The sequence below is a fragment of the Molothrus ater genome, chromosome 8 (genome assembly GCF_012460135.2).
Source record: "Molothrus ater isolate BHLD 08-10-18 breed brown headed cowbird chromosome 8, BPBGC_Mater_1.1, whole genome shotgun sequence".
NCBI lineage: Eukaryota > Metazoa > Chordata > Aves > Passeriformes > Icteridae > Molothrus > Molothrus ater.
This window is the reverse complement of record NC_050485.2, coordinates 19,359,686-19,431,774: the sequence shown is the minus strand read 5'-3', so window position 1 is coordinate 19,431,774 and position 72,089 is coordinate 19,359,686. Positions and strand designations below refer to the sequence as shown.

At 38.1% G+C, this 72,089-nt stretch overlaps 1 protein-coding gene across 2 annotated transcripts; it reads right to left on the bottom strand.

Moving 5' to 3' along the window:
* Positions 1–12,681: 12,681 nt before the first annotated feature.
* PCGF5 (polycomb group ring finger 5) lies at positions 12,682–45,907 on the bottom strand. Of its 2 annotated transcripts, XM_036385429.2 has the most exons (9): positions 45,621–45,907; positions 36,320–36,416; positions 31,871–31,926; positions 31,692–31,751; positions 28,384–28,532; positions 27,172–27,270; positions 26,041–26,130; positions 24,153–24,212; positions 12,682–22,029 (listed from the first exon to the last, which is right to left on the bottom strand). In XM_036385429.2, exons 1-9 carry the CDS (start codon positions 45,730–45,732, stop codon positions 21,982–21,984), a joined length of 771 nt encoding a protein of 256 aa, XP_036241322.1. In that variant the 5' UTR covers positions 45,733–45,907; the 3' UTR covers positions 12,682–21,981. The 2 variants fall into 2 exon arrangements, with proteins under 2 accessions (XP_036241322.1, XP_036241324.1); XM_036385431.1 differs by lacking the exon at positions 24,153–24,212 and having other exon boundaries at positions 45,621–45,816.
* Between the last annotated feature and the right edge of the window lie 26,182 nt (positions 45,908–72,089).

The window sequence follows — 72,089 nt, the reverse complement described above, 5'->3', positions numbered from 1 at the left end:
CTCATTTTGCTTGCTTAAAGAACCACTAAAATTTATTGAGACATTTACAATTCCCATGAAACTCAGGCTTCTAACTTGAGGCTTTTTATTTCTCCCCACCACTGTCAGGACAGCAGCTCCAAGGGCACAGTACATGTTAGAAATCACAAAAACATTTAAACCCCCCTAAATTCTGAGAAGTGAATATATGAGAACATTGCTTAATCTGGCTTGCTTCTAGCAGTGAACAGGTAGTACCAGTACAGAGCTATATCCTAATTCTCAGTACTGTGTAACGTCAGGGGCAGTCCCTGTTCTTCTACCTACAAAGCATTTTACTATTTAACAAAGTTTCTGTTTACTGAAATTACCTTTTAATTCTCTAACATCCCTTTTGATAGCAGGAGAATGCAGCTGGATCCTCTCAATCCCTTCTGTCTCAGGACAAACAAACCCACCCCTTCTTTGCCTCTCTTCTCCTCTGTCATATGCTCACCCTCCTTCTCAGACCCCCATTTTAATGGATTGCCATTGAATTAATATTGTTTTCAATAACAGCACTTGATTAAGTAGAAATATATATTAATAGTCTTCCTACTGGGAGTAAGCTCAAATACACCAGAATGCAGATGAAAGACATTAAACCTTGTGTTTTTTTTCAAAAAAGATGGGATTTTGCGTCTTTCCCATTGAATCAGTTGTGGTCCACTCTACAAGGGTCATTTGTGCCCCTTTTGAAGACCAGACAGAGCTGAGTAAATCCTGCAGAAAATGCAGCCATTCCAGCACTGTTTATGTTGTACCCCAAACAGGTATAACTGACCCCATCCTTTACACCAAATCCAACATGAAGCAGATCAGTGTTTGCCATTTTGGTATGGAGATCAGAACTGACACTTGTTGGGCTCCCTGAGACACTCCCTGTGGAGAGTCTCCTGACGTATAACTGGAGTCTATGGAAAGGGTGCAGCTCAAGGTAACGTGGCTGGCATCAAAAGGGGCACTAGCAGCACTTCTTTCCATTCTGAATGCACAGCCTCTGGGAAAAGTGCAAGCCTAGGAGCTGTTGCCCCATTTAAACAATTGAGTTACACTACATTCAGTAGAGCAGATCTTCACCTGCCTGGAAATACTATGAAAACTTTTATTGCAATGCTTAATTATTTTCTCTTCTGCAAGCTGATGGAGGCTCTGGGGCAGGTCAGGGGAGCTGATGGAACAACCTCAGCAGCCCATTCATTAGACCTCCTGTATCACCTGGGCTGGGCAGGATTTTCTGCATAGAATGTTCCACTTCCCCAACCTCACAGGGCAAATTAGAGCACATCCAATTAAGATATAGAGGACACTTCAGTTAGAGGCAAATAACCTAATTCATATTTCTCTGGGACATGAGAATGATGCAACCATCTTTATTAAAGCAAAAAGAATAAGGATAAAACCGCTCCGCAATCCAGGGCAGGAAAACAACCCTCACTGTAAACAGAGGGTTTAATTATTATTCTTAGAAGGATTATCTTTTAAAGAATTGCTGAAATGTTCATTGGCCAGAGCTGGTGCCTTCTGACTTGTAGGAAATTGTATTTTTTTAGAATGTTTTGTCTTTGTGATAACCTTGGAAGGGCCATCACACACCTCATTCTGTGCTTGTTTCACACCTGAGTACTCTTCCCTTTGTTGGTTGTATTTACAGCACTGTACTTCAGTACTGCTCTGATCAACTAATTCCCTATAAGAACATTTGGAATCAGAATCATGGAATTGTTTTGGTTGGAAAAGACCTTTAAGATCATCAAATCCAGAGTTACCCTAACACTGCCAAGTCTACCACTAAACTATGTCCCCAAGTGCCACATCTACACTTCTCAAATACCTCCAGGGATAGTGACTCAAATGCTTCCCTGGTCAGTCTGTTCCAATGCTTGCCAACACTTTCCATGGAGAAAAGTTTCCTTATATCCAACCTAAACATCCCCTGTGTAACTTGAATCCTATCACTGGGAGAAGAGGCTGATCTATATACCTTGCCATAATCTCCTTTCAAGCAGCTGTAGAGAGCAGTAAGGTTTCCCCTGAGCCTTCTTTTCTCCAGGCTAAACACACCCAGCTCTCTCAGCTGCTCCAGACCCTTCACCAGCCTTCTTGCAATTCTTTGGACAGGTTCCAGCACCTCAAAGCCTTTCTTACAGTGAGGGACCCAAAACTGATTTGAGGTGCAGACTCACCAGTGCTGAGTACAGGAACTTATGTCTCTGAAAAATCATACAGCAAAACTACTCCAGAGAGAAGAATTTTCAGGTGAGCTAGGAAACACTCATTGTCACTGATGAGACTTGGGAATTTCATGGAAAGGAGCACAGGCACGAGGCAGTGGCCATCAAGAGGGAAGGGCAGGGCAGGTGCTGCCATCAGGCACTGCCAAACCCTGCAGTCAGTCCCTGCTGGTGCTGCGGATCTGCTTTGCAAAGCCCCAGACACTCACAGTGCTGGCTTTCCTTGCTGCATGCTTCATTACCTGTGTTACAAAAGTGCTGGGGAGGGATTTGCAGTGAGAACAAGTCCCACTGCTGTAAACCTTTTATACCTTCCAAAAGGCCCTCAAAGCATTTCCTCAAAGCTGCTGGGTGCCCTCGGTGGCTGCAGGGATGTGTCAGCCTGAGCACAGTGGCTCCCCCAGGGCTGCTCAGCCCCAGCGTTTCCCTGCACACACCTCTGGGGCTGAGCTGCTTTGGGCTCAGCTCTGGCAGGGAGCATTTCAGTTGCATCAGTGCAGAGTTATTCTGTTCCACAGGCAGCCTCCCAGGCTAATGTGTGAGTTTTAAAAGCTTACTTAGTAAGTATTAGATTTCATGTTGTTTCATCTACCTGCCTCCCACCCCAGTCGCAAGGCTAAAGACAAAGGCAAAAATTTCACTTTACATCAATTTGCTGCTGGTCGCCTTTCCCCTTCCCCAAGATTTCCAAATAACAAGCATTACCATTTCCCTAGCAGGCACTCCAAGCCCACAGCATCTTAAAATCCAAGTGAGGCCACGGCATCTCTTCGGTAACTCAAGAGGAAATGAGACCCAAGACACCCACGGACTGGCAGAAAGTAGAAACTATTTCAGCCTGCTCCTGGGTTTAAAGAGTAAGCTGCCAGGACAAAAGACTGTGGGAAATGTTCTCTCATAAAGACTCCCAGTAAATGAGAGAGGTCAGCAGTGACAAAGCTGCTAAAGAGACAGTAATTGTAGCTAGTTAGATGGGCTGCTGCCTGGGTCTCTGAAACCTAAGGATTTGTCTGGGAGGTGTTTTAACTTTTCAGGGTCTTGCCATCCTTCCTTAGTAAGCTGAAGGACTTCATACAACAAAAAGATGTTTCCCTTTCTTTTCTTGTTAATGTCTTGAATACATCATTGTGTCCTCTTTCAGATTTTTTTTTTTTGGGGGAAAAGCAGGTGAAGATAGGCAAAAGGATAGAGCAGCAAAACCCTGCACATGCAGCATTAATGTGAACTTAACACATTTTGCAGGTGGGAAATTATTTCTGTGCAAATTTTCTCATTTAAAAAGTTTTAGCATTTGGAATGGCCAGTTCCAACTCTTTCTTAATGTATTTTTTTAGTTAACAACAACAAAAAAAATTCCTATTAAGGTCATTTTATCTTGTCATCTCCAAGTCAGCATCTATCTTCATTTCTTAGCACATTTCTGTTCTTTCCCTGCTGGAGATAAGCTGGTGGATTTGCATGCTATTTTCTCACTGACTCATTTTCCAAATATGGCCATTTAACAAATATTATTTCTACAGGCAGCCATCCCCTTCAGAGCCTTCATAAAGGAAATTACTCAATCAATAAACTTAATTTTCCCTCCCCCCTGAAGCAGCCACCCACCTCAGCAGATGTTAAGAAACAGACTAAAACAAAACTGGAAACCTACTCAGATCCAAACATCTCTTGCCAATATCCTCCTGCAGCTAAGGTTGAAATTAATCCTTTGTCTATACTAGGAAGAACTGCAAAGAGCAAGAACGTGTTCTGCTTCTTCAGTTAGCTGGCTGAAAGATTAATAAAGAGCAGTGATGAGCTCTGGTCCATTCTCACTATGTTTAGACTCAACCCATTTCCATAATAAATACTGTTTTCATGTTGAAACAAATGCAAAGTTGACATGAAATTCAATTAATGATAAAGCCCAACGAGGCACAGCACAGATCACCACCATTCTAAAACTGCCCCAGTGGGACAGAAGGAACCAGTCCCATTCCTGCTTTCATGCCAGGAGGAATTCTGCACTGGAAACAGACTCACCTGGAGAGCCTGAGGAGACCCTGAGCATGTGGATACTCCTGGGGACACCCTCAAAGCCACTTGAGTAGGGTCTGTTTTTGCAAGCCTGTGGGAAGTAATAATAGCATTGATCACAGGAATGAAACACACAAAACACCTGCTCTGCTTCTCTTCTGTTTTGAATAAGAAAAATTAAATTCAGCATTGTACATACTAAAAAGGGGACCTTGGAATCGAATCTCCTCTGCTTTACATGAACTTGATGTTCACAGAAAGTCCAGACTTCAACTGAGAAAGTTCAGAATTAGGTTCTTGTACACCAGGATGTGCAATCTGCCTGATTTGAACATGTTGGCAAAGGCAGTGCAGAAGTTGGCCCCAGTTTAAATTTCTGTGTGAATCACACTTGGGTAGAAGGGGCACAGATGTAGTGAGTGCATTAGCTGGTCTTACATAAAGTTTAGAAGAAAATAGAAAGATTAGGGCTTCAATTTAATGTTTAAGAAAAAACCCAAAAAATACAGGTGTTCTCAGGAATAATATCAAACCAATTTATTAACAGCTGAAGCAGTCTCCACAGAGGCAGAAGGCTCAGGGAGGCAAAAACCAGAACACCCAGTTAAGGAGAAGAGGATTTCATGGAGAAACATGCATCAGAAATTGGTCAGAAATGCAATCAGTGTGGAGCATTTCTCCTTGCAGTATGCAAATCGTAATGGATGAAAGGTGGGAAGGAACTGGGACCATCAAGTCTAAGTCTATGATGTGAACTAAGACCAAGAAAGAAACACTGTGAATAATTATTGGAGAGAGAATAAAAGGAGAAACTGATTTAACTTCCTACTGTTTAGCAGGATTTTATATTAATATAGTGCATCCTTAACTGAGTACTGCCCCTCAGGGCACTTACAGAACAGGTCTGCTCACATACCTAGAACAATCCTCCTGTCCCTGCAGCATCAGGGGTCTCACTACCATGGGCCCAGCATGGCACTGTTTATGTTACAGGTGGCACCAGTTAAGAGACAAAATTAGCCCATCAGCCAGAGTTTATCTCCCAGGAAGGGAGGAAGGCAAATCAACTTGCCCCATGATCCAGTGTAGGGCTGGGTGGGGATGCTGCAGATGTCCCAGGAACTTTGCTGTGAGATTGTGCAGATGGGATGGGGATTTTCCAGAGTATGGGCTACTGGGGCAGGATATCCCATGCTTTGATGTTGTGTTAATAAGGAAGGGGTTGAGTACTAAGAGAACTTTGCATTCACACCTTAGCAACTGCACATACCTGTGGCTGCTGGTTTAGCAGCAATTTCCATCCTGCTGGCACAATGGGCACTGGGAGAGCTGCTTGCAAAGAAATGAACCACTGTAATTTCAAGCAGAGCTGTTGCTGTTAAAAAGACAAAGGCAGGTTAATGACAAACAGAGGGAAATCTTCTCTAAGAAAATCTGATAGGTCAGTACCTGATTTGATGGGAGATGCAAGCTGAAAGGATGGAAGCAGTTTCACACAGTGCAGCTGGCCTCTTACATGGGACTGCTGGTGTGGAGAGCCAGCACAGCACTCACTGCCGCTGGGAAATCAATGGCAAAAGCTTCTGCCTCCAGCAGCCCATGGGCTGCTTCAACTGAATTGATACTAAAAGATGGAGGGCAAAATCCTTCTGTAATTTAAACAGACATCTGTGACATGTATCATATATAATGAACTTAAAATGTGGAGGTCCAGCACATTCATACCTCCAGCTCCAGAATATGAGTAACTCCTCTGCTTATTGCTGGGCAGCAAAGCACCAGGTCAATTTACCTTTGTTTTTCTACATAACTACCTGCTAGAAAGGCCATAATATTAGCACATATTATAGATGCTATATAATATAATATATTATATAAATATATACATATAAAAATATTAGATAATTTATATATATAAAAATCAGAAGAGCCCAGCTCCAACTGTGTCACATATTGAAAGGAACCAAGATTAAGGATATTGCTAGAAATGTTTAGTACATAAGAGACTACAGCTGCAGAGCAGTGTTTGGTGTGTCATCCTGCCTGGGCATGGACTCTCTGTTTTACTAACACCAAGCTCCTGAAGATCAGGGCTGATGACAGACTGCACACAGATGGAGTTTCCAGACCTTCAGATAACTCTCTACACCTCCTCCCCAGCAATCACATCTGATCTGCAGCAGCTGTCTCATGCATTTAAGCTCAGTTTTCACCCAACCATGTAAAGGTGGTTACCTTTTCAATTCAAAATCTTGACTTGGACACATCTGAGCCCAGGGAAAGGATGCTCTGCACTGATAATTAACAGCAGTATATTAGATGCCAACTGCTTAGGGCTCAACAGGAAAAATGCTAAATACTAATGAACATGGAGAATATCTATAAAAACATTAACAAGATTTTGTTTTTTTCCCTTTTTTCCCTTATTTCCTTGGCTTTTACTTTTATATACTTCAGCTATTAAAATAAAAAAGTAATTTTTTTTCTATTTAATAGGACATTTTCCGTTCACAGAACCCTCTTTCTTTTGCTGTAGTTGTATTTGTCATATTTGTAGTCTCTCCACGCCACTGAAGTTCTCCCAGTGTAAGAGGGGAGCTTTGCCTTTTGGCAAAGTTCTAGTACTTCTAGTACTAGGCTTTAATAATTAAATTTAGAAAAATAAAATGCCTAATGGGGCTTTTGGAAAATTGTCAAAAAGGTACTTTTACTTTGAATGCAAAGCACAAACTCTACATGCATTCCACCCTTGATGAGAGATCAGGGTGTGGGTGAAAACTAAACAAGCCTTGATCCATCTGATTCTGAAGAGCACCTGAGGAACTTTTCCTCCCATTCCTTGGGAAGGACACCTGTCAGGGCTTTGTGTCCCACCCTGAAACCTGGGTCTTGCAGACATCCACAGGGCTTTGCTGAAGGCAATCAGCCATGTGCTGGGCTGCTGCTCCCCATTCTTACTCAGAATTGCTTCAGCACCTGGGTGTTCCTGTCTTGCTCAGGTATTTATGGAAGTCAGAAAAATCTAACCACCTCCCTTTGTGAGTTTTGTAGAGACACAAGTGGAGTCTCCTAAAGTGTTGCTTGGAAGGCATCAGTGATGTTTTAAAGATTCTTAATGCAGCATTCATTGATCATCATTCTAAATTTTACTGATGCACGAAGAGAGAGGGATTCATTTCAGCTTTGGGTCATCAAATTAAAAATGTATATGTGCCTTGTGGTCTGCTGCACTAGAGGTGCTTGTACCTGTAGGCTTTTAGAAATGATTATAATTGATCCTCTGCTGAAATGGAAGAAAACACATTTGACTTACAGAGTCAATGGAAATAATCATCTCTGAGGACCACATTTGGATGAGTTCTCTGAGAAGCAGGTGACAACCCATGATGCTTTTGCTTTTGGGACATTCCATCTTTTCTTAGAAGCTATTAATAGTATGAAGCACTGTCTAGTGCTTACTTTCCTGCAGAAACCTTTGATTTTTATTCACAAATGTGCACTCCTTACCACTATTCTTATTCCAGTGTTCCAAATAAAAGCAGAGTAGATGATACAGCTGCTGCACCACAGGTGGTTTTCCTTCCCCATGACCCATGCTCCCAAAGAGTTCAGCAGTAAGAAATCTGTGAATCCACAGCCTCAGTCTCAAGCTCATGGCCACACCAAGTCTCCCGTTTTCTGTCAGAACTTCTGCCTGCAGTCCTAGGAAGGCTCAGGGATGCTCTCCTACTGATTTCCAACTCTTAACGTCAGGCTGCAAACAGCAGCTGAAACTAAGTCTACACTTACTAGCAGCAAAATATGAGGACATTTAGAGAACAGTTTATCTGCTGGCTATGTACTTGAACCTGGCAGCAGTTAAGAATCTGGGTGGTATTACAATTTTTATTGGTGAAAGGTCCCCTACAGTATATTCTGTATAACCCATGGACAGACACCTTGTCACCAGCACAGTGTGGGCTACAGGCAGTCTGCTGGCAGTGACCTGAACTGCACAAGGATTCAACAACAGCCACTGCCTCTGTGCTGCCAGTTTCCTTGCACAGAGCTGCAAATAGCTCAAACAGTCCTGCACCACTGCAGCTGTGGAGCTTGTGCCCAGCTGCCTGGCACACCCTTGTGTTGGTGTGCTGAGCAATTTCCTCCACGTGGTGCTCTCTGTGATGGTACATCTCTGGCAATTCTTGTCCTCACCTACTGCTGTGCAATTGAGAGTGAGAAGAACTACCAGAGCTGAAGACTGAATTTCTCAGGGCTATTCAAATCTGGTTTTAGCCAGTCTCCTCTCATGATTAGCAGTTGATGACATCAGGATAAAAATTAGTGTACAGCCCTCTCCCTTAGGAAGACAAGTAGGTTCTCCTATCACATCCACCTCCTTCTCAAAATCTAGAAGATACTACAAGGAACTTAGCTTCTTGTCAGCTTCTTTAAACAGTGAATATTGTGGTTTCCCCATGATAGGAATTGAGACTATATTGAGGCTCATAGAGATAAAGCATTTTACTCTGATTTTTTTACCTGAGAATTTGTTTGCTACAGAATAGTCTTGCCACAGAGCAGGAGCTGCAGGCAGAAATCAGTGTTTTGAGGCTGAATGCAGATGGTGGGCAGCTCACTGTGCAGTCACTGAAAAGGTTTACTGGCTCTTTTCTCCAAAGTCAGGGAACAGACCTGAATAGATTTAGGTGTGAATTCTGATTTCACATTGCTGTTACCTTGAACACTTCTCTTGCACTTAAATTACTTTATTGGGATGAGTTCCTCTATTCTACTTTTACCAATGGCCACGTTGCCATGGCAAAGTCACTCCTCATGTGTATGTTTTAAATACATAGCCTACAAAGCACTTTGGGTTCCTTTGAAAGGCTAGGCATCTATTTTCCAAGTGATTTTCTTGATTTAAATACAACCTGTAAAACAAATGGAGAGCATGCTACCAGCAGGCCAGATTGTATTTCTACAACAACACAAACCTATGTACATGTCTTGCATGCTACACATCTGAGTATTCTTTCAGCACAAGCCTTTATAGGATCAGGCACTACACAACACATGTTTGGTTTCATGCTGTCCTAATGATGTGACAAAACACCTTGTTCTTATAGCAAGGACAGAAAATTAAACTATAGCAGCCCTAGGTCAAAAGCAACAGTGCAGATTTTTTCCTTTGTAGTATCACTTCTTTAAATAAGCTATAGCATAAAATATCTATTTATTTTTATATGAACAAAAATTTTAATTAGCAAGCATTTCTATTTTTTTATGTCTCTGAATAAATTAAAAAAAAAGTCAAATTATATGGGCTATGCTTTGAACATGCATTCATCCACTCAAAGTATTAGCCAGAGAGCTCTTTTATAGTATTTTTTCCAAATAATGATTAAAACCAAGTTGCATATTGCTTACCTCAAGTGCTGTAGTAATTTTTTCTTGCTTATTTATAAGGTACTCTGGAAGAACCTTTTGAGTCTAAAATGAAAGATTCTGGCAATCAGCAGAACACAGAAACAGGAGTAGGCTGACTGCTGCAAGTTACAGAACTATTCAGCAGTACAGACCCATGCCGTTTTCTTCTCTTGTTCCAGGGATTTTGATTACCAGAGAAGAACTGTCACAGCACATGTCACAGCTGAGACAGCCACGATGCACAGAGTATCATCATGCAAGTTGAGAAGGCTTCATCCCATACAGAGTAACACCTTACCACTTCAGAGGGCTGCAAGCATCTGCCCTTGTTCTTTAGCCCAACCTTTTATCCCCTCATGTTCATGCACTGCACCTGTGTGCCCTCTGTTCCCTTTGGTGGTTGGTCAGTGCCCCTGGGCACTCCATGGCTCATTGCTGTCAATGCTGCTCACCTGTTTGTCAGAGCTGTGACACTGTGTGCCCACAGTGACAATCTGAGCTGAACTCCTGGAGAAAGAGAAAGGCTCTGGAGGCAGTTGGTGCAATTGCTGTGTAGCATTATAAAGCAATCCACACTGGATACTCCACACTGGAGATGAGGGCAGTACCCAGGGAATACAGTTTCTATTCTGGATGCTGTTTGCTTCCAAGGGCAAACAGCATTGGTAGCCCTGCCTATTTCTCTTTCTCTGCTAATAGTATCAAATATTCTATGAGTTCTTTGTGAGTACTAAGGTGCTTAACAAATCCAGCATCATAAACTAGCAAAGCACAGGAGCAGCAGTGAACTTTCCTGAGCTCACTATTTAGGATGTTTAGAACCCCTGAGGCTGGGTGTAGCATAAGGACACGAAGAGCACACAGAGCACTCTCTCCACATCTGCATCACTTCTAGCAGGTTGTAGGGAGGAACATGGGAATAAAACACATTTTAGAAACTAGTCAAGACAAAATCACACTACTTTGAGAAGGACATGGACAGAGAAATTAAAGAGGAATACTGGCTAGTAACAAGTTCTGCTGGCTCTGGAGATGCACTAGGACTCAAATCTGTAGAGGGAGTCTGTAGGCAGCAGGACTGGAAGTCTTTGGGGCATGGGACACATACACGTGCAAAAGGATGACATTATATCCAAGGCATTTAAAATGTCTCCAAAACTGGTTTTAAGTACAGCTTTTCTTAAGTTCCTTTTTGTAATTATTTCCCATATCTAAAAGTGCACTTACTGTCATTATTTGTGTACTACAGGAAAGGACAGAACATTACCTATAAATAGTTTAGAAAAGATGGGTGTTTTTGCATATAAGAATGTTTTATTTTCCTGTGTGAGTTTAATGGGATAGACGCCAATGCTTTTATGAATTGTGAATGCAGCAGTCTTCTTTCCAAATGAAGATGTTGGAAGTGTGCCACTGGAACAAGGTGCTCATATTACATACTGCCAGCAAATTTCTGTTGCTTTAATGAAACCTAAATTACGAAAGCACTTTTCTTCTGAAACACATTACTCTTGCCTATAATGACATTGCATTGCATATTCTCCTCTAGAATAAAAGAGGGAAAAATAATTAAGGTAGAAAGCAATGTGAATCACATTTCCAAAAGGGAAATTCATGTGCTACACCCTTGCTGTAAACAGCTGTTTGTATACCACCTAACTTCCTCCCTCTATAAAACATAATAGAGCCTTATGACTTATCAGGCATTTGTTACTATTCTTATGCATGGGGGTTTTTATCCCACAATGATTCTCTTTTTAGCTACGTGAAACAAAGCAATTATTTAGAATAATTTAATCACTGTATTTTAAATGGAAATCTTGCATGAGGAAAAGTTCCCTATTTAGGAGCAGAATTTTGCACTTATATACAATTCAATTTCTCTTTAATAAATAATGTAATGACATTTTATAGAAGCATTATGTAAAGTTTGGGGTTTTTTTTCACTGAGTGACCTTAAATCTCAGGAACATTTTTAGAAGAAGGGAAAGTATTAATTTATGACCTTTGACAAATCTGGAGGTCAAATGTGAGGTCCCATGTGAGAAAGGTCCAAAGAAAGTCACTGAGGCTGCACTGCTTCATCTGCACAGGGTACAGAGCAGCCAGTGGTACCACAGCTGCTCTCAGCCTGTTAACAGCCAATTGCAATTAACAAATCCTATTCAATCATATGCATGTATTGCAATGTGCTGCATTTCACGTTTTGTGCTCACAAGCAATTGTTTTTTTCTTGCTAACAAGTAGAAGAATTTTACAAGAAGATACAGAATGTACTTTGTCTCAGATCACATCACTTCAATCAGCAATCCTTTCTATTTTTTCCAAATCTGAGCCACATCTCACAACTGAGAGGTGGTATTGCAGACAAAAGGTACAAGTTCCCTTGAATAACAGGGCTCCCTCCATTGTTTTTCTTTGCAGTAATTCTGTATATAGTGTGAATAATGCTACTTCACACCAAGGGCTCACCTGTAAGGATATCCTCTATCTTCCAATTTGCATGCACGTTTATTTTACACTACCTTAGAGTTAAAACAACTCAACGACATAATAAAGCTAAGTGCATAGAATAATAAATACTACTGAAACCATATTAACTCAGAAAAACATCAAAAAGGGAGAGAACAAAAAGCAGTGAAATTAGGTTAAAAAAAGTTGCAGAATCTGTATGAATGGCATTTTTTTTTCCTTTTATAAAAAAAGCCTCAAACACACAGTTACACTGTAACCCACCTGGTTATATTTTACAAATGGGTCCCAATTCCAGACAACTTTAATATTAGGCAGAACTCCACACCTGTGAAAATGAATGGCAGCACTCTATGACATTAACTAGAGTAAAATCAGGTCATGAAAAAACCTTCTGTTTTTTCTATAATGAATAATATCAGTGCATTCTGTTTTCTACTCACACTTCTGTGAGTTGACAGTATGCTTGCATGATTAAGAGATAAAGCTAGCAAATGTTTTAATTCAAATATTATTACAAATGAGAAAGAAGTCAGATAAAACCAGAGATTTTTTTATTGCACAAAATAAATTATATAGAAACAATGCAACAAAACAACTCGTATTGTAGGCTGCACAACAGATGTTACAACATGAATATATTTATTGCTTTGAGAAAGGAGCAATTCAGTGCTAGTAAGCAGATTAGTTATACTTCTTGCTCATCTAGATTTTTCATAAAATTAATCCAACTGGGCTAGAGGCATCTTGCAGCATACAGGTCAGGCCAAATTGTCATTTGTTATCAACCATTATAAAGGTGCTGTAAACCCTCTTGACATTAGCATGGAACACGCAATTTAACATCACCAGTACTGAGCCATACAGGTAGTTCACTGTTAGAAATATCATTACATATCTGAAACATTTATACACAAGTTCTAGAGGCCCACTCACAGGCTTTGCATGAGCTGTTGTTTCAAAATAAATCTTGCTTACAAATGTTGATGCAGATTTGAACAGGCTTCACTCTACATCAAGAGGCACGACCACGAGGTTTTGCCAAAAAACCCCAAGTACCAGCACTTCCTGTCCCTAAATGGAAAATTGATCACTAGTGCTGACTCAGTTATAAGTGTCTCACTTTTTCTAGGGCCACACTCAGATTCCAGATTAAAAAACTCCTCACATTGCTTTGGTAGAACTGGGTGAAATTTACAGTGCTTTTTGAAAGTACTTCAAAACACAACACATTTGGTTCTTCAAAAGATACAAGCTGGCAGTACTGGTATTGCACTCAGATCAAATGGATTTTAAACTGCTACTTTGTGGACCCTGAGATGTTAACCCTAATGAATTACTATAGAAATTAGCTCTTAACAAAAATTATAAAAATGGGCAATGTTGATGTAATAAAACATATCAAATCCTGACCAACTGCAGATCTTTGCAAAGCATGAACATAAATGAGAGAATGCCATTTCAAATGTTTATAATCTGAGTCAAACTCCCCCCCAGTTTGTCAAGGACACAAGTATTTACTCAGTTGAGTTCCTACCAATGAATTCTACGGCTAGTGTACACACTCATTACTGCAAAACTTACTCATGAGAAGGTTAATATAATAAGAGTAAATTTAAGCAATATTAGTCACCCATGAAAGGAAATCAAGTGAGGAAGTGGGAAGCCTGGCTCATTTCAAGTCTCAGCTACAAGGATAAGTATAGAAAGTCACTCCACTGAGGTTAAGCTGGAGAACTTAACTGAGCATCAGACCCATGAAGTAGATCCCTGTAGAATCCCACTGAAATAAGTAAAGAGATTTTGGATTGTACACTAATATGTACACAAACAAATATTGTTGCCACTCTTTACTATACTTTAATAGAATTCTTTACTGTATTTTTTCTTCCCTGAAACTGTGTTAATGCATTATGATGAATCAAAACACAGTTGAAAGTGAGGTTTCAAATAGCTGCAAAATATTACCAGAAGTGAATTATTCTGAATTTAAAAAAATAGTATTAGCCCAAATTCTCAGAATCTTTAGTGATGCCCTCACATTCCATGCATGTACCCAGCAGCAGTTTCCTTGGAAGGAAGGTAAGTATTAAACTTGACTAATCTTGCACACTTTTTCACCAGGGGACTCTTTATTAAATACTGTATGTAAAATTCTGTCATCTTATTAAAAATGTTAGTAACATAGTAAGATTCAACTAAACAACCAGATATACCCTGAAATGTCCATTGAAACACATGCAGCACAAAAAATGATTAGCATTTTTTATACTTATTATGAAGTAGAAAAGTTATAAGGCAGGATGAAGCTAATATCAAAGATGAAAAACAGCACCACAAGCCTGTGTTTTGCAATTGCTTTCTGATTGGACACAATGTATTATCATAGTCAGATACAACTGATTAAGGTGAGAAATGCATTTAGCCCAGCTGTACTAACTACAGAGCTTCACACAGAATAAACATTCCATAAATCAACAGAAATTGCATTTGAGCACAAAAAATAAAAAATATGTAAGTGATTCTCTAAGCAGCATTTTGTTTTCTTCTTTTTTTCCAAAACATTAACATAGATAGATATTGGACTGATTAAATATCTACAAGTGCTTTTCCTTTACAAAAATACATATATTCATAAGAGTAGGATAGACTGTCATTAACAATGACCTGTGTTTTTTTTTCACTTCAATTTGAATGATTTATAAGCTAAATTTTACAACCACAAAAAGGTTTATTTGTAATAGGATGTTATCACTTTTGACAAAAAGCTTAAAACATTTCATATTTTAAAACAAATTAGCAACGTAAGATCACAATATGTTCTATGAGCTCCTAAGTACTGTGAGGGCTGCTTTATTACAAACTGGTAACTACTGATCAAATGCAAGGAAGCATTAGAACATTATTACTGCTCACCGTAGGCTCCTTTCTTTTAACTTGGATCACAGCTTATATAAGGACACTTAGGCCCCCACCCCCAAAAAATCCATTGAGAGTAACTCTATATCATCTATTCAGTAGCCTGGAACATCCAACAATTCAGGCTTTGCATTAATTTAGAAAAAATGCAAAATACTTTCCTTTCAATAGTTAAGTCTGCAATAAGGGAAAAAATGATGCATTGCTTCATGTTTGTGCTAAGAAGCTTCTATTTGAGAAAAAAATATGATCAGTAAGTATTAGAATGAAATCTTTCAGCCAGCTAAATAATTATATTGACCTATTACTTTCCAGTTTAGTTAGCCACTATCCTGGAAAGGGAAATCAAGATAATTTGGATTTTTTTATTCTCTCTGTTTTATACTTCACAAGTAAAATAATCACTTCTTACTAATCAATGGTCTCACATCAAGGACAGCAATGCCATTTGCTAAAAAAATAGCTATAAAAATCTGTAAAACATACTTAATATCTTCTCATTATCCTCCAAATCTGTCCTTTCCACCCTCCAAAATATCACTGAACTACAACTAGAAACCCCAAAAGTAGCTTGGTGACTATTTTGTGCTTTGGAAGGTTTACAGGATTGACAGCACACTGAGTTTTTTGTTAGTTCACAGGCCAGGTATAGCAGACACATCAGTAAATGCAAGCCTTTGTGCTTTTCCTCAGGAACATCAGCTGGGACTCAGAGCTACTCTATGTCTGTTGACTAAACCTCAATGCTATTCCTGTTGTTTCTTTCATTTCTAATTTGGTTTGGAAACTGCTAGGTGTGCCTAACCCTTCAGCTTGGTGACACTGACAACTACCACTGGTTCAGTTCTGCTTGATTAACTCCAGGAACCTCTTGACCATTTAGGCACTCCAGGAAAGTGTCAATGTCATATTCCAAGTTCATTTCTGGGTGGCATTACCTTTGGTATTAATAGATCCCTTAAAACTATCAGGCAATCAGATTATCCATAAAAATAGTTTATTTTTAAAAAACCCTAGCTTTTAAGAACAAACTAAGTATCTGACAACAAAGACTAATTTTAAATCAATAAGTATGTGATATTTTTTCAGTAAAAATGGAGCATGTTTCATTTTATCACAACAAAATTCAGGAGACAACAGGAACAATATCTACCGTACTCAATATAATACAAAACTGAATTTTAAGAGTAGAATACCATTATAAAATATGTGCCTTGCACTTTGACAATAACCATCTTCATTGCAACTTCATTTGTAAGACAACCCTCAGTATGTTAACTAGCAGCAAAACAGTTTTACTGTGCAGATATTTTGTATATTGTAGAGTAACCTTCTCTCAACTCTTTGCTTTACACTGACTGTCATAAGGAAAAAGGAAAATGCACAGTAACTACTTCTGTTCACCTCATCCTGTCAACTGTCAGCCATGTTAGAAGCATGTCTTAAAAATACATATAGAAGTTACTTCAAAGAAGAGGACCTAATGGTTCAGAAAAGCAAGCAAAGTCAAACCAATGCCTATCTTTGGTTAAAATTAATGTAATAGCAAAATCTACTGCTCCACAGACATCTCTCATTCCAGAATTTCTCCTCCATCCTGAGCTTACCAAACTTTGTCTCCTTCTGCAAATACAAAAGATAGCCTGGACACTTCTACCCATGTACAGAGTTCCTCTGCTTCACTGCCCCACTCCAGAACCACAGAGACCTAAGTTAAAAAAGCTACTCAAATGCAAAAGATTTATGGCACATACCTTGGATGGAAGGATCTGTTAGGAATTCATTAATTAAATAATTTCCTATTCTGGAACCTACGGTTTTAATCTGACCTACAGACAGCGCAGACAGAAGGTAGAAAAGATCAATAGGTACATCTCCTTATGAAAAAAAGAATTAAATTAAATATTGCAAGATCATCTTTTGAAGGACATTCCTGCAGGGGATGTTTCAGCTGAGGTCTGAAGGTCAGACAACCCCTATGTGACAAAATTAGAGGAAAATGTGCAGTTGGAAGTTTTCACATTTCCTTCAGGTGAATCAATCCCCTCATGTTTTGGAACTCATCCTGGAACACACTCCAGTAGGCTACAATCCCTCCTCAAAGAAGTGTTTTTAGCTGAAACCTGTATAGAAGCATGACCTTGCTCAAATTGACTGTGAAGGATTGGAAATGCAGAGCTGTGAAAACTTTGCTGAAATCCATGAGAGCTGCCTGATAAATGAAACCTGTGAGCTGACACCTCATGTGCAATTTCACCTTTATAATCCTTAATGTTTTGACTTTTGGGTAGGAAATGGGATGCAGTATGGGAACGGCCAAAAGATGTCTAAGAACCTAGAATTAATTACTGGAGAGAGGGTGCCTGTTTAGACATTTTAACCAAGAAAAATAGTAAGTCAACAGAGCCTGAAGTAAAATGAGAAGGGAATATGCAGCATGATATATGCATTTTTGTAGGAAGCTAAGAGATGCTTTCAATCTGCCAGACTAAGTGAAGTAACTGGACCAAACTCTTAGATAAGGATGTAAGTCTTCATTGCCTTTGCACTTTTCCAGAACAAAAATGAGTTTGATCAGTGAATCAAGAATCATTTTTTTCTGGGGAGTGAATAAATACCTCTTGTGTGCAGTTATATGAAAAAGTGAAAAACCAACAAACAATACAACTCAGTGATTGGTTCAATTAAAGGACTAAGCCATGGCCTATTTTTTTTTAACAGCAGAGAAGAAAAAATTGTTTACTACTCTTACTAAGTCATGTACACCAGTTATTCATGGGAGAGATGAGATGGAACTCTGGACCATTATTTTGTCTGCAGGAAGAGCCTAGCTTATATCTAAATGGAATGGGATGGGATCAGTCTCTTCTCTCCTGCAGATACACTAGAACTGTTTGTGATAAGAGCAGAAAAGTCAAGTCAAGCTGCTGAAACCTATGGAGACAAAAAGACCAAGATCCAGAATTAAAGGGTTCCTCATGCAGAAAATGGAATATTTTCAACATAAAAGTACTTATTTTAATATAATTTCTACTGAGATAGGCTGGTTTTAAATTAAACTATCTAAAAGAACACATTTCTTTTTATCCTTTTTTCCCATGAAAGCTTCTCAATACAGTATGCTTATGATATATTCTTGCTGAAAATATTAAGACCATAGATAAAATTCAGAAGCAAATACTACCCTGTCAAATGAAAATAATGGGCTTAAAAGGTATTCTGTATTAGTAATCAGGCACTTCACTTTGTGTAACATTTTCAATAAATAATAAAGTCAAGATAATACTTGTGTAACTTTTTTTGCATAACTGCAAGCTAGCTGAGTATGCACAATGTACTTCTTGCAGTGCAGACTCCCAGGACCCAAATCCCCAAAGCTTTCACGTGAACAATACCCACTACAGCGATGAGTCACTTCAGTTATTGTAGCAATCTTGTTTGGTATTTAATGAAAAAATTCCTTCCCAGGACTAGGCCCTTAGCTACCAGGAGTGTAGCAATGCATCATGGAAGATACATTTCTTGATTAATCATCTAATTCCCTATTGTTTGAGATATTACAGGATCTTGTTTCTAAATTCTAGCTGATGGCTTGTTACTTGGTAAATGCAGCAACCAGCTATGCTCAAAAAAAAGTTGTTTATAATTTTCATTAATGAGCTTTTCACTTCTAGGGAAAAAAATCCAAGCAGCACCAAATGTGCTAAATAAGGGACAGCAAAGTTAGGTAGTAGTGTGGACTTTTTTAGGTCCCTCTGCAGTTAGATACTGCTAATATGGAAAAGTCATAGAAACACAGTGGCAGCAACACTTATTTTATATTCCTATGTTTTACAAGGATGCAGTGGTGACACCTTGTCATGGAAATGCTCAGGAAGTGTGACTTTATTCAGGCATCAGTTCTAGCATGGCATATGGTGCAGTCTGAAGGGAATGCCTAGGTACTCATTTCACTTTACCCCATCTTTGGCACACAGGAATCTGCACATGCATTCTCATATTCCTATGGTGCTCAGACACTCTTAATTGGCACAAATGAATTAAATCTGTGTATCTGTAGAGACATGGCACATATGTACTATATGAGTGAAAATTTCCTGTAAAGAAGGCAGTGCCTGTGTTGCACAAGCTGCCCAGTTAAGATATGTATTTCACTGGCACTTTACTTTTACAGAAATGATTAAACTATAGCAGCACTCAGGCACCATGCCATCAAACCAGAAATGCAGAAAGTGTAGGTGGTTAGTTCATGCATTTAATGCCACCATTCGCAGCTGGGAACGTCGGTTCAGATCTGTCAGTATCTTCCATGCTTAAAATGAAGATTTGCCTCTGTAATCTGGCTTTAACTTGCATCAAGAAAATACCAGGAATCAAAACCAACGTCCATCTCTGATTGAGAAAATTCATGATTCTCTGAATTATGAATACAGGAAGTTATCAAACAATCAAAAAAGCTATTAGTTGCCATTCCACCGCCAAGGCAAAATAGTGCTATTCCAAGGGTCCTGTTAGGTGGATGGATTAAAACTTGTATGTCCCTGTCTTTTTAAAACAAGTCTGTTCAAAGTTTTTCAAAACAGCAAACGTAATTGTTGAGAAAAAAATTGTGCTGTGAGCCAAGCAGAAATTATGCTTAAGCATCCTAGCATTAGTTTTGGGATAAACTGAAACAGGTGTTTTATGTCAAGCAAATTTACAGTGAAAATTCTGGTATAAAAACACATGAAATATATAAAAATTGTAAGGTGTAATTGGTATGTGCATGTAAATATTTACAAATAATATCCTATTCCTACTGTACAAAACAACTGTATATACTAAAGAGAAGAATGATTTTCAACTAGAAAGCATGCTCTGCTCTTCCAAGCTGCTCCATGAGGTGGACTTCTATATACAAGTAGAACCTATTTTTCCCTAGAGACTCTCAGAGAAGGGCCCTCCTTACAAGGAGCATCTTTCTGTCAAGTAGTGCATCACAGGCTGGGTGGGCAGTAGGATGTCTGCTCCCTGCAGCCAGCACGTCCCCCCTGCCTGTTTCTGGGCAAAGCAGTGCCTGTGCTGGCCAGCACACTGCAGAAAGGGGCAGCAGCTTCTTCCTAGACATTTTCCTTCCCCAGTTCCACTGGCATTCCACAATATGTGCAACCTTGACCTGTAATGGCAGGGTTCCTTAACAGACTGCTATTGACAGCATCTTGATTTCTGCATGTCACATGGGCTTTGGAGTGCAGTGGTAGGATTCAACCCAACTTCATGGGATTCCTCGAGTCACCAATGTTAAAATGCTAAACAACATTAAAGGGGCCAGACCTAATCCACAACCTGCTTATTTCTCCTACAGAACATACTACTGTACATGAACATAAACTTACAAAGGAATTACAGCCTTACATCTATCTTTTGTATTTGATCCCAAGAAAGATTTTTCACTTTGTCTATCTAAGAATGATCAGTTCACTCTACAGTAGCTTGTGAAAAATTGATTTGGTTCCTTTTTGCTGTATGCAAAAGGCATAAAGAAAGTAAATAGCTATCTACAACACTAGCAGGCATGTACTAAGTAGAAATTACACAACATGACTGAACTATAAGTTATCTCCAGAGAATCTGATCAGAAAAACTCAACTGACTTTTAAGCAAAGACAACAGAAGACAGAAAACATACACATTGCTATGCTCCCTGCAACATTACCAAAAACCCCAAGGAACATCCCATACTAGAACCAATATGCTTGTAATACCTAAGGCAACAATCACTTTTTATCCAGCACAACCAGGTCTTAGGAAAAAAAGATGACCTGAAGAATTATTTTGGTCAGACTGCTAATCTTCAGTATTGCATTACCTCTAATTTTATGGAAATAGTTTTATGATGTGACTTTAACTAATGAAAATTTCTGTAATGAATTCTAAACTCCAGATAGTCACAAGAGATACAGTATGTAATTAAAGCTATATTTTTTTATCTTAGTATATTATAGACCTCTATTCAATCTTAAAAAGAAATATTTAGTATGAAAAGTAATAATTATGAAAAATTTTGCCTTGGTCATAATTTTGTAGAGGAACTTAGTTGTTCCATAGACATTTGTATTATTTTACCTTCATTTTATGGAGGCTTTATTAGAAGAAATGTAATCTGACCAGAAGCCATTTTTTCCAAAAATAGCTAGTATCCCAAATTCCAAACTTCAGGGAAACCATGGAAAGTGCAATCACAAAGGCTACAATGCTTTCAAGCAATATTAGCAATTTTAAGACTTAAAATCACTATTTTGAATTACCATGTTCTACATCTCTTGTTCAGTGTAATTAATATTCATTCACTGCAAAAGGACTGTTGCACACTCATGAGTGAGCTATACCTGGACCCATGAGAACCTTATCAAGGAAAAGGTAGTGGCCTAATCACCACTTTTCTAAATATATTTTCTATACAAAATATTGTCAAGGTATAATCCTTAGTTATTTTTACAGTACTCTATGATTTAAACAACAATATTCAGTAAAGTAGTAAGTGTGTGAAACTGCAACACCACATGAATGAGCACTCTGCCATTTTGCTAGTGTAATCAATAGTAGGACCAGAAAAATTTTCTAACACGCAAGCAAAAATATTCCATAGGTTTTGAGTCTTGACTGTACACTTCATGATTTTGGCTATGATTTGCAGCACACTCTTAAGATACACAAATATCTTATGCACATTTCAGTAGCAGAATGGCACTTGGCTTGCTCTAATAGAAACAACAGAGATGCAACTGACAATTTTAAGAAAGACAATGTCCTTATTTGCATGCTGAAATTCTGGCTGTGAGCCCCCAATCCAGGCACATCCATTCATTGTGCAATCTGTCGATGGGTAAACAAATAGTGCAGGATTCATCTCAGTGGGATCTGGCCCTTTGGTCTAACCGAAGTCAATTCTAGGTCGATACTGAAGTACCATAGGGTAAGACTGAAAACAAGCAAGGGAAAAACAACAACAAAAACAGACAAGAAAGCATGAAGACATGATTCATAAACAATACAAAGAAAATGCATTTAAAGACTACCTTAAGAATAGCCAAATCTTATCTCTAAGGCAGATGTATATGACGATGTTAAATCCATCCCTGTACTTCAAATCTATTAGCTATTTGTCACTGATATACAGTTTCTGTATCTGCTTTTATGTATTTCAATATGTATGTTTTATTATATTTATACTTGGGAGTGCTCAAACAAGTCTGTTTTCTGTGTTGCTGTGTTTGATAAAAAGCAATCTTGACATTTTATACTTTCTAAACCAAAGTAAATTTACAGGTGATGTACTTGGAAATTTATATACAGAGGTTCCATAGCTAAACTATAAAAAAAGGTCAAATTGCTGTCAGCTGGTTTTCTGAGACATGACCTTCTCCCCAGATCCAAACTCCTTAACCTCAGATCTAGTGATAAGTTTTTATTGATTCCTACTGAAAAAACCCAACAAACCAAACAAAAAAAAAAGCAAATCAGCTTCTTGAGTCCCTAAATTGGATGGAACTTGTGGAATGATAGGGAAGAATGGATGGGTTTCCCAAAAGGGCTGTAGAATATCTGGGCACTTGCTGCTCAAACCTCTTACTTTTCAGTCTGTCAGCATTTCATTTGTCTCAAGTTTTCCTCTTAACTTCATTAGCATACTGGATATTTTCTATAGCATAAAACCCTGGCAAATCTCATTGTCTCAGCAGCTGTATGGCCTTAAATACCTCCCCACCATACAACAGAGGCAAAGCTAATATAAGTTTTTCTAAATTCCAAATTTGGAAATACAAAGAATTATTACAGAAGCTATCATTAAAACCAGAAACATTTTGCTTCATTCTTCAAATGCAACAGAGATGAAGAAATAAAGATATAGCCCCAGAGACCTACAGGGTTAATAAACTTTCCATGCCATGATAGTAAAATATCACCAGAGCTAAATGTGATAATGCTTGCAGGGGATTTACAAACTGGAGTTCAGAGAAATCACAAGGTAAACCCAGAGGTATTAACAGTACCAGGAGTATTTAGGAGAGAAGACAGGAAGCACCACATGTAGTCTGCATGGTGCAATTAACAAAAATGTATCTGTGGTATCATAAATCACTTGGTCTCTGATTCATTTTTTCTTTGCACAGGACATGAATACCATTTCATTTAAATGCTGTTTCACATTTTGACTTTGAGTATATAAATTGTCTCTAAAAGTGTGCAGATCTAATTGGAAGTGCACACAGGCAGAGACAGAGCAATCACCACACTGAAATTGCCAAGTAAACCAGTGAGGCTCAGTGTTTTAACAAACAAAGTCACAAAACTGTACAAATCAAATGCACTATGCTGGGACAATTCTAATTATTGAAGGAGGCATGAGTGCAGTAGTTCACTTCCATCACTGGTGGGGAGTGACCCTCTACCACTAGCTCTAATTTTTCCTCAAGACAAAAATAGTATTCCAAAGTTGCAAAGTAACTTTTAGAAATAAGTTCAAATCAAAATTCTCAATGAGGAAACTGAAATACTCTTTCAAGGAACCAGATTGGTCACTGAAATTTAGAAATCAGCTTCAGTTTGCAGGTTCTGGAGGTTTTGCTTCTAGAGATTATTCGGTTTCTAATTTTAAAAATATGAAAAGGAGTTTAGAAAAATCTAACATTTTTTTACTCCATCAAAAAGGACATATGAATTCCCACAAAGAGATGAAACCAGTGTAGTCCCTTAATTCACACTCTTAATTTTTGATCCCTTGCCAGTGACTGCCCAATACTGCTTAGTTAGAGTAATGAGATAGCAAGAGGTAGATAATCCTTTGAGGCTGATAGGGATATCAACCTATAGAATGGTATCTTTCAAAAAAATCACAAACAAAAACTGGCCTATGGCACAGAAGACAAACTCCTAAATCCTGTGAATAAAGTTTGTGCTGCAGGAATGAAAATGCTCAGACCTTGCTCACAGAGTTTTAGCACTTGGTAGTGAGGAATTCTAAAAGCTCCCCAAGCTGAATTACAATGGAGTGCTGACAGGACCTTAGTGACTGTAGTATGTACAGTCGTGAGTGCCTCTTACCTGATAGAAAGTGCCATCCTGTGAGCAGACTTGCGAAGATGAGCAGTTCTGACACCGAAACTGCGGAGGAGATGATTTTCTGATCAGATAAGAGGCATCCACAGCTGGACATACACATTTACCATTTATTGATTTTAAAAAAAATTTAAATGTAAAGGTTACAATCAATTTACTCATTTTAAAACAGGAAAGAATTGTTTAGTGAATAAATGGATATTTTTCCCTTTTCTTGTCTATCTCATGTAAGGTCCACAGCTATGCAGTAAAAGCTCAGAGATGAAGATAATGGATTCACTTGATCTTCATTCAGAAGGATATTGTTAATTAATTACCATTGCAACTTCATTGAGGAGAACAAAATCATAGAAGTCTAGATATTACTGGATTTATTACCAGCACAATTAAATTTTTTAGAGGTGTTAATCATCTTTGACTTCAGGGGAGTGATTTAAAGCTACATGAAAGAGAAGATGAACACACATACCTGGCTATGCTGTATGTATATAAACACCCTTACAAACTTAACCAGGAGTTGTGAACTCTTGCATTCACTAAATGTTAAAAACTATAGTTCTGAGATTTTTGAAAATTTTTAGTGCAAATTTTTTTTAGCAAGATCACAGTTACTGTTGCCTCCAATTTCATGCAGTAGGCAAGGGCTGCAGGATGAAATGCCATGAAAAAATTCCATTATCACTGAAATTGTCGTCTCAACACTTCCTAATAGGACAGACCATGCTAACAAAAATACAACATGGCAAACCAGACATCCACTGGTTTCAAGGCAGTATTGGAAAAAACTCTAGTTAAAGCTCTCTTGGGGGTTTCAGCAACCACCAAATTTCAGTGCAATATTACTTTCAAATTTATCGAATACTTGCCTATATACAATGATCTCCCTAATTCCTATCAAAATCTATCCTTCCCTCTCCAGCTTCAGACTAAGGTAAAACTTTAGGAGACTTCTGAATTGTTAACTTTACAATGTGCTAATCCTCTGTGTTTTCTGTCCGTGTCCCAGCACTTATTATTCTAAGCACTAGGAAGCTTAAAACAAGAAAAGAATAGAAGAAGTTTGGAATTTTCTTCAGATCAGTACATTAAGGTATGTTAAATGCTTAACCTTAGCTGCACTCCAATTTAGCCTCAACTAGTAATGATAGACAAACTTGCATGTACTACAAAGCAATAAAGAGTGAAGACCAATCAACAGGCACACATGAACAAATGCATAAAAGAAAGAGAAGGGGATATGACTTCTAATAAAAAAAATATAGAAGGTAATACTAAACCAAACTGAGTATCATTTCTGAAAAAAAAGTCTTTTAAAAAGTTAAATACTGCAATTCTAAAATATACACATGCAGCAAGGAAAACCCATCTGGCTGTTATCTGAACGTTATTCTACAGCATATCCAAAAAGAACAGAGGTAGTATTAACAGAAACAGTAATAAAACAATTAGATTTCACTAGTAATTTTTTCAGTGTCACTTTCAGTTTATTGACTGAATAAAACAGGTTCTTACTGAAGAACTGTTGGATGCAGATTCCCCAACTATTCTAACTCAAAAGGTCACCAAAAGCAAATTTGATGAAAAAGAACAAGGGCTTGGGTTTTCAGTTATTTGACTTAAAACTCTGAGCAGAACTTGCATGTACACATCATACTTCTGCTATTTTGAAGTTTCAGAATCTACACAATATATGTGCTGAAGGGTCACCCATAGGGTTTTACATAAGAAATTCAGAAAACATGCAGAAGGCATTTTTCAATAGGGGTTTTTTGAAGGATCATAGATTATATTTGGGCCTAAGATGTGAAAGCATGTATAGTATCTATAATAAATATACCCAAACATCATTTATCAATAATGTAACAGCATTTACGTTTTCTCCTCTTAGTCTCCATCTTGTCATATAGATGAATTCCATAGTGTGATCCTTCCCCATGATTTCTCCGTTGCATAGTACATCCAGCTTAAAATACAACAGAACAAACAGTAAGACAAAGGGAGGTAGAAATTTAATGTCTAAAGGAATTGCTAAGTGAATCTCCAGAGTTAATCCTTCCACTCCTACCATTATACAACGATTCCATCAGACATGTATATCAAAGCTGGATGAATACAGCATGCTGACAATGTTATTTTGTACCCTGGTATTCACTTTTGTGTTTTTATTAGAAGTGTGGACAGAAGGAAGTCTGCTACCGAGGTATGAAATCACCAGTAGACAAACATTCCCTATATTTACCTACACTACACATTATCCATTTGAAGAGAAAGTCTTGTGCATATTTTGAAGGCCACCTTGCTCTGCCAGTACTCTTTCAAACCCAAAAGATATAAACCAGAAGTACAGAAATTTTCATTTAAAAAATAGATTGTAAAGAAACTTAAAAAAATTAGTTTAAAAATAACTAAGAAATTACAAGGAAAATGCACTTCAAAGTACACAGACATTCCTTAACTGAAAGCAAAAGACAGAGAAAACCAATGATCTCAGTGTGAAAAATGTCTACTTTAAACTGTATTATAGCATCTTACTGCTGCCTGCCACTGCAAATGTTTGACAGTATTTTCATTATTAGACCTATAATATTTTCTGTGTTTCAGACAAAAAAAAAGAAAACCACAAAATTTTGAAGTAAGCAGATTCTTTGTAACACAAGCCATTAAGGTACCAGACAGATTAAAAAGCAAATGACACCAAAAAGGCTGATCAGCCTGTCATGACATGGTGACAAAATCCTGTGCTTAGTTATAACCTGTGCACCAAACCTAACTCAGCCCTACCCCTGACCAAAGCTGGGAGGCTGCTGCTGGTGCTAAAGACAGCCTGCCCTGCATGGAGCCTTTGGCTCCTGTACAAGAACAGGCTGAAGAAATAGTCTGTGCTTCAGTCTAAATTCCAGCATCCCTGGAAAGAGGGAAAGTAGGTTCAAGCATGATTGAATTTCACAGAAATATATTATGTTGCAGGGAAATAAAAATAAAAACATCCTTCTTTCAAATGTACCTCATAGGAACTTGGAAGTTTTAATTTTAAGCTGAGAAACTTTTTGATAGTTCCCACGGTCACTCGAGTAGAACAGCGGATAAATTTCTTCATTAAGCCCTAAAGCAACAGCAACAAATCAGAAAAAACACGTTAGAAATTAAAAATTTAAAAAACATGTAAGCAATCTTTAGTGCAGGAGCACCTGTAACTGATAATCTTTTCAACCAGTAACCAATTCTCTTCTAATTCATAATGACACCATAGGTTCATTTTTGTTCACTTGTCTTCAAAATTTAAAAGATGACAAACAACTTCATTTGACCCATCTCTGGCTCTTAAGATATTTCTAAAAGATACAGAAGGGAGGAAAGAAAAAAACCAAAGCCAGCTACCACCAAACCCATCAAAACTCCCAGAAGAACTCAAATAATCAGTGTGTTTGTGTTAGTAGCACTGGGGGTCAAAGAAATGTTGCATTTCTTAGAAGTGTTAAGAACCTCCAAAGTTATACATGTAACATAACACTTAGAAAATACAAGTATTTTTATTAGAAAAGTTCTTAAATATATTTTTCCTTTTATTCTTCTATTTGTAATTTAATAAAACATTGTTAAAATCGAAGGTGATTTCTAAAGACTTTCTTCTAGACTATGTATGCTAGGTAATCCCCTTCAGGAATAGAAACCAAACATCCCTAATTCTTAAAACAGCAATTGGCAGGTATTACTCCACACATTTTGCAGACTGAAGTGATCTCCCCAAGGCCACAGACAACACATCGGGGTCAGAATCAGGTTTACAGCTCAGAAGATCTGGATCCCAGTCATTCAGGGCACCACATATTTGGTAAGCAGGTTCATTCTGGCATGTTAAAACAGCAATCCTCAAGGTATGAGGCAGCTCACCTTCAGCTAGCTTTATAAATACCTCTGTGGTGTGCTGTAATCTGTTGTGTAGTGCAGTTATATACCATAAAGGCTGTAGACTACAAAACTACAATCCACACACAAACAAAAATTCCACTGTCACAGATGGCTTTCTGTATAGAACTGTATTTTTCATAAAATTCCAAAGATGCACTGAAATGCCTCAAAGGAAAGGACTAAAAAAGCGTGAAGTGGGAACAGGTGACTACAGTCAGGTTTGTTTTTAATGCTTTTAAAATGATTTGGTTCCTGTAAGATGCTATTCTGTCATCAATAAGTACAGCACAGCTTGTTTGCTACTCACTTTGACAACATTATCTCCTGACTGCCCATTGTTGCGTAAACAGTCAAGGCAGATTGCAATCTGTGGGTCACTCCTGTGATAGTCTTTGTCTTCTTCATTTTCATCACACTCCTCATCTACTTTGGGTTTATCAGCTTTTGGACTTTCATCTGTAAAATATGAAGATCGTATTATTTTAGTATAAAGTAATTAAGAACTATATATATAAGGAAATAAGGTAATTTTATGAGCCATAATTTTTCTTCTCATTAACTTCACACAGTTTTAACTCAGTGCATTCTTAAACTGATCAACTTAAAGGTCTCTGGAAACAAATTTTCACTGCTGAAATTTGAATGCAATATGGAAACAACAGATTTCTATGGAACAGAAAATAATTAGTTGATGGCCTATATTGGGTATGGCTGTCTACTTCTGATATGTTCAATAATTAAAACCCTGCAACTCTGCATGCATCACAATCACTCAGACATGTAAACCTACTGTATAGTGTGGCAGTTCAGTGACAAAAATAATGTTTTTAAATAAACAATAGAATGACTAATCCCAACACTTATATATTGAAGTAACACAGCCAATCAATTCATATTAACTGTCACAATAATCCAGTGAAGACAAGTCCCTATAATGCAACCACAAGGCAAACTAAACCTTAGACTTCATCCACTTTTGACCAGATCTAAATAGGTCACTATAAGAACTCCAGGTGTCTCTCCAGAAGGATTTTACAACTAAATAGCCATATATTTACTTACTCCCTTTTAAAAAGAAAAAATATAAGAAAAGAGGAAAGGTCTGTGTATTTTTTAGCAGAGCTTATACAAACTACATAATCGCATAGAAAATGTTATCCCCTTTCACTCTGCTGTTAACATGTTCTATCGGTTCCTGGTTAAAATTGTAACTCTTTGGAAAAGTACCATCTTGTATGGTTTAGAAAGGTTTAGCAAAGTTGAGCACTCAAATGCTAAGACTGGCAAGTACATTTAGATAAGGCTGCAATGCATGTAAATAATAACCATAAAATGGAGTAAGGTTTACAGATTTAGTGTACAGTATATAATAATCTTATTGTACACATTTAGCTTTTTTTCTGTATCCCCAACTTACTTATTTTGATTTAAAAAAAAGGCTGCTCTCTATTGGAATAAAACATTATCACAATTAACTTGAAAAAGCTGCTTTCATGTTTTTTAAAAAACCTTTCAGATCAAGTTCTGCTACTTTCCTACACTTACCAGATTCTAAAGGAATTTAGAAGAGTTCAGATGAGAAAATGGAATGTAAACTTTAATAAACACCAAGCCATGACCAAGTTTCTTGACAGAGTAATTAGTTGCCTTTGTTCAATTTCCATATTCAAGATGAGTTTTAAGCTATATTCATTACTTTTCTCTCTTAGAATTTTTAAGCTTTCACTAATTATGCAAGATTTATCCCCAAATCCCTATTAGCTAATGACACATTTAGTTGAATGTGTATTATATACACATTTTATTCGTATCATCTTCCATGAGCAGAATTTACAGTATCAAACTGCAGATTTTTTTTCTTTTTTTCTGAAAGTCCAGGAAGCAAACTTTATCAATTGAGCAGGTGCAGTCTACCTGCCACAAGCATTTGTTCACTTCAGGCTGGACAGTACCACTGAATATTTTCTCTCTGTACCACAGTATTTCATCATTCATCAATTCTTTCTGGCAACCACTCTCCTAGAGGTGTCACCAATGGCTGAGATATGCTTTATTGTTTGGGTTTTTTTCCTTCTGATACGTGAAAATTTTAAGTCTGGGATTTTTTAACAGCTCTTAGATGCTTAGGTTAGGAACTGTGCTGCAACCTGTGGCACAGGACATAACTGACAGACTCTTAAACTACAGGGACAATCTGACTGCAGGGCATGGTATTGACAACTGAAACAGTCACTTCTAAATGAAATTATCCTCAGCAAATAATTTCTTCCCAGGCAAGATTCTAAACGCTTGTTTGTGGCAGAAAATAGTTTAAGTGCTCATAATTTGTATCAATGAGTCGTCATGACTTTCAAATACTTTGCAGAGACAAAGTTCCATAGCCCCAGGCTACAGTCTCTAACGGAGCTGGATACATCTGTAGCTACTCAGAAGTATAATCTGTGAGTTAGAGCCTTCCTCTCATTCACAAAAACAATCCAAGCTCTCACTACACTTACTAACTCATCTCTATTGAGTTTATCATTAAATTAGTAGAGGAAGGTAAGAACCAGAAGAGTAAGTTGGTCAAAAGTAAGTCACATTATACAAATTTGCAAATTATCTGTTGATTCTTTCTATGTATATAGCAGAAGTTAATTTTCTAAACAGTCAAGAAATGTCTCTATCTCACAAAAATTATTTTCTGAGTATTTTTTAAAACTGAACAGGTATACACTACATAGTATACTGTAGTAAACTAATATAATTTCATCTAAACTGTTCTGCAGTTCACAATTTATTTATATAATAGAGAAAATAACATTGTCCCTCACAATGGATGCCTAATCCCAGTCAACAAAACTTGTGAGAAAAAAATTAAATGTTACGAAAAGAAGTTGAAAAGAAGATATTATAAAGAAATGAGTGCAGAAGAATATAAGATGTTTACTTGACAGTTACCCTTTACTGAAAATAGCTATTTTTTAACTTAGCAGAGTCTTTCAAAAGTTCTTTAAAATCAAATCAAATAGGCTATAGTATTAAAAACTTGATGTCAAATTAAAGAGGCATAAAACCAGCTAGATCTAGTCCTCGCTTAGCACCTCAGTACTGAGTTTCAAAGTTCATGGATCAACTACAAAAAATGAAACAAAACAAAGCAAAAAAACAAACCAAAAAGCCCAACCAAAAAAGCATTGTGGGATCTATAGAAAACAATTATTTGGCATGTGTGGAAATCTGTTTTACTGCTTGTCATAACTAATTCTTGACAACCTCCTACTTAACAGATGGTGAAATTTGGTAACCGAAAGTAATTTGTAAAAACTCTGTAAAAAATCCTGTCTTGCTCTATTAAGAAAATTAAGAATTCAGCTGGACAATTGTGAGAGTGTTGCGAGTGAGAGCCTAGGATAATGCAAATGAAATAATGGTAAAACAGCTACAGTTTGTTATTAACCAACTGGTTGATAGATAAGCAGTAGTATGTGAAGGCCCATATATCTGCACAGATTCACTACGAGTTTCTGTAGTATCTTTGAATTCAGGAAAAACAAAATGTACTTGTGTCAGTGAAGAAACTGGTCTTGATAAACAGTGTTACTTAACACACAGTTGAAAGGGAAAAATCATCACCTTGTCCATTTTCTTGAGGTTTGTTTTTCTTCCAAAATTCAATCTCTCGCTGCAGTTCCTCTAGTTAACATCAAAGAACAGTCATGTGAATTTTTAAATCAATACCAGGTATATAATTACAAAGAGCCATGTTCCCCCCACCAACCCAAACAGTTCCCAAAACCAAATGAGAAACTTACGTTCTCGAAGTCCAGGCACCAACTTAAATATAATTTCCTCTAAGGTGTTATCCAGCCTTTCAGAGGGAAAAAATACATTTCACATTAAATGGATACTAGCATTTTGAGTATTTTTAGTGTTTAAATAACAAAAGCTTTTGAATAACGAGTTGCATTTTTCTGGTAAATAATGAATCCTATCCCGTCAAAGTCAACTAATTTTAGTTTAAGACAACATGCATTAAAGCTTATCTCAGCCATCTCCTAAATGGATTTATCATAGAAATAATGAAGGAATTACTTTTTTAACATTTAAAGATGAGAAGGAAGCAAAAGATAAAAACATTATACTCTAAAATTTTTATTTCTGAATTTGTATTACATACAAACAATAGTGCTACTAGAAGGAACAGACTGGAAAAGTAGTATCCAATTTTAAGGTCCAGCTCATAAGTAGTAAGGATGAAAATGATAAACTCCATTATCATACTAAGTGTTGAAGTGCTTTGGTAATAAGCCTGTTATAAAAACTGAATAGACTATTTTCTACTTACCACACCACAGACAAAACAGTCTTGGCAGGATAAAGAAGCCAACAGTGCATCCATGCTGCTCTGACTTGATAGTTCTCAGTACCCAGCACAGTTAATTTGAACTATTTAAATCTGCCATGTGTTGTACACCAGAAGAGAATACACAGCACAGGCATGTCCTTTGATACCCTGATATTAGTGCCAAAACTAGCTATTACAGTCCCTTCCAGTGTACACACTGCAGTCACTCTTGTTGCTGAAGCTAAAATCCTTTTCTTTCCTTTTCTCTGAATTTAACCAAATCTATCCATTTAGTTTATCATCTGCTTTCTAGTTCTACTTCCTCTCCTGGTCTCTTATCCTTCAGTTTCCTCTGGTTCATTCTGTTTCCTTTTTCTTCCTCTCCTTTGCCCTTTATGTTCTATCTTGTCTACAGAAAGTAAAGTCCCATTGCCCACAGCCTAAACAAAAACTCATGACAAAATAAAACACTAAATAATTCAGAGCAATTAAGTATCTTGACGTTCAGTCAGAATCTGGCATAGTTTAAATTGCCTTATTTTTTCATCTCAATAACAATATATTTCTTTATATATATATATTTGCAAATACATGTGTGTACATGATATTAATAATACACTATAGACCTGTTAAAAAAACCTAGCCGTTCTGTCATTTGTTCACCAACAGTTGCAAAGCAGGAGTAAGAATGAGTGTTTTTATTGTTGAGGAATGCCTACAATCAATATAAATTGATAGCAACAATCTTAAAATAAATACATGAGTATTCAAGGTTCTCCTTACAGAATTTGTACTTGTACTTTACAATTAGACCCATTACCCAACCATCAGGTTCTGAGATTAGATCCCTGTGGCATCCATCAGTAGATTCAGTCATACCATAGAAATATTCACGTTTCAGCTACAACCACAACCCATTTTTAATTGCTTCTTCTTAAGGGGACAACAACAACAAAAATTCAGCAAGTGAAACATCCCTCCCATAAAAAAGAGAGAGCACTTTCTCACAGATAAGAAGGAAATTAAAATTGTAGGATGTCTGAGTGCTGATTTCTGATAGATGACAAGGTAGGTCTACCTTCCCAGGTGGTGTAACTTGCAGCCTTCTCTGACAGTATCTGAGGGAACTACATGGTGCTGCTTGCTGGGAGGTTCCCACAGCAGAGCACTGGGAACTTTGGAGCATGCCTTAGAAATGGGATTCATTTTTCACACTGTAAGAAAGCTCCAACCTTCATAATTTACTCATTAAAAGAAATGAAATGAAATAAGGACTTCAAAAGAGAACACTACTACCTTAATTAAAAATCCCTCTGTTCTTGAGGATGGTATAATACATGCTGGTTTTCTTTCATTTATTTTTGAAAATTCCCATTTAGCACATTCTAATTTACTTTCAATGGCTCAAAACAAAAGTCACTGGCAATGCTAAGATAGCAAAAAAAATCCAGTATACTTTGCAAATTTACAATGCTAGAAGCAAGAAGTGGTTTCCCACTCTAGTCAATACCTAATTTTTTTCCAAAAACTAAACAAAAAAAAACTTCTTTCTTTACAGAGGATAAATACTAATCAATACTCTGACAGGGAGCAGGGAAAAAAAGTCCAATCTGATCTTTAAATGCAGGGAAACATGAAATTATTACAAGATTCTCAATTTCAGATGCATCTTTCAGTGTTCCCATAATCCACACATGTAAGCACTCTGACATAAAGATTTGTATTTTTGTGTCTCACATCAAACTCATTCCAAAATGAAACTACTTGAAAAAGGTGGTCTCAGTCATTTACTATGATACTTCCTAAAAAAAGAACATTGATATTTCAGAGATACCTCTTTCCATTCCCACATCTTCCAACCATCTTCCAAGTCTCCAAACCAGAGCATATAAAAAGAAGAACCAAGCATTTCTGCCAGCTTAGTATAGCTCCTTTTTTCACCTCTTCTATAATACCGAATGAGTCACAAGATCAACACTCTCTGATAATTACCAGCAAATGTGAACCAAACTAAGACTATTGCTCAGGAAAACCTGCATGCCAGCAAGAGAAAAAAGAAGTCTGCCCTCATGGCATTATCAACAATGACCCTATTGAGTACTGATGATGCAGAATTCTGCTAAATTAGTAAAAGGAATTCTTAAAATTTAACACTTTTCCTACATTTTCATTTTAGAGCTCAATGTTGAATTTCAGACTTAGTCTTGTAGTTACAAGAGACCCTACGTGCTGCCAACTAAGAGATACATATAAAAAGCCCACATAGTTATGAAGTTACTCAGAACTGAGTTTAGAAGAAGTTTATAAAGCTTATCTGAGAGATCTTAGTTAAAACTCCTAAGTGTTGTTCAACACAATTTCTCAGAAAATGACTGCATTCTTTAGCAATGATGGAGCTGATCTCCATGGTCAGAGTGTAACTCTTGTATTAAGTTATGCAGGCAGCATCCAGGAAAGATAATTCCATTGCATGGCTCATGTGCTCTTCTGATTATTAGTTTAGCAAATGTTTAAAGCTGGTTCATAAAACACAACCAGGAAACTACTAACTATATGCAGTTTCTTGGCAAAGAGACCAAATGACTCTAAAAGGAATTTCAGGAAATAATTGCAGAGAAAATAGCTCTTCCCACATTTCTGGCTTGTGCTCTCAACTTTCCTCACCCATCTATAACTTCCTGCTCAAAGGACAATATTTGTTTACTAAACATCTATTTTATGTTTCAGAAAATGCATTTTTCATCTCCTATGAAGTGGTCTTAGGAGAATAAAAGAAATATTTCTAAATGCTTCTGTTTTCAGCTTATTATTAGCCTACAGCATATTCTGTTATGACTCACACAGCACCTCAGAAACTGACAGGAAATCAGAAAAATAATCTACATGAACCTGCTCAGCCCCACCCTTCCAAAAATATTCAGATGACAAAGTCTTAGGCCAATAACACCCTTTACAGTTGCTGAATTGAATCTCTTTCAGTTATGCCCTTGGTACATAACTGGGAATGGTTGTGCACACATGGATCAGCAAAAATCAAAGCAATATATGACAAATTGTAACAAAACAAATGACATCAGAAAATTATACCAAGCCTAGTAAATTCCACATGAAATTTATATTTCTACATTAATGTAAGAATAAGTTCTTCTAAATTCACAACAATATTACAAAACAATAATACTGGGGGATGGGGTGGAGGTAGTGCTGGGAGTGAGGGCACAGAGGGCCTTCATCAGTCCAAGAAAACATGAAGTTCTTCCAGTTATGATGACATTTGCAAATTTTTCTATCTTATTGGATGTCTATCATCTTTGTTTCAACATAACACCACTAAAAGTGAATCCAGAATTTAATAATTTTTTTTAAAAAGGTGTGTTAATACATAATTAAAAACTCAAAAAAGGGTCTTTTTAATGTAAAAACTCATTTTCATGAGTGTCTTTTCATTAATTTTACAGCAGATTTCAATTCAGATTGGTGGACTTATGCCTTGAAAAACATTGCCTTTTACATGATTCATTTTCTATATGCTGCTCTAAAAATAAAAAGTTGCCATGAGGTTTGGAATGCCCTAAATAATTGCAAAAAAACCCTCTAGAATTTAATTTCATGTAAAGAATAAAAGGTATCTGGTTCATTTATTTGTTTAATAGAGATACTATTTTTTTTTAACTTGTACAATAGAAGCACTATTTCTGTGTCTTTCCCTTATGTTTCCTCCTTTTACTATATCTGAAAAATTCAATTTAGACTGTAGTGGGAGCTGAGAAAATGACAACCTATATGGCTTAGAACAGTTAATATATGCATTATACAAATAAGCAAAACAATTCTTGCCCTTTTAGGATAAAAACATTAAGATTTTTTGTTGTTGTTGTTCTCGCATTTCAGCAAATGCTCTGCAATAGATTCTTACCTTAACATTTCTAGTGGATTGGTCTCATGCACTTGGTTGCCACACCTGGGACAGTCATTGCTGTCTTCAAAGTGTTGAACAATACAAGTCTTACAAACTAAGAGAAGGAGAAAATAAAAAGAAAAAACCCACTTAAACAAAATCTAAATAATATTGCTCGAGTATGACCTAATGATACCTGGGAGCTACCTCACACATCAGAAATAAAAGAGTATTGTCTTAAAGTAAATAATTACAATGTATCTTATCCCTTTCTTGTTCCCCAAAACCATCATTAGTGCTGCTCCACTGGGACACCAAGGTCAGCAGCACAGGCTGGACTAGCACTTTAAATTATGAGATATTTCTGCTACTTAGAATTCTCCCAGCATCACAACACATGAAGCCTATAGCCTGTCCCACCTTCAAGAGCAGGTTCTCAGGTGGGTGCTGGGGAACTTCCACCATCACCTCAGCTGATCTGAAGTAACTTACATCAGTTCAATGGTGTTGCTTGCAGCTGAAAATACTGGTTTAAATACTTAATGTAAGAAAAACGGTCACAGAAACTGTACACAGGTTCAAAGTGTTTCCTTTTTGACACAGTGCTTTCCAAAGCAATGACAGAATGTACACTCAACATTTAATATTTGAACCTTATAATGAAAAATCAGGATCAGGACCACGGCAAGTATCAATAAACCCAAACCAACAACAATGTGAATTTAAAAACCAATCAACTGAAAGTAAACTAAACAAGGTGCTACACTACTGTTGCTTCCAAATGATCAATTACAGACTGTAGATTTTAATGTCATTAATTATGGAAGCCAAGCTGACAAGAACAAATATGCCTGCTATTATTACTGCACAACAACGTTCTGGATGGAGATAAACTCTACCCTCTCTTATTATTAATGCACCTACACTGAAATAAGAACTGCAAATTCATCAGTAAATGGACAGAAAAAATAAATGGACTGCTGTGACTGCAATATGCTTTCTGCTGAAACACTGTAAATTTTTTCATCAATTACTTGAAGTATGAACATCTCTAAACAAGTTGGTAAGTCCTAATTGTAAGACTCCAGGAATCTTGAACTTCTTTAACAAACAAAGCCTGTATTTGTCTTTGCCTTAGAATGCTCAGAAGGGTTATATAAAATCAGCTGATGCTGATAATGCACACATATTAAACCTCCATGTAGGTGTTTCTTCCAACTGCTTTAAATCACTAACTTAAAGACATTAACTTTACAGCCCAAGATTGTCAAGGAATTGTAAAATAACTCTTCTGTCAGTTAAGCATTTCAGCTGCAGCACCTGACAGCTCCTATTCCTGGTGTCTATATGGATCTGAATTCACTGCTTCTGTCAGAAGAAGCTGTATGGGTTAGTGTGGGTGAGGACAATACCAATGAACCACCAGGCTAAGAGTCACAGGCTGTCTCAGAAAAGCCATTAGTTGGAAACATCAGTTCAAAGAGTGGGGGAGAAAAGGGCTGAGGAGCAAGTATGATGACGAAATCATGGAGTCTAACACAGACGTAAATTACTGTCATCTGGAAATTCATGTAAAAGTCCTTGAGGTAAGTAACAGAAGAGTTTGGCTTACGCTAGACCTCTTCTAACTTGACTTCATAGAAACTGAGCTTAAAGATAAATCTTTTTCAATGGAGTTTCATCTGCTAACCCCTGTAACAAAGGAAGTCTTTATGTTTTTGGTAAGCCTTCTGTCTGGTATAAACAGCAGCATCTCTATGGAGTCTTTCTAGCCCGAGTTAAAATGATCAAGAATAAACAAAGTGGGAAAATTTGTAAAAATGTAATGACAACTGTTCAATATTAATTTCAGAATTGATAAACACAACCCCTAGCCTTCTCTTGTTTGGAAAATGTCCAGGCTGGATGAGGCTCTGAGAAACTTGAACTAGTGGAGGGTCTCCTTGCCCATGAGAGGAGGGTCAGAACTCATTAAGGGTCTCTTCCAGCCCAAACCATTCTATGAATTTTTTTTTTGCAACAGAGACTCAGAGAATTACCACAAAAATTCTTCAAAAGGAGAAGGGGCTTTGTTTCAATACCAGAGTGAATTGGTTTCTTTTCTGTAAGCAATAGAATTAGCCTCCTTCTGAAAGGATTTCTTTGCATTTTAGAAAAACTTTCTGAAATTCTTAAGAGAATTTAATTCCCTTCACTTGTTCCCAGGATTTCTGCTCCACTCATGTCAGAGAAGTTCTTGAAGTCTGTGATGAGATGACACTCTTCTTACTGCATTGAGTTGTCTTGTAAAGATATTTTACGTTTGAGCTTCCTAGGTTTTTTGTTTGTTTTCCAAACTAAAGATAAACAGGGCCTATCTGAGCTATAGCTTTCATTTACATCCAGAAGAAATCTGGAATTATTACTATTCAGAAGAACTCCATGCCATGGGATCAATAACTAACACACTTATTTAAGTCAGATAATTGACTCCATAAAATCTCCCAAACACTTAAACACTGCTAAACATAAAGCTTGCTAATATCCACAATAATGTAACTGGAAGAAATATATATAATATAAACCAATCTATGGAAAGGAACTGAATTCCTCAGTCTGAATGCATTTTTGTGCTCTCTTTATACTTTTTGTTTCTCAAAGGAGACAACACTGTTGGAAGGCATGCATGGTCCAAGAAAGGACCTAATGATTAATGGATTCATTTCCAGTGTAGGAAAGGTCTTTGAGTAGAACATATACAGAGAAGACATCTTAAGGAACCAAGAACCTTATTCCAGTCCTATATGGATGTTTCTCTATGCCAATAAACACACAGATCTGGATCATGTGTTTGTACAACCAGCTCAATACCATAAAAACCCCCTTGAAACTGTAAATCAATACTGAAGTAATCTAAATCAACTTTTGCTTTTTCTCATGTAGAACTATGGCGTTATGAGAATTTGCTGGTGACAACTAAATGTGATTTACCAACAAGAATATAAGGGTAAAAAATACATATAAATTCTAGCATGCAAGAATAACGAACTGATACATGATACTCCTAGTGGGATCATCAACCAAATATTTTCCTATATGATAGGTATAATCATCCTCTGTTACTCTCAATGTAAAACACTGAACATTTTTCAAAGCCTATCTCTTTGGAGTTTCAGAAAATGAGATGAAATCTAAACATTGGGTGAAAAAGGTAGGCAAAAAGAGAATCCTTAAACACAATTAAATGACAAATATCATTAATTCACCACCTTAGGGAAAAAACCAAACTCCAAACCAAAACCCTTCAATGCTTCTGGTACAGATTAACAAAATAACATAGTTTCATTTGCTTTACTGTAGATCATGGTAGGGCAGCAAACAGGCAAAAGAAAACTGCTTAACCTAAATGTACAGTTTGCAGAATTTTGAGGTATATGCTACACATGCCAGTGAAATGAAAACTTGAATTTCACAGTCGTACAATGACACTTTAAAGGAGACACAATAAAAGTTAAACTCATGTAAGATGACTTTCTGTGGCTGATAAAAGTACTTGTGTGACATATGCTAATTGGCTGGCTGCATAACAATGCTGTTTTCCAATACACAGATATGTGGTTCACACATTCTTTCAGATCTTCATAATCAGATGAAAAACATAGATACAAGTGCCAAGACTGGGCTGTATGTCACAAACAAACAAAAAAAGGATATCTCTTATGAATATCTACATACATATGTGTCCATCCAGGTTACTGTTTAAATGTTGATTAATGAGGGATCAAAATAAAACTTCATATTGCATTTTTAAAATAAAGTATTCTACAAGATAATGTTTAATTAGTTAATTGTGGTACAAATTCTTTGTCAGAACTCATCCTGTGAATTCTTCCAAAGATTTCCTCTCTCAAAGTTAATCACTCTGATCCAGTGAGCAAAGGAAGGGCACAGGATATGCACAGCTAGTGGAACATCAAACCCATCTCACTGATGGCACAGAGATGCAACAGGGCATTTGGTATATTTACTGAAGTATTTCATTATCTACCTTAAGCCTGCTTTAAAAGCACTTACTTTTAGGGAAAGTGTTTGCTTAAAAACAGGACAGAAAACTTCACTTAACCACTCTTTTCAGAAACTATACAAGTGGGACTACTCCTCTCTTAATTACCTCTACTAGACACTGTCACACTAGATTTTCTTTTGTTAAAAGGGAGAGAGAATTTCAGCATGTGATAACCAAGAAAGACTTTTTGTGTTGAAAACTATTTAAAAATAACATTTAGGCCCTGCTACATGGCACTGACTAAAGTTTTTGCAGGAGAAGGAGTCTGAAGGCAGCTCAGCTTGCTTGTCTGAGGGTGAGAAATTTTGCAGCAGTGAAGTTTTTTTGGGATCTTGTGTTGACAGCATAGGTTTTTAGCAAAATCTGAAAACCACTCTGGTTGAAAGATTATTTGATATTGAAAATTATTTCTCTGGTAAATTTCCTGCAGGGAAGGACATTTCTGAAAGTTCCTAATCTGCCTTGGTTGGCAATTTCTTAACACAAATATTAGAGAGACCAACTAGGAGTAATGCACCTTTTGATCTGTTCATAAACAGGGAAAAGTTGGTGATGAATACAGCCACAGAAAGCAGCTTGCCTTGAGGTGAGCTGAGGATCTTGAGAAAGGGTACACATTTAAACAGCACAGTTAGGACTCTGAACTTCAGGAGATAGGACTTTAGCTTGTTTAAGCAACTGCTCATCAGATTTCCCAAGGAGACTATCATTGGAAAGAGACTTAAGAGAGCTGGCTGAGCTATACAGTCCACTGTATAGGGAATTATGTCAGAAGAACTGCTTAGTGCACAAGAATTGCTTAGTGCACATGGTTCCTAATTAACATGCAAAAGTAGATAATATTAGAAGTGGAAACAAGAATGGGAAACAAAAGGATATAAAATCACTACTCCGGCACTTAAAGACAAAGGTAGGAACGCCAAGGCCCAGCCATAGCTAAAACTGATGAGAGACATAAGGGAATTGTGTAAGTATGCTAGTAGCTGAAGGAAGCTGAGACAAAATATGCCTGTTAATGAATGAGGGAAACAACTCAGGAATAGCTTATACAGAAAGGTTTGAAGTCCTCAGCATCTTTTTGCCTTAGTCTTCACAGGCAGTGCTTGATCCTTCCTGCATACTATCTTGATTTGGGAAGGAGAGGGATAATCAACAGCCAAGGAGCAGCAGGTTAAAGCCTACTGAGAAAGACTGGATGTACTTAAATCTACAGGCCAGGTAGGATTCACTAAGATGAAAGCTTATCACCTAATCAGGGTGATTATGAGAGGTACCTGATGACTAAAAAAGAGTGGTGTGTTATGGGCACCTGTAACAAAGAGGGGAAGGATGGCCCAGGGAAGTACAGCTGAACAGCCTCCTCCAGCTCACTAGGAAGATGGCAGATTACATCATGTCCCTTGGAGTCAATTTCCAGCTATGTGAGGGACAAAAATGGAATCAGAAAGTGGAAACAGCAATTTTCCAAAAGCAAATCATGCTATAGGCTGGCAGGTGATGTAATAATAGCTTGTACCATTTGAACAGCAGTTACAAGAGTGACAGAGCCCATCTTCTGGGGAGTGGCAAACAGTATCACAAGGAGCAATGGTCACATGTTGACATTTGGAAGGACATTCAGAAAAACTAGATAAAGACTGTAGCATTGGAAATGGTTATTAAGAGAAGCTGTGGAGACTCCATGCTTAGAAATTCAAATGTCAACTACACAGAGGCATGGCTTGACCTGGTAGAGTGCTGGCAACTAACGTGCCTCCTGCATGAAGTTAGCCTAGACAACCTCCAGATGTTTGTTGATGTTTTCAACCAACATTTCTATGATTGTGTAAACAGTCTGTTATTTTTTAAGATACTAAAGAATGTTCTTGAGGAAAGTTTATTTTGCAAATTTTCTAAGTGCACACTGTACTAAACAACGGAGTGACTCAGGAGACAGATGATGGGACATGCCCTTTAGCTCACATCCAGGCTGCTTCCATCAGTGGTTCCTAAAACATCCTTGACAACTGTGTAACAGACTAGAAAAAAAGGTTTCAGTCCATAAGACAAAACCATTCTGTTGAAAGTAGCAAAAAAGAAATGAAGTACTGAATTTGCAGAATAAGTAATTCTGCACTAACACAACCGTTTCCTTTCCAACAGAGATAGGAAAGTTTGCAGTTCTGGTACCCAAGTTCCACTTAGGTATTATTCACCCAGTGAATAGTGGAGTTTTCTGTCCAACATTTTCAAAAGCCCCAGCAGAAACATCTCTTTTTGAAAAGACACTCATTTCTCAGAGCAGGACTTAGTATTTTCCAGAAATACAGAACATGCAAATCAACTGCTAATTCCCTGCTGTGGTTACTACTGATCACATTAGTTCCCCTATGATCACTGGAGAACATCTATGTCAATACATGCTTTTCATCTTGTCCAAAGTCATACATTGCACTCCCTGAATCTAATGAATTTACACTGCTTCTTCAACCATTAATATCTGCAGATTTTGATCATTTGTACAACACTGCTTTCAATCATGGCAATTAGTAAGTACAAGACAAATACCAAAGGACAGTTAAAATCATTGTATACTGTGTATCTATTTGGACAATACTGAAGAATCATACCTGTATGGTACCATACCTGTATGGTACCAATTTTTTTTTTCAAATACAGGTATGGTACCATACAGGTATGGTACCATACTTGTATTTGAAAAAAAAATTAAAAATATTAAATATTTTCTACAAGATAACTTAGCAGACTACCTCCCTGAATTCTTCCATTACCTTTTCCTTTGCAGACATAAGATTTGCATATCACCACTGTTTTCAAGTTTTAAATTTTCCTTTCCATCACTGTAATCTTTGTATCTTGGTAACTGAAACTAGACTTTGCTTTAAAGAAACACCACCATCTTCCCTACATTTCTACTTAAGGACCCAAATATGTGGCAGTCCTTTGGTGAGAAGACCTGTTTAACTATATGGCAGCTCAGTAAAATTCATGTGCTCTGACCTGGGAACTAGGCAGTGACAGAGCTGGCTCAGTGAAGAGCTCACAAACTACAAAAGAACAAAGAAGCAGATGCTGCTGAGAAGAGAATGCTCCTCATGCCATTATTGTTTTGTAATAGGACCAAAAGTAAATAAAAAATAAATTATGTAAACAAAAAGATACCACAATAAAAACATTTTTTCTTAAATCTGCTTTCCAATGTAGCTATTTTCCCTTAACCCCAACCTTTTAAAAGTTGTCAATGTTCATTAAACTTCAACTATAAAAAAATAGCTAATACTGTAATTTTCCCAGTTTCTTTAAAGGGAGAGAGAATTTAATAATATATTTACCTGTCTCTAATAAATTTACCTCTGTTAAGTACCTCAGTCTTTTCCTGATTCTTTGTCACTATTTTCCCCCTGTATCCAATAAAGAATGAAAATCTTCCTTAGCACTCCTTTTCTTGATAATGTATTTGTATAAACATTTTTAATTGTCTATTATGGCAGTAGCCAGATTAAGTTCTGGTTGGGCTTTGGTCCTTTTAATTTTCTCTCTTCATAACTTCATGGTGTCCCTGCAGTCCTTCTGGGTTGACTGCCCCTTCTTCCAAACTCAGAAACTCTACTTTTCTTACTAGGATCCAGAGAAGGCTTTCTGTGCAGCCAGGCTGGTCACCTTCCACTAACACTCCCTAACACATTCCCTGGTGCAACTCCACCAGGTCTCCTTCCTTGCCTATCCCTTCTGGAGAGTTTTATGGCCATCCACTGCATCCTTCCAGTTGTGTGAGTTATCCTGCCATATTTCTGTGATGGCCACTGTGCTGTAATTTTCCTGCTGCACAGTGGCTTCCATTGTTTTAATTCTCTGTGTGTTTCATATAGTAGGGATGCAACACCAAATTGTAAAAATTAACAGTGAAGACATTAACAACTGCAAGAATAACACTGCACAGCAACTACAGGAAATGCCAAGACAAGACTTTTAACTGATATTTATTAAAGGTTTAAAAATGGGAAATCTACCAAAAGACATACGCTTCCTCTTACTCTTCTTTTAGAAGACTTCAAATGTTATTTGGAAAGATGTCAAATTCTAAAGGAGGTCCAGTGAAACTACTGGCTATTCAGAAATAAATGTAAAAAAAGCAAGCATGTAAATAAGCTTGTGAAAGTAAGATGAGAGAGTTTGACAGGACCCTTCATATGTTTAATATAATTCATACATGACAATGTATGATGATGTAGTAGGAGCAGAAGACAACCTAAACAACTTTTCCTGAGACAGTTTCATTGAAACAGATCTATTTCCTAGGTAAATATTTTGCCACTTTCTAATATTTCTCTGCATTGTGCCATGGAACACTGCAGAGAGATGTAGGCCACTGCTGAACAAACTAGTGTATCCATCACACATACTGCCAACAGATACATCAGTTGAAGCTTCAAGCATGGTTATATCATCAAAAGAGCACACCTGACCTAATGATCTCACCTGAGATAGGCCACAGTGATACGTCAGGTGTTAGAGCCAGCACTATCACCACTAGCCTAGGGCAAACAAAAGGGTCTCTGTACTCTGCCAGGTCCAGCAGAGCTGACATACCCTCACAGAATGGGTCAGGTTGGAAGGGAGCCCACTGGGTCATCTGGTCCAACCTCTCTGCTCAAGCAGAGTCATCTCAGAGCACATGGCACAGAATTGCATCCAGACTGCTCTTGAATATCTCCAATGAGGGAGCCTCCAGACCCTCTCTAGGCAATCTGTTCCAGTGCTTGGCCACCCATACAGTAAAGAAGTTCTTCCTCATGTTCAGGTGGAACTTTCTGTGCATCACTTTCTGCCCATTGCCTCTTGTTCTATTGTTGGCACTACCAAGCAGAGCCTGGCTCCATACTCTTGACATCCACCCTAGAGAGTTACACACCTTGACAAGGTCCCCCTCTCAGCCACCTCGTCCTGAGCCTGAACAGGCCCAGCTCCCTCAGCCTTTCCTTGTAAGAGAGGTACTCTAGATCCTTGATCAACTTAGTACTCTCTGCTGGACCTGCTCCAGGAGCTCCATATCTCTCTTGCACTGTGGAGCACAGAACTGCACACAGTTCAAGATAACCCAGACTGCAGACCAGTGTTTAGGAAACTTCAGAAGAGACTGGATTAATTGAAAATATTTAATCTAAAAATTCAGTAAACAAAAACAAGCACAGTGGTCATATTAAACACATTAACACTTAAAAAAAAACCCCAACAACTTATGAAGGAGGGACTATTTTAAAAAGTATTACTTACAGGTATGGAGGCACTCTGTTACTGTAGTTGGCTTGATGAGATAGCCTTTACAGATATAGCAGGTAATATGAGGATTGAAATCTTTCACCAAGTGCTTCCTCTGAGTAGCCATTCGTGGAGCAGGAAACGCTGGCAGAGTGCTTGGGGCCAGAGAAGCAAGTCTGAGAGGCGCTGATGTCCACAGTTCACAAGAGCTGCGGCGCTGCTCTGTGCAGCTGGACTTCTCCAGGCATTTGATCCTAATTCCGCAGGTCTCACTGAGACATGGCTCATAACTCCTGCTCCTGCGCCGGGCGAGTCATTTTCCTACCTGTAACACACGTGGAAAACGAGAGCTCCGTGAACCTGGCCGGACAGCGGCGATGCCCCGGAGGGCCGATGTCGCCATGAACTTGGCAGCGTTCAGGGCTGTAATTTACATAACAGCAGCCGCCGTGCGCCGGCAGCCGAGGTCCGAGGCCGTGCCCCCACCCCGCCGGGCTCCGGCCGCGGGCGGGACGGGCCGGGGCCCGCGGTGACAGGTGCAGGGGCCGCGGCCACAGCCCGCCCGGCACAACAGCCCAGCCCGCTCCGCCCCGCCGGGCCGGGCCCGCAGGCCGCGCCGGGCCCGCGGGGAGCAGCCCCCCCGCCGCCCCGGCCGGAGAGGGCGGCGGCCGCCCGGCTCTGCCCCCGCTCGCCCGTCCCTCCCCTCCCGCACCTGCGGCGCCTCCCGCCCCCGCCGCGGCCCCGGCCGTACCTGGCGCAGCCCCGCGGCCTCGGGCGGGCGCCCGGCGAAAGAGAAAGGGAAACGCCGCGCGCCTCCCCCGCTCGGAGCGCTCCCTCCTCCCCGCCGGGCTGCCGCGGCCGGTCCCGGGGCGGGCGGGACGGGCGCGCAGGCGCTGCTCCCGGCCGAGCCCCGCTGCGCCACAGCCCGCAGCGCCGCTCGGGGCGGCGGCGGCCGGAGCAGCGCGGGCTGCCCGCGCACGGCGGCCGGACGGCAGCGGGGCGGCGGCGCTGCCGGCCCCAGGTGAGCGCGGCGGCGGCGGCGCCCTCCGCTCGGCACACACCCGCCGGGGCACCGGCGCTGTTTCTTAAAAATAACTTCAGCTTCTGCCCGTGGAAGGGTGGAAGTTAAACCCATTTCTCCAGCCCGCTAACGCAAACACTAAACACTGTACTAAGTTAGCCCGAATGCCGTGAAAATACGTGTGCTTTCCTCGAACCGGGACCAACTAGCCAACGGCTTAGCACGAGTAAAAGCTGTCTCCGTGGTTCAGTGCATCTGCTTTTGCCCCTCCTAGTCACAGAAACTCATCATATTACCACGTAATTGCCCATAAAACTAATGCTACCTTAATTTTCCAATTGTACTGTTTCTAGAAAATTTCTTTTATACTGCATTTAACAATAATGACAGAAACATAAGGAGACATTTCCTGTATCAGCAGCAATGCCACCACACTACCTACAACTGTTTTAGGTCTTTGCTCTTCTGGTCTGCATTTTGAAATAAGTGCTCATTTTGTAGCGGCCCTCCAGTGCACTCTTCCCTTTCATCTTTGTGTAAGAGCTGCAACAGCTGAAGGCTTTCATAACTTTGGCCTGCTTCTGCCATCCAGTCCTACTGCTGTAATATTTACCAGGCAATAGATCTCCATTAACATCAATTCAATGGCTAGTCTGAATCAGGTGCATCAAAAACTGTTACAATTACAGTGCAATGATGAATGCATGATAAACCAGACAGAGCAATCCAACAGAATCTGAATGATTTTTCGTGATAACATGTTCATCTTGTATGAGGTTATTTCTCCACAACATGAACAATGAACAAAAGTTTATATAGCTAAAAATCTTTTGAAGCAGCACACAACCACAGAGTATTCGGAGTTGGAAGGAGCCCACAAGAATCATTGAAGTCCAACTCCTGTTCCTGCACAGGAACATCCCTGAGTCACACCATGTGCCAGAAAGCATTGTCCAACTGCTTCTTCAACTCTGTCAGGCTTGGTGCTGTGACCACTTCTCTGGTGACCCTGTTGCAGTGCCCAACCACCCTCTTGGGTGAAGAACCTTTTCCTACCCCTCCCCTGACTCAGCTTCAGGCCATTTCCTCGGGTATTGTCACTGGTCACCAAGGGAAGAGATCAGTGTCTGCCCCCCTGCTCCCCCTCACGAGGAAGCTGCAGACTCTGTGAAGGCAGAACAAGCCAAGTGAGCTGAGCCACCTGCTCCTCACAAGGCTTCCCCTCTAGGCCCCCCACCATCTTCAGAGCCCTCCCTGGGCACTCACTAACAGCTTTAGATTTTTCTTACATTGAGGGGGCCCAAAGTGCCCCAGCACTCAAGGTGAGGCTGCACCAGTGCAGAGGAGAAGGGGTCAGCCCCCTGCCCAGACTGGCAGGAGATGCTGTGCCTGATGCACCCCAGGATTCGGTATAGCTTCATGGAGTTGTGTTTTGATGGTTTAAACCTTCTACTGTTAACTATTATTTGCAGTTTTATACCACAAAACACACACTGACAAATCACAGGCTAAAGAACACTAAATAGAGAAAGAGACAACAAAAACTATATACATATAATGGGAATATTTTCATTAGTCACCTTCAGTTGATTAAGTAGAATTTTACTTATTTCAGAATGTACATAAGAGTGGCCCTGCTCAAATGTAGTCTGATACAGTATTATTAAACTTATATATATGCATTTAAAACATGCAGGTGCTGATGCTCTCCTGGCTGTTTCCAAACCACTGCATTTGGTAAGACTTTTTTTTTCAACTAAACTATATTCTAAGTGAGATTTCATAGCATAGTTTATCAAGTATCCCATTTGAGAAAATAAAGAACCCAACATTTTCTAAATGAATCAATCAGCTGGGCTCATGTTTACATGGTAATGGATGCACAGTATTCTATTCAAGCACATTAAAAACTCAGTTATGTCATTCATTATACTGTGTAGGCCATATAGTAATGCTCACACAGCACTTGGGATACTTGCAGACTACACAAGTGGTATTGATCCCCATAAGTCATGCTGAAGTCCCTCTTTTAAGGACAAGCAGTCCCATGCCAGGCAAGTGATAGTGTAGATGACAAATTCTTGCCTCATCTCTCCACAGTGCAGGAACTCAGTCCTGCTGGTACCAAGTTGATGCTGACTGAAGTGATGAAAGCTGAGACTTTCAGCACCTTTCCAGACCACAACATAAAGAGCAAATGAGAAGCAGCACAGAAGAAGCTCTCATTTCATTATCAGAGGAAAGTGGATCCTTAAATACTTATGATTTATATCATCAGGAAGCAAATTGTGTTAATAAATGCCTATGAATTAATTATAAATTCAGAGACAGTTAACTTCTAGCACTGCATTCAACAGGTTTATTTAAACATACAGGTCCATATATGTGATGTGAGCATTTTGATCTTCTTATAGCAGTTTAAAGGTAACAAGAGTAGTGTTTGAATCAAACAAGGCATTCATTTCATATTATGAAAGAAACAGAATTAAGAAATGAACTGAGCTCATCAGAGTAGATATGTGTCATTAGTGACAGGAAACATGGTGTCCTGGTTCTCTTGCAAATATTTCCCCAGCTCATCTGGGTTCTGAATTTGTTCACAGGGAAAGTCCCAGGCTATTGGGTCAGAAAATTCCTTTAGGAAATTTTCTCCCATGGCCCATTTTCTCCCATTCCTCACACCACTCAGGATTTTCCATGCCTGGGTCAGGTGCCTCCTCAACCTCTCTGGACATCTCAGCCCTCACTCTAGACAAGCTGCAGACTGTATAGAGGAAGCTTACCAGATAAAATACCAGGAAAGTGGTCTCTTGAACATTCAGGGGAAACTAAATATTCTCAAAAGGTGACATAACAGATTAAAAGGAGAAGAAGGAGAGGAAGGGCTGGGAAAACCCATTCCCTACTCCTCCTCTAACAAACTGGGTGCAGTTACCAATAAATCCCCAAAACAGGCTACGGAAGCTAAGATGAATGAACAACAGACCATACACATTTTGAACAAACCCCAGTACCTTTGTTAACCCTCTATATATCATAATCATCATACCCAGCAAAACAGCAATCCTAATCAGTGCCCTTCCTATGTAAAAGCTACATGTTAGGAACAGTACTGGAGCTATTTGTGGGTGAGAAAACAAGCCTAAGTCTAGGGACCAGAAAGACATCAGTGCCTCAAGCCAGAGAGATGTTATAAACTCAGGCAGCATGGCTACTGACTGCTTTATCCCAATACAGGGTAAGTAAAACCAAAATGCAATCAGGACAAATTTTTTTCTACTTCCTCAAGCCCCACATTAGGTGCCAAAATATTTTTTCTGGTTTGAGATAAATTTGGGAGAAAACACCCAAAAGGTGTCTCCTCTGAAAAGGCAGATTCCAGCAGCCCTTCCCCCAACCAGCTCAGGAGAAAATCTCCTTGAAGAAACGGAAAAAAGCTGTTTCTTTAACAAGCAAAGTAGTCACAAGCCTGGGAAAATGGATAATATTAAACAATAAAACTTCTCGCTATTCTGAAGAGATGGCAAATTCAGAGAATCCTTCTGTGGTTCAGAGGGTGCTCCGTGGGTTTGGCTTGGCTCTCTCTCAGTCTCTCCAGGGCTCAGGCCTGTCCAGGCTGCAGGGCCACTTGGGGGGAGGGGGTGGCCCTGAGCAATTGTCCTGGTGTTCCAGACCAGGGAAAAGCTGAGCAGTTCCAGAAAAAAGACACTGTCCCAGGAAAAACTTTCTTGACTCAGGTCACAGATGAGAAACCAGCTTAAAGAGCAAAGAAAAGCTGCCCTGCCTCTATCCGTGCTGCAGACAACACACCAAGTGAAAGGAATCTGGGGAGGAAGTGAAGCTTCTGCAGACAAAACTGCACACCACTGCTTCTCCCTCCCTTGGCTCTTGGATCTAGTGTTAAGGCACAGAACTCAACATCCAGCATCAGCAGATGGTGGGGGATACAATACAGTATCATAAAGTCACCCTAGGACACATGGTATGACAGAGCTGGTGACTATAGCCCTCAAATGAGTGATGAAAATACAGCTGCTCTCATTTTTCTGTGTTTCTTCAACTTTTGACTCTCTCATCAACTGACTTTCACTCAGAAGTCCTCAGTGTTCTCTAACACAATGCTTACTTTTAAAAAAAAGTCAAGTCCTTTTTCACATATATGACTTTCCTAACACATAGAAATAAACGCTGCTTTCTAAGCATTACCATCCTTGAAATCCCTGAAGAACTACTGTATCATCCTGATGTGAAACAGAGTAACAACTTACATTTAATATCAATAAGATGTATCTTTTGAAAGGAACAGGACTGTTCAGTCCTGACACACAAGAACTTGCAAACTCCAAGCATTTCATTAAAGCAGTTCTACTACTTTTTGAAATATACCAATGCTCATTGTCAGCTCCCAAGTAAATTTCAGAGACAAAATTAACATTGATCAATAGAGCCAAATTCTCAGCAAAATTTTAAATGAGTGAATAATACTAACTTTGCAAGAAGATCCACATTGGTACAATGTTACATCCTTATCGAGCTACTCTAGAGTCTTTCTAGGCAAGGCTCCAACTACCCTCCAGTTATCCTAAGAGTTACTTGTATTTTGTAGATGAAGGAAATACTGAAATCCATCTGAACTACAAAACTAACAAAACAAAAAATCCTTAGTTTTCTTGATAGAAATTGTGAAGCAGTCTGAATGGCATTTAGAGAGAACCACAGCATTCACCTTCACCGGATACTGATTCTCTAGACATCTGATGGAAATGCCATTTTACAGCTTTAAAAAACTTCTGTTCACAGAACTCCTTAGGTTGGAAGACACCTCTTGAGATCATCTAATCCAACCTGTCTGCTCAAGCAGGGCCAGCTAAAGCAGGTTGTCCAGGACTGTATCCAGCTGGGTTTTGACTATGTCCATAGATGGGGCTGTACACATTCTCTGGGCAATCTGTCCCAGTTTTGATCAACTTCATAGTGGAAAAAAATGTTTTCTTGTTATCAGATAGAATTTCATGTGTTTCAATTTGTTCCTATTACCTCTTTTCCTGTCAGTGGGCACTACTGAGAACAGTTTGATTTCTTTATCTTTATTCTCTCCCATCAAGGAATTACATATGCTGAAAGATCCCCTGAGACTTTTTTCCACAGCTGAGCAGTCCCCTGAACTCTCCACCTCTCCTTATTTGAACAGTGCTCCAATACCTTAAAGACCTTTGGAGCCCTGTGGGCCCTTTGGGCTCTGAGACTTGCTTCATGTCCTTCTTGTTCTAAGAACTGGACACAGCACTCCACATGTCACTTCATCAGTGCTGCACCACAGACAGGAAAATCAACCTCCCTCAAACTGCAGGCAACCTAGTTAAAACTACTGCATACTTACTCAGGTAGGAAGAAGAGTTCACATATAACCACCTGGGATCTCTTATTTCCAGTGTTAAATTCCCAATCAAGCAGAACATTATCTAGAATAGAACACTAACTGGGTTGGCAGGACCTTTGGACATCATCTGGCCTAATGCCTTTGCTCAAAGCAGGTCTAATGTTAAAGTTAATTCAGATTGCTCACAGCTTCATCCAAAGAAAGTCTGAGTATATGTAAGGATGGCAATTATACAAACTCTCTAGGCAACTTGTCTCAACCCCTGACTATCCTCATTGTGAATTAATTTATTTAGGTTCAGTTGGAATTTTCCTTTCTCCATCTTGTACACTTTCTCATATATATGAGTAATTTACTAGCAGCAAGTAAACTTAACTCTTACTGCCATTATCCAAGTCTTTGCCATAATCTTGGGATGATGTGACATATTTCTTTGCTTTTTAGGCAAATAGTAGTAACATTGTTTATCATATAAAATTAGTAGTATGCTCAGAGTGAAAACTGCCTTTGATTTGATAGAAAACAATAGGAATCAGGCTACTCTTATCCCCATCAGTTACTGATGAAAATGATCAGCAATGAGATTTTGCATTTCTACCAAGAGGGTTTTTCTTCATCCTCACTAAGCTCTCTATAAGAAGCCATATATTAGCACATAATAGCACTTCTGGGATATATATAGCATCTCTTAATGCTTACTCTTCTTTTATAGCCTGAAGTAAAGTAGCAAAGCAGGTTGCAAAATGCCAACATCTGTATTATTAGGCCATTGACAAATACATAAACAAGAAAAATGCATTCAAGAAATACTTCAAGTGAAAGGTAAAATTGTGTCACACAGTGTTCCAACTGTGTTGAACTAAATTCCAGGAACTTTTTAAAAGTAAGAGAAATTGTAAAGTAAGTTCCTACAGACTTTATAATAATTGGCTGCTAGTAAAAAAGAGAGAATCAAACAAGTGACTCCAGCAGGGGAAAGATGAGCAGATCTGTATTGTTAAACATTTCCTTAGCACACTGAAACACTGGTCAGCCACAGCACACGCTGTCTCTTGCCAGCTAGGGAACCAGAAAACAACAAACAAGGTCATAGCAGTGGGAGAGGGAGACTGCCAGTGCAAGGGAAAAAAACCTCTGAAACAAAAATTGACTAGAAATTGTCACAAGCATGAAGAAGACAATTTAACTTCAGTCACTTGTATGCAGAGGTTGAAGGGAAAAAATATCTGGTTTAGAACATATTATTAGCTGACCATTAAACATATTGAGGGAAGATCTTGTGACAAGTTTTACATTCCTCCCTGGAAACAGCAAATTCAAGAACTGTGATTATAGGCTTCAGAGGTATTGCAAGTATAAAAATAACAATCTATCTCAGCAGAATCCAAACTTTTCAGCTAAAGGCAGCTGTGGATTTAAGTGTGATGGGCATATTTTAAAAAGGTATTTATTTTCCTTCTGTTTCCTTGATTATTTTGTCACTATTCTGGATTTTTATTTTGAAGAATATTTTGAATAGGCATGATTACATATCTCAGACACAAACATATTCAGAAGCTTCCCAGAGGAAGTGAGAAAACTTAGAAAATTTTACAGACCAAATGGTCTGTTCAGTTACCCCAGTGTCCGATGTGTGAACTGTGATCAGCTGTTGCTTTCTGGTTTGTTTGGGTTTTTTAAAGCACACTGCAGGTAAAAACAGCCCAGTAGCCAAGCTGATCCTTCATGTGCAAATAACCCTAATTGACATTATTTTGGCTTTAAAGGCAAAACCTCTTTGTTATAGTATAAACTTTGTATTGTGCCACAACACAAGTGGTACATTGGTTTGGCTTTTTTTCCCCCCATAGGTAATTGATTTTTGGTGAAGTGGGGTTAGCATCAGAGACTGCTCACAGGGGGGTGAGCAGGGGTGATACAGTTTCGGTGGTTTACAAGATAAAAAACCAAGATGCTTCTGTACCTCCATTTGTCTGTGTGCTTGGTTAAAAACCAGTCATCTGTGGTGGAGTTAGGATCTCTGAGCAACTAAAATACTGGTGGTATTCTCAGCCTCTCCTGGATTTATCTCATGGCACGCTGACTTCCATGCGCTTCACTCTGCTGTGCTACATCTCCTTCACCTTTTTATAGGGTATTGGAAACAAATATTTTGTGGTTCTTAGCATGTTCTGTAGGCTGCAAGGGAGCAGGCATTATTTCAGAGTTGCCTGATTGTGGAGACCCACAGGGCATGACCAAAGTAGTCTTTCAGAGTCCTGTGCTTTATATAAATTTCTAGCAGTTCTGTATAAGCACAGAATCTAGCAAGTCTGTGTAATTAGAGCAGGTAATGGTGGTGTGCTTTGGTAAGATCTTAAAGAAGATACATAATTTGAAACAATTACCTTGGTTCTTAATCAGGTGTTCTCCTTGCACCACAAACATCTTGCATCATCAGAATTACATTTTTGTTCTCCAGTCATTTACTTCACTTCTACGGAAGAGTTTATTAGACTGCCTCTGAATTAATGGAAATCCCACTTGTGTTGCCATTTCTGTTATTATATAATCTCCAATACTTCTTAACTACTTTACCTGTTGCTATCTGATTATATGCTTCTGCCACTTCGGTTTCCTTTTACACTGCTCTCTACAATAGTATCACCTGCTTATTCTGAGGCTTCTCCAGAGAAAATCTGCTCTGCAATTAATGCTACTTCAAGTCTCCCTGCTACTCCACAATGGAAAAAAATAAACCAATCAGTGATACTCAGAGCTACATTATCAGAAAAATTCCAGTGGTGTACTCATGCACAGAGCAGCCCGATACAGCTGTTGTCTGCATGGGCAAGACTATGTCTCCTTCATAGACTTCCAGGATCTGTAGGTCACAGAGCAAACACTGGCCAATTTGATGTATGCCTCCTTCCAGGGGAAATGTATTTCTATAACAGTATGAACATAGGTTTCAAGTTTGCTAATGAAGTCACAACATAGTCTATGCTTTTCAACAAGACATCCTAATGGATACTTGCTATTATTCTATTACTTTAAAAAAAATCCTTGTTTCTGTAAATAATATATATCCTCTTCCATTCTATACTGCATTCTACACATATATTATATAAAAATACCAATTATAGATAATATTTTTCCCCTCAAATTATCAAAGCCACTTACATCAAAATATACAGCTCACCTAAACAATAACCTCAAGTCTTCAAATAGTTTTATAGAGTCTCATCTCTCAATTTCCATGAAATTAAAAGACAAATGAAAACAATGAAAACAAACTGTAAGAAGCCTCCAGTGACTCCTACTAAAACTGTTACCAACAGATTTTGTTTCTTACAGTTGAAAACTGGCAAGAATGCAAATCAAATTGTATCACACATGTCAAACAGCTTCACAATTATGCAATTAACTTGCACTGCAAATTAAAAACAAGACTTGCTACTAGCTCTTAAGTCAAAACAAATTTAAAACGTCAATAAGCTCAGCAAAAGCAATCCTCAACAAAATCTACTCATGACTGTTATGATGGCAGAACCAGAAAACAAACAGGCTTGAAGGGAGATAGAAAAGTAGCAACCAAATTGCCTCATCTTTTACAAGACAAATTAAGGATATTCACAATGTCTTAGGGAGCTAACTACTCTATTTCAATCGATTTTCAACAGGAGTTCTCTTTGCCGCTCTCTCAAGAATAAAACCTTTAAATTGGTAGGTAACACAATGTTGGGTGGACTCCATTTCATTTGAACTGCATGGGACTTATTCATGGGAACTGCCACTTTGTCAGCCCATTGAGACAGTCAGCTTTGCCTGAGAAAACCTAACACAGACACCTGTGCATTCAAAATTGTAAAACAGAGAATGTTTCTTCTGGATAAACAAAGAGAAAATTGGGGGCAGACCAAGATACCAAGCTTCACATCCTCCTATGATCTTTTTTGACATCAATTTAACATATATATGTATACAGAGAGTCAAGGTCTGTGCAGCAACATGTTCCATGTGATCCTGTCCATCTAATCATATGACTAAAGTCACTGTGGAATTTGGTCTACTGAGTTAGATAAAAAACTTTCCATAAGAAAAAGCAAAAATAAAGGCTCTTTAGGTATTTTAGATGTTTTTAACAGTTCACATTAACAAATGAGAGTCCCTGCATGTAATATTTCACTGAAAGCATCATCTTGAAATTCTAATACTTTTTATCCACTATACTAATGGTAACAATTAAAAACTGATACATTTAGTTGATTCTTCATGTGAATAATGTGCTAGTTTTGAGGAGAGACAAACTCAGGATTCTAGCCAGAACCTATTCTCAAGTGAGCAATCAACCCATAACTTGGCATCATCTGCCAGTTCTGCAGTGACATTAGCTTAGGAAGTTGACTGGTTGTTTGTCCAACCTTAGTTCCATGACTGCATGAAACTAAAGAAGTTTGTATAAATGGTGTCAGCATGTGACATTATCATAAGGGAGTTTTCTAAAGAAAAGATGCATAAAACAATTCTCAAGTATGCAAAATAAGCTTGATATTGTTTTTGCAATTACAAAATCCTGGCCTTCAGACTCTGCCTGCATGTAAACAGCATATTCTTGATTCATGTGCATTTAATTAGAATGAACACAAAAACAACCAAAATCTGAGAGACCATGTTTACCATCCCTGCATCTTGAACTTCCTCTTGTAGTACTTGGAAGTCTGGATTTAGTGCAGTGCTAATGAGATCATGTAGCTCATTCTCACATTTTGAACTTGCCCAGTCTCATCAACTAGGCATGATTGTGAACTACTTGGCTATAAAATTCTGAAGGAAGAAAATGTTGGTGAGAAATGTAGCTAATACTTCAGGAGATTACATGCTTTTGAGTCTAAAATGCATACCATTACAGGAAAAGCCCTTCTAGAAATCAAGATGCTTGAATACAACAAAATAATACCTGTTGTGTTCCTTAAATATATAATAGCACTTAATGAAAACATCTAACAAATGTACAAATTGGATCATTGTATTAAGAATCCTGTTTTGTGTACAGAGAAACAGATCTTAATTTCCTCCTCACAAAGAATCACAATCTTACTAAAATCACTAAACTCCCCTGCAGGGATATCTATACTTACATGGCAGGTTAACTCTATGTTATATCTTTAGGCCTGGATTGTATAAACATTACTATCTTGCTTCACTATGCATGCCCAGAGTCCATGCAAGCCTACAGTGCTTATTAAAATTGTGACTATCAGTTTTCATCAAGCTTTAATCTGGAAATTCATGCAGGAATGTACAGATATATGTAACAGTCACCCCCTTATATTGTAAAAAGGTGTGTAAGTCAGCAGAGAGAATGCATCATTCTTTACTTCTGTTTCATACCTCACTGCTATTTCTAATCTGTGTTGCAAGAGTTCCAAATTCTATAGTGACTGTCAAACACAAAGAGATTTATCACAGATATAACAGCTCCTCTTCAGATTACCAGCTGACTTTTCACTGTATCAACACACTTGAAAAAGCACAAACATACCCCAAACATTTTTACTTGCAAAATTTTTCACATTTTGTAATGAACTGAGCTCCCATAAATGTTAAATACATTTCAAGAATGGTTTTCCAAAGCAAATGACAAACTATGCTAAAGATATCCAATTTCTGACCTTTCTACATTACTACAATCTGTATGCTTTTTACTGAGTTTTTTTAGATGTGACTATTTTCTTCAGTGCTGTAATAACTTTAGGTTCTAGAGACATGAAGCTAGAAGGTTTTACCTATCAATTTATATGGCAAATCTCACTCCATTCCCTAATCCAATATCCTTGGGAAGCTTTTAAGAGGAAAAGGCATAATACTCTTAAAATTATTTCCCTTTATCACAAATGCATAGATGGGAATATGAAATTTTGACAAGGAATTTGGCTTATGAGAACTTGTTGATACATGTAACACATAGTCTGCTCCTATCATCATCATGCTGTCTATTTAATAATTCACACTTAAATACAAGACCTCAGTTGTCACAGCTCAGTAGGAATAAAGTTAAGGAGATTTACATTTTTCCTGCTGAGAAATATGGAATTCTGTCTAATGTTTTATCCTGTGTCTTTTAAACTTGTCAGAAACAGTGGTGCCATCATAACCCTCTATCAGTCAGGAACTAAAATATGTATTTGAGGGCTGTGTCTTCCATTATGCATCAACTTACCAAATTCCTGACAGAAACCATTGTTACAAAATATGTCTAAAACAGAATTTCAAACATAGAATAGCAATTCACAGTTTTACCTGATATATTTAAAATCTATTGTACAATTTTCTTCATTGCATTTGTTTTTCTTAACATTTGTACCAGTGAACCATTTGTACTTTTACCCTGCCTTTTTCTTTATATATCAGTTAATAGTACAAAAAACTCAAGAACAGTAGAAAACTTAAGATGACGTACTAAAACTGGTTCTTATAATCCTATTTTATGTTAATGTCCCTCAGTCAATAAGGAAATGCTAATGAATTTCAGTAGAGAGACTCAAAAATACTCCTGAAAAGTAATGCTTTTGGTGCAATTAATGTGGTGCTAACAAAACCACTTAACAAAGATAGCCTTAACAAAGAGAAATGGAAATTGTACTGGTTTGTTGAAGATAGATTGCATCCAGTCACTTTTTTAAAGATGGAAAAATAACTCTATAGTTTGTCTAGATTTTAGGAACACCTGTCCAAATCTTTACATACAATTTTACTCAGTACAAAGTCAATTTTACTATGTTTGTTAGAGCAAACACCCTTGCTATGAACATGACCTCTCAATGGTGTTATTTTCCAAACCACCGTCACTGATGTACACAGGAGCCAATTTAAATGGCACTTAGTGGCCAAAGAATTAAACTTGTAACTGTGGGAAACAGTAAAGGTAAGTGGAGCCTCCATAACTGAAAACTTTCAAAACCAACTGGATAAGGTCATGAGCAATCTCATCTGTTGATCCCACTTTCAGTAGGGGAGATGGAATAGATGAGCTCCAGAGATCCTTTCCAAGCTCAGTGATTCAGGGGTGCTGTGAAATACTAATCAGAATTACTCAACAGGTCAGGAATATGTTCATTTCATGCAGTTTTAGGCTACCTGCAAACAGAAAGTGTATAAGGTGTAAGTCCCCCCAGCTGAGTCTGAGCTGTATCAGAGGTGAATGCCATGGTGAGCACTGGGCTCTGGTCTCACACCATGACTTTGGTCTCTCCTGAGACCTGGGGTTACCTGGGACACACCCAAGCCTGCACTGCCTCTGTCACCTCCTTGTCTACATTACCCATTGGGATCCACCGTGCTGAGCATCATAATGTCAGCTAAACAAAACCCACTGGGTTCTCCTAAAGATCAGTACAGATTGGTATCAGATTGCACTGCAGCTTTGTGTCCATTCCCATTTGCTCCATGACATGTCTAAAAATTTCAATTATGAAAAAGCTACTAATTTAAGGACAAAACTACCATTATAGTAAGCTTATAGTAAGCTTCCTGGAATAGTGCATAACAGCAAAATACACAGTCCTGTTAAACTGGGTGAATGGCTGCTTTGCATGGCCCAACTTCCCCCTTTTTTCTCTTCATTCAAGTTTTTTCTATTTCTCATGTCCCTTCTGCATTGCCCTTCTTCTGTGGGTTGCTCCATTTCTTAGAGGCACTACATTTTAACTCAAAATCTGATGAACAAATGTAGCTTCCTGAGAAATAATTGTGTTTTCAAAATAGTATAGCTTTGGGGTAGAGATGTTGTTCCATGTTATTTATGTAGCAGGAGTCTAAATTCTTCTTGAAGAGGAAAACTCTATAACCTCAAATTGCAGAAGATGTCCTTTCACAGTACAGAATTCTACCCAATCAACTAAGTTTTATATTCAGGTCACTACTTGACTTTAGAACACCTAAAACCCAACTGTCCTAGAGGAGACTGCCATTCCAGAAGTGGGTAATTCAGGCTGGAAATGGGCTCTCTGTAGGGTGTGGCTCAGGATGAGAATGAGGGTAGCCAAATTTAGGGTCCAGGCTATATATTATCACAATCCAGCTCTAGGGAAATCTGGGCACAACTCCATGGACTCAAGCTTTAATTAGGTCTGTTTTCTGCTTTTCTAAAAGCACCAAGGAAATCATACACCTTGGGAATTCTGGGGCAACTGCCAGCTAGCACTGCCCAGTAAAAGAGCTCTCTTGAGCAAAACAGCCACAGAGGTGTGTGCCCTTTGGTCTTCTGTGCACAAAGGAAGAGCCTGTGTATTTTGGGGCAGAGAGGGCCAAGGGAAGACAGAGGATGTAAAATTCTTGCCTCTACAAGAAAATAAATCAGAAGAAAATCTATAGGTTGACTGCAGTATTTAGTAAAGGAGTAAGACAAAAGCTGTAAGAAAGAAAAGAATTTGTTTTTTGAAAGGGAAAAGCAGATCCATTCTTTGAACTAACTAACCCCATTAATAACAGAAGTGAGCAGATATATCAGCATAATCTAGTCACACAAGCTCCAGGGCAAGCTGGGTCCCATTTACTGAAACACCTGACAGTATTTTTATTGGTATTTAACAAAACTGGCTAGATTACATTTAGGGCAAATATATCCAAATATATCCATTTAGCTAATACCTTCATATGCAGTGGAAACATACCCTTTTGAGAGTCCATCTGCTCTAAAAAATCTACAATATAAACTGTGTTAAGGAAAGGATGCATTACTGAGCCTGTTTTACATAAAGACTAAAATATTTCTAGCTGTTTCCTAATAATTTTTGATGTCAGCAACACAGGAAGACATGACTGCCTAGGAATTAAACCTCCAACTCCCAAATTCCAATACAATGTGTTAATCACAACATTAGTCTTCATCTGAATGTTAATTTGACATGCATTTAAACTAGACAGCTAATCTCTGAGGTGAGATATTTTATTTTAAAAAAATAGCCATACTGAACATTTAGCCTACATTTTGGCTCATACTGCTATTGATACCAGCTCCTGAAAATAGTCCAGATATTGGCAGATAGTTTTAGAACAGAATTGGTAAAAAATTAAGAGTAAAGTCTCAAATTTTCAGCATATGGAGGCAAGTAAAACATTTTGCAAGATGCAATATTTGAAGATAAAAAGCTGGATTCTTCAGAACTTCATGCCTTATATAGTGTATTTATAGATACAAAATTTTATATGCTTGCAAGTGAAACAGAACTCTTTTTTTTAATTGCATTTTTGAATTTGGTTTTAAGCAAGAGCAAATGATCACTTAAGATGGCTAAGATTCAGACCCATCAACTCATCTTTTTCATATAAACAAACATCTCATGAACATGAATATTGCTGTTTACACAGCCTAATCCCACACAATACCATCATTACTTCCTGAAACAAGCTATTTTTATGTCTCTATGATGTATTTAAATGTACTTTTACCTGTGCTGTGATGAAGAGGTTGTTTGTTAATACACATCTAGAGCTGATATAGTGTTTTACAGCTATAAATGACTTACTAAAAAGGAAATAAAAATGCACAGTTATGCTCATTTACAAAGCAGCAGTTAATATTAATAATCACTGAAACAGAAATTCTGTCTCGTTTTATGTTTGTAATTAACAGAAAGAATTTTTCGTTGGAAATAGAAGAATACTATGTTACAAATTCACTCTTCAGTGAGGTTGAAATATAATATCTCCATCATTGCAGTGTTTGCAGTGTGGTTAGAAATGTGCTTGTAAACTATTCCCATTCCACACACACACGAGTACCACAATCTCCCAATAACCAGGGGTGAAGACATCAAATAAAGGATACCACCAGTGCCCTCAGTGCATTGATAACTGGGAGAACAAACTGTCACTCCTTCTAACTCCTGTGATTCTTATCTGAGAAAATTCCAGTGCATTATCTAACACAAGTGTGCTGGAAGCCTGTGGACTATTCAGAATCAAAGTGGTCCTCTGGTCTACTGCTCTGCTGCACTTCTCAGTCCTAAAGCCACAAAGATGCCATTATAGTCCCAGAGGTGTTTTGTTATGTTTGTTTAGGTTGTGATCACTGCACAAGCAGAAATTGCTCATTTGAGACTGCCAAATTTGTGTTCTTTTTCTAGTCCCTTCCTCAGACTTCCCTAACCCAGGATAGTTAGACACTGTAAGTATCTTCTGTTCTGTCTAAAGTACTTCCAATACTTCATAAGCTCTCAAGCAAACTCTCTACTTCACAATGGAGTCAGGGACTCACTTCACTAGCATGTGAGCAGAGGTCAAGAAAGAATAAAGAATAAAGTTTTCACACAATATTCAAACATTGTTATGTAAAGAAAACTACTCACATGAGGAAGACTAGACTGCTTACATCCCTATGGACTCTGTGTCAACAAAAATAACAGTACTCTTTTTTCTCTCTATTCCCAAAACAGCAGCTCAGAGTAAACCTGCGAAACTCAGTAGATTCCAGCAGAAAACTCAGTTCCACCAGACTAATGCCAAATATGATATTTCAGATCTCATTTCTCTAAAAAAGGAATGCATTGTGTTAGACAGGAGTAGGCACAAACATAAGATATTCAGTCAAAACATCCAAAAGGCTCCTGCACAGGAAAATTGATACTCTAGCAGAGAAAGTTGAGGATTATGTAATGCACACAACTGTATAAGTAGCCTGTTTTCTGCAGTGAGAGGAATGAAACAGAGTACCTGCTGACCTAAATACAAACTTTTGTCCAAGACAAACATAAATTCTTATTTTTCAACTCTTGAGCAACTTCAATGGGATACACAAATACGTACCTTGAATATCTTTTATGTGCAGATTTCCTTCTCAGTCCGAGTTAGAAATATTCATCTCCCACACCATGTGACCTATGAAATGTGTTCAAAAGCACTAAGGTTATCTATAAAATACTGTGTTCCTCCTTCCTGAAAAATGTTTTGTTATTCAGATGGTCTCTATGGCTTCTTATAGCTTAAGTCTCAAATGCTTCTTAAGTCCTCCTGCTAAATAACTGTACTGGGCCTGGCTAGGACAGAATGAACTTTCTTCCCAGCAGCTCATATGGTCTTTTGTTACCTGCCCAAAACAGAGCTGACAGCACACTAAGGTTCAGCCTATTGCTGGGCAGTGCTTGGTCAGCACACAGCCCTTGTCTCTTTCTCACTCCCACCACAGTGAAGGTGTGGGAGAGGATACAACCAGATGATCTGAACTGAGCAGGGAGATATTTCATGCCATGTAACACCACACTCAGTCATGATAAGGAATAACAGGGGCCTTAGGGATGTTAGCTGTCGTTTCCTTGGAACTGAATGTTCATCAGTCCTCTTGCAGGATGTGGACAGTAACTTTTTGCCCCACTTGCTTTCTTTCCTTCCTCTCATCTTTCATCTATCCTTCACTTTATAAACTTTAAAACTTTTTTTTTACCTCAACCCCCAAATTTGCTTATTTTTTCTCTTCCCTCATCTCATAGGGGCTTGAGGTGAGTGAGTGAGCAATTTGTGGTGCTCAGCTGCCCACTTAATCCACAAAAACAACATAATAAACAAAAGGAATGATTTCCCACCTTTCTGTTGTGCTGCCTGGTGATGTATGAGTAGGTACTGGGTGTTTATGCACTCTTGTGACTAAGCCTGCATTTGTCTTACAAGCAGATATAGGCTGTCCCATTTCTCCATGGCCAGATGCAGATGGGCATGGTATGACAATGACCAACATCTCTGAGGGATGCAAAGAATGCAGGAGTGGGCTGGGTGCCAGATGAAGTCCTTACCTAGGCAGCATCCAGCTCAGTCTCTAGTTTGCCTATAGGTCAATTAGCATAATGAGAATAATTTTGTGTAATGCTATACATTGATTATGAGTTGTCAACATAAATGCTGCCAATGGACTTGCCCCAAACTAAACACAAAAATTCTACCAAAACACAGCTATGAACTACACATGCTTCTCACCCAGGGGAGAGGATGTGTGAAAAGATTGTGACAGATGCTAGGGACATTGTTTACATTGCAGGAAGATGTTTCATTTCTACGGTAATAAATACTTTACAAGAAGCCATACAGATTTATGGCATAATCTCAGATATTTATATCAAGTTATTAAATATTTTTAAGACTGGGAATATACTAGATACAAATGATAGTATTTTTGGGTGTCATCCCACTAAATACTTGTTGCTTTTACTGCAATTCATAGAAAGGTACCATTTGTATTACTGAATATTCTTAATGTCCTCTCACTGAGCACTAAAATGCTGTATTACATCAAAAATAAAAACACTTTGCATTAAATTTTCATACATAAATTTTATGGGTAAAATAGAAATCCAATGAAGAGTCTAAGTTAGAAGTCACTGCAAGCAATTTTCCCTACTGACTTTAGGGGATTTGAACCTGTGGCTTTTGACTCTTAAAATAAACACTGCATTACTGTCACATATGAAAAATATTATGAATAGTAAAGAACTAGTTTAATCTACTTCTTGGAGCACACTGAGAATCTCCTAAAGGGGCTTAAAGATGACTGCACCTCTGAAGTAAAGCTCTATCTTGCATACCACTGAAATATTGTAAAAAGATGGCTTAAAGAATGTGGTTATTAACAGGGATATTTATTGATCATAACAAAATATTTCTTTTGTGTCAGTGGTCTGAAAAAAATTGCCACAATGAAGAGAAGGAGCCTTAAAGATAGGAATCCTGACTTCTTATGGCTCCTAAGCATATGCTAGTTTTATTTACACAACATACACCCCTGTGTTACTTTAGGGAAGCTGGGCATACAATTCCACACAATATTTATTTCCTCTAACATTTTAAAAATAAATATGAGCCATTCAATCGAGTCTGATTTTCTTCTTTCTGAAAGAATTCTGGAATGCTGATCTTGGACCATTCTGCACCTTAGCTGGTTTGTTTTTATTAATGGTTAAAACAACACATCTTTTCTAGGTTTATTTTTAAATAGCATAAAAATATAAATGGAGAAGGATTTAATACTGAACAAACAAGGAACAGTATTTTTACAGAAAACTTCATGGCTAAGCAGATGTCTAACCTACTTTGAGACCAACATGTTATGCAAATACAGTACACAGCTCTCTCTTGTATCCCAGGGCTATCTTTTGCAGACCAGCTGTTGCTTTACTTTCCACATACTTTTTCAATCCTACTCATCGAAAAAGAACATAAAAGACCATTTAAAACTTAAGTAGTCAGGTATTTTACAAGGGACCCTATCATGCCTTTATAAAGTGCTGACAAACCACACTAGATGTGTTGTACTTTGAAAATGTCTCACCTGATTAATATCATCCTGCTGTCTTTTTGTTATAGATGTCTCTGTTCTGCTTTTTCTGAAATAGCAATCTGAATTCTGGAGAATTTCAGGTAATTGTGCGAAGAACTCTCTGCCAGGACTGTGTGCAATTAAACTTCCAAAAGTTACAGCAAAGACTGCAGAACCTTTACTGTAATAATTATCAAGTAAAAAAAGGCCAATTATCTAATCTGAGTTGCACTAAAAATATTTTCTCCTGTAGCTCAACAGATTATTTTGATTAAAGCATCCTTCTTAATTTTCTATTGTAAAGAGTGATCTACAAAAATCGTCACTATTTTCAAATGTTAAAAAAATTTAAATAACTTAATAGTAGTCTGAATTACTCTGGTTTTTATTACCTCATTTGCTAATATACAGTAATTTGATTTTCTTTTAATCAGCTAGAATGAATAACCTGCTTTTGAACAGGACTTACTTTATCTCAAATGTTTCCACTTAGTTCATGAAAGATAATATCAAGTGATGGCTTAATTACTGTCTGGAAGTGCCACCTTAGCTTTACTTTTACTAAGCTGTGCCCCCAGTCATCCATGACAAAGCATGTATGCCAAGAACTCTATCTTTCTTTTAGGTTTTCTCTATAGAACTTTCAAGATTTCTGCATCCTTCTTGATGTGCAATTGCCAGAATCAAGTTCATAATGAGTGATGATCACAGCATTAAAAACCACTGAATCAATTTAATTCAACAACTGTTTGCTATTCCCCTTGCCCATTCATCTAAGACTACCTTCATTCTTTTGTGTCCCCTTGACACTGGCAGCTGATTATACCATGACCCTTCAAAACTCCTTTAGAAGTCTGTGCTTTGTGAGGGACGAATGAGGCACTCTGTAAACAGAACCTACAAATAGTTTCTACATAGTGATTTCTCTTTGCTATTTTTCCTATTCTTCTATTTTATTATCTTAGATCTTAGCTCTGGAATATGCACATGGAAGTGTATAAGACTTCTATTTGAACTCGTCTGATGTCAGGAAGCTTAATTACATTTATATGGAATATATCAATTTTAGAATTACTCCCTTGTGATATTTTCTGCTGTTTCCCTCATGAACAGCTGAACACTGCAGACTTATTTCTGCAGTTTTAAGTGTGGAAGGACATGAAAGCTTAGCCTTCCCCATTTTCATTGTTTTGCTTCCACCTCCCTTATGATGCTTTTTTGATTCATAATTAAGCTGACTCTAACATTTGAATCAAATGTCTGTTGTAGAGAAATCACGATTACATTATTGTAAGAAAAGTCCCACATTATGTTTCCATTTCAATTCTACCGAAGTACTGCTCCTTACTCAAGGGTCTGTGTCATCTTGTTTAACTAATTTTTTCAAGAGTTTCTCCTCTCCCTGCTCCCTGTTCTTTTTTCTGGCTGCATTGAACACAAAACTAACAAACTTCTGGTAGCAGCAATTTACACCAGGTGAAGTTGGCACTTAGAAACAGTGAGATCATGGCTTGAATTGCAGTGCAGTGGATACTGAACAGGTGTTTTTATGCAAGGACACCTTGGACATAGGCCTGGAAAACATACACAGAGACCTTCCAGTCTTCTGTCTTGCAATTTCAAAGACAAACGTTTTGAAATTGTACCAGGAAGTTCATCTACATAAAATTAAAAATAATAAAGCCATTTCTCTGGGATTAGGTGACCGATTCCACTCACTAAACTTTTAGTCTGACGAGTCTTTACATAGCACAATTCTGGAAATAATTAAAGGTAAAAGAATTATGTAATTTTAGTGGAAGTGAAAAAAGAGCAGTTAAGGTTTTCTAAATTTAAATAAAATTTATTGGGTTTTAACCATCTGATTTTAAATGAAAGACCCTTTTTCTTGCTTTGTGCAAATTCACAGATTTAAATTTAGAACTTCTGCAATAAGTAAAAGGGATTAAAATTGTGGGCCCTTAAATTAGCAGGAATGCTTGCTAGTGCCTTCAGTGAAAACAGAGGCAGAAATAGGCAGAAATAAACCAAGGTATTTTCTAGGTGAATAATGATACAGCTTTAAATGTGTGCAATATTTCAACATTTTCAGTTTTAAAAAAATGAATTGTCTTTTCATTTTATATTGTAGAGATTGGAGAATGCATCTCAAGTAGTATTTAGAAATGGTTTTCCTTCCTACATCTTAAGGAAGAAAATAAAATCATACTCAAAACGTTTTCAATAGTGGCAAAAAATCTAGCACTAGAAAGTTGATCTGACTTTTTGGCTAGTTTCCATATAAAAAAAGTTTTCTTACATAGAAGATACTTCATTTGGTTAAAGGATGAAACATATCTTAGTGATACCATGTACAACAGAGCAGGAGCTATGCTAGTGAGAACCCATTGAAACATAGTTTTTCTAGTAAAAAGTGATCTTTGCTAGCTCAATGAACTATTTTACATGCTATAATCTATGCTAAGCAGGGTTTGTCTTGCAGGGCAGATAGTGACCTGAATTCCAAGAAGAATATTTAGAATTTCATACCAGAACTTGAACTCTAGATTCTTCTCAACAATCCTTCTGTGATTTCTTTTCAGCATACACAGGTTTCTTCTTATTCCAAAATTTATCTTCTACTTGGATTTTGATCAGTTCCTTGTGTTTGTGAAACAAGAAGGAACATGCAAAGAAAAGAAAAAAAGACAATGAAAAAACACCTCTGAATAGGAAGCCTTGCTAACTCAGAAGTGTTGCAGAGAAAAGCACAAGCATGAGACCCAAGAAACAAATGATGTAAGCATATGCTTACATAGACAGCAACTCCAGCCCCCACTCCCCTTTCCCCCCCTCCAATGAAAATATTCAGCATCTACTTGCTTACAGGAATACAACTCTGAAGAAGACTCTTAATAAGTCCAGTAATGTCTGGTGCAGGTAATTGCAATGCAGTTCACTCCTGCAGGGACATCCTAACTATGAAGGTACTGCAAAGATCTGATCTACTGCCTTTCCTCTAGAGAAGGAATACAGCCCAAACATCTCCTCCTGCACCTACACATATTCTGAGCAAATAAAAGCACAAGTTGTAAAAGAGATTATTTTCAAAGGTTTTTTCCTGTGTTAGTATCACTCAAAAAAGTTCTGAAGTTCCTGGTCATATTACAGTGATTAATTTTGGTACATAATTTTGGACAAGAGCAGCAACTGCACAGTCAGCAGTTGGATTTCCATGCCCTGTTTAACTTAAATGGGATCACTGCTTTCCTTGTATTTGGTGTAGGTCCAGAGACTGAAGCCTGCAGAGCTGGTGACTTCCAAGGGAACATTGCTCACGGTACCATGATAAAATGAACAACAATGGAACATAGGTTTTCTAGTCACTATTTAAAACCTGTGCAGCCCACAAAACACTCAGAAAAAAAGGTGGTCAGAAAGCAGTGATCATAGTTCAGCAGTTCAATTATCTTGTGAGATGCAATGTAACACTTTATGCAACACTACTGTCCAGTATCTGAATGAATGATCACAATCATTAATGCCAATGTTCTACCACTCTTACAGCAATACCACACTGAGCTGTCAGATCTACTCTAACCTACAAAGAGCTCCTGCAAAAAAAACTTCTGAGGCTTCACTCAATACAGGATGCTCAGCAATGTTTATGCTTTTCTTACTGGTAGGAAAGTACAGGAATCAACACTTAAGTGTCAATTGCAACTTTCAAGGAATGTGAAGGTTTATTGAAGTGAACAATATAAATTTCACCTACTACAATAAGCAATAACATCACACTCACTGATGCATAAGAGAAGGCTCTGCACTGTCCAGGTTCAAGTATTGTGGGCTTCTTTCTATTGTCCTAAACTTACACTAGTTCTTCCCTAAACTCTGCCTTTCTTCATGCAAATTCCACATTCAGAACTCTTCCACAGGATCACTACCACAGCTTCCTAAAAAACACTTTCTTTAATGAAGTATTTTTAATGAATCTTGTTTGTTTTAAAGACAAGAAAAGTTGCAAGATGGTTCTACTAGCAGCAAGATATGTCTGTGTTAGAAGCTGACTAGAAACCATATTCTAGTCAGGATTCTGTTCAGGGTAAAACCTAATGGTGTTACCATGGCACTGAGCCACAGCTAATACACTGTTTTTATATTACACTAAACATAAGCAGATATCTTCTCAGATTCTTCAGGTTCGGGCAGCAGGAGCTTACGTATGTTTAAAAATTACACAGATGCACCTCAATGCATAATTCCTTTAAGAACTAAAATAGCACCTTTGTACTTCCAAGCAGCACACCCAAGCATGTTATGGAAAAATATACCTGAATGACTAATGTCTCTCCCTGAACTCAATTTGTCCATTATATTCCTTTGTTTAAATACTCAACCTTTAGACAAAACCAATCTCTCATATATACCCATGAGGCCAAACTCAACAGAATTCCATACCTAAATGGGCCCTGCTGAGATCATTATAACTTCAGTAAAAATTACAGACTTCAAAAGAATTGCAGAGAAAAAAATCTGTGCCTTTGCACATATGTGAACTACAGCATTGGTTTTAATATTATATTTACTACCAAAAAAAATGGTATAAAGACAGTTACACCCTTTTTTAGTATTGTACTCCCAGGTGTTTGATATCACACACAGTTATACTCACTCACTCCTCCAGTATTTCAGCAGTGCTCCCCAAATAGCAATAAAAGAATATTCTCCACAACCTATTCAACAAGACAACTCTGTAAGCCATAATTTACAGATACAGAAAAGGGAGACAGAGAAGTCTAAGTCCAAACTGTTTCACTTACTCTTTATTTCCATACACCTGATGTTCAAAGGTTCAGCTTATCAGGACACTCAGGACTGAGTAAATAGCTTTGTTTCACACAATTTTGATTGTACTGGTGATGTCAAAACAAGGGCAAATTTGGCTGCATGTGTCTCACATCTGTTAAAAATGAAAGGCCATCTGTGAACCCCTGACCTATATTACCTACCCGGCAAAAAACAGTAATTTAGTATCCAAGAGAGGCAGATACTCCAAGGCAGTATTCACTTCCCTGAGCTGACTATCCTTTGTCTTCCTGCAACATTCCTCTTGTGCCCATTCTACACTCGCCTGCAGGTGATAAGGGGGTGCTGAGGAGAAAGCCTTTTAAGAACAAAGTGAGAAGCACTACAAGGGATAAATTACAGTCACACCAACAACCTAAAATAAGAAATGTCCTAACATTTTGGCCCTTTAGCTATATTAGAACAGTTTAATTTTTATACTTAATCATTCCCAAAATACAGGAATTCTCTGCTGAGTTACTATGGCTCCATGCAGTCTAAGCTGTCAGCAGTTTGACTTCTGCACCTGTCAAACAGACTTCACCTTTGTGAATAAACAGAATCAATACCATGCCAGAAAGCACTGAAGTGAAGAGAGGTTCTTTGCTTGTTCTCTCTGCTGTTCAAGGAAGAACAAAGAAAGGGAAAGTTCTTCTCAATGACTTGGCTACAGATACTGTCTTTGGAAAATGTCATGGGCAAACTCCCACCAACCTCACCTAAGAACATTTATAAACATAGATTATTTTTTTCAAAGGCTTATACTTAGATCAAACACTTCTATTTTCACAAGAACAGGAAAAAATACATTTATAATACAAGGGCAATAATTAAATCAAATTTGAGGTCCTGGCTTAATGAAAAGGTTACCAAAACCATTTTTACACTCGGCAAAATGACCACTACTCCCTAATCTTGTTCTTGGAATTATTTAATAACTGACAATTTTATAAGCAATTCAAGGCAAGGTCTATGGTAACTTAACTAAAGTAAGTACAAGGAGTACTTGTGGTTACTCTGTCTACAGGCATATTCAGTACTGGCATAAAGTCAAGTGGATAAACTGAAGCTAGAGTTACAGCAGTTTCCATCAGCTAAAGCTAATGTTTCAAACTATTTGTATTTTTATGGATTCCTCCTTTGATTCATGAGAGTCAAGACACTTCCATTGAAAACATCCAGTAGAAATTACATGGTAAGTAGCTATCATCCCTTGTAAGAAATTTCAGTCAGCATATTACCTGTCAGTGTTCTCTCATATTACCCACCCCCTCCAAAAGATGGAAGCTATAAATCCAAAAGTCCAATGTTTGGCAGATGTTTGCAAATGTTCTTTTTTTATCAGACATGCTTGAGAAATCTAGGTGTAAAACAGCTGGATGGGAGGAGTTGGGAGGGTTCTCTTCTGCCAAGAAAGAAGTCAGATGCAGAGTTTGTATCTCATAGTCCAGAACCACGAAACACCAAACTTGCTCCAGCAGCTCTTGTCCATGTGACCCAAACACACTGCCAGTGCAGAGCCCAGCAAGCATCCAAGAAAGGAAGACAAGAGATTACCCTCAGTAAATATTAGAGAACTGTTTTCTTCATGTATGCTGTTCAATTTATGCTATTCTCTCAATGTTACACACATATTAGCAAAGACTTCCAGTGCCAGAATGAAACCCCCACTTCTTAGTCCTGATCACCAAGTCAAATGTGGAAATGAGGGTTCACAGATCGTCTGGATATCAAAAATAATAGAGTTAACTGGAGATACTGTCTTTAGTGTGTTGTGACACTCCAGCTAAGGCCTTCAGTGTTCTGGTGGGAATGATCCATTTTCTTTCTGCCCAGGACAGAGCACTACCTCAGAATTTCTAACCATACTAATGTCTCCTTTTTTATATAGGTGATAACCACACTTTTCATCCAATGAGCTATTTCATTGCCATAACTGAAACAAACTTAGAGCAACTGTTCCAAATTTGG

Excerpts from the sequence above, each read along its gene's own strand:
- PCGF5 (XM_036385429.2), bottom strand. The coding sequence starts at position 45,732 with ATGGCTACTCAGAGGAAGCACTTGGTGAAAGATTTCAATCCTCATATT. Across the intron at positions 24,213-26,040 it reads GGAGACTAAGAGGAGAAAAC|TTTCGGTGTCAGAACTGCTC; the intron begins GTAAATGCTGTT and ends TCTCCTCCGCAG. Across the intron at positions 22,030-24,152 it reads AGGATGGCACTTTCTATCAG|TCTTACCCTATGGTACTTCA; the intron begins GTAAGAGGCACT and ends GCTTGTTTTCAG.